At 40.1% G+C, this 72,089-nt stretch overlaps 1 protein-coding gene and 2 long non-coding RNA genes across 3 annotated transcripts; 2 read left to right on the top strand and 1 right to left on the bottom strand.

Annotated features, from left to right (window-relative positions):
- Positions 1-28,685: 28,685 nt before the first annotated feature.
- LOC112435338 (uncharacterized) lies at positions 28,686-32,184 on the bottom strand. Its single transcript, XR_003024561.2, has 8 exons — positions 31,912-32,184; positions 31,395-31,434; positions 31,203-31,249; positions 30,846-30,890; positions 29,972-30,001; positions 29,438-29,506; positions 29,183-29,257; positions 28,686-28,825 (listed from the first exon to the last, which is right to left on the bottom strand). It is a non-coding gene; the product is annotated as an uncharacterized LOC112435338 (long non-coding RNA).
- A 15,707-nt stretch (positions 32,185-47,891) lies between these two features.
- LOC106676456 (uncharacterized) lies at positions 47,892-50,290 on the top strand. Its single transcript, XR_013100061.1, has 3 exons — positions 47,892-48,242; positions 48,338-48,406; positions 49,213-50,290. It is a non-coding gene; the product is annotated as an uncharacterized LOC106676456 (long non-coding RNA).
- A 35-nt stretch (positions 50,291-50,325) lies between these two features.
- On the top strand, positions 50,326-58,233 carry LOC112435327 (uncharacterized). The gene is made up of 3 exons (XM_076888736.1): positions 50,326-51,433; positions 51,784-56,869; positions 57,676-58,233. The coding sequence occupies exons 1-2, from the start codon at positions 50,326-50,328 to the stop codon at positions 56,331-56,333; spliced, it is 5,658 nt and encodes a 1,885-aa protein (XP_076744851.1). The 3' UTR covers positions 56,334-56,869; positions 57,676-58,233.
- The last annotated feature ends 13,856 nt before the right edge of the window (positions 58,234-72,089 follow it).

Here is a 72,089-nt window from a genome sequence, read left to right as displayed (position 1 = left end):
TGCTGCTGCTGACGGACATGATGTTTAGATGCCTTCTTCCCCTCCCCTCCTTTGTCATTACTGTTTTTGGTATTGATTGCCTGCTGCCTCTTAAATTATGCATTCTGCAGCTTGGTTCGGAGGTGCTCCCAGGTGGGTTTGTCAAAGGAAGGAGACACATGTAGTCGGGCACTGTGGCTGGGACGTCAGAAATCCATACAGGTCACAATCATGTCACCCCATCAGTTTTAATCAGCCGAGCCTGCATGCAAGCTGGTGACAGGGCTTAGAGGTATAAGAGATGTGCCTCTGCTGCTCCCCCGGCACGCAAGCTCTGGTTCAATACTGCTGGATGCCACTGACAGAGATTCATTATCATCAGTATGTGGCTCGCAGCTGAGCTGGATGATGAGACATATACTGGTCTGGGCCTGTTTGACAGTGTGTTCCCACGCCACAGTGCAATTTTAGCCTGATGGGTTTATCGGCGTCTTCATCGCTGTCTCCCGGTTTTTACATTGGGTGTAATGATGCATTGTGTTACTGTACTGCGGTCTTCTCGCATGGTCAAGATTGTTTTATAAGTTGACAGTTATTTCCCAAAGTCTTAAACTGCAAACTTTGAGGTGTGCCTACAGTGATGATTGCAGCTCCGTTAACTTTGAGCTAAATGTTGACGTTAGCATGCTAACCTGCCCAGGAAAATGGACGGTTACTCGCTGTTAGTAGGTTAAAAGCTAGCTGTAAGTTGAGGCAACACAGAAAGCCTTAAAAATGCATTTTTAATCATGCTACATCGTTCTGATTTAACAGTAGCCTTCTACGTTTATCAGTTATGCTAGTGTAGCAGCTAGTGTCACATGTGTAGCTAACACCCAGAACATATTTTTAGGCACCAGGTTTCTTTTTCACAGTTTTGCATCTGTAACTTCAGTCATTGTGTATTGTGTATATAGCAGAAGTTTTGTGTATGTGTATATAGTACGGTGACCAGCAGTCCTCTTTTCCCCAGACATGTCCACTTTTCACGTTCTGTCCAGGGCTTCCGGGGGAATTTTCAAGATTGATGAAAATGTCCGGGTTTTCCTACAGAGGACTCATATGTGTGACGTCATCCCCGAGCTGCTGCTTTGTGAGTTGTTGTTCTACGCTCACACAGGAGAGACAGCGAAATTTCCCTCATACCGCCCCGGTACTGGTAAATTTTCTTATACAGGTGAGGCCTTATTTCTGTACCATTATTAAATTCCAGAGGTATTTAAGTTATTTTTTTGCCCTTGTTGACTTATAAAAGCCTATGTGACATTTTTTGTTTCACCTTTCATTAACCGCACAGAGAAGGCATCGTTTAAATATGTTAAAATTTTCTTTAAGCCAACAGTATTATTAAAGTTCTTCGTGACGGGGCCAAGTGTCCTCTTTTTTGGAAATCAAAATATGGTCACCCTAGTATATAGTATACCAAATCTGATTACTTCTTATATATGTGGAGAAACACTCACTGCTTCTGTTATGCTATTAAAAGAAGCTGCTCATGCGTTTACCTGTAGACAAAGGGCTACATGTGAGGGACTGTCCTCAACCACAAATAATGTGTGAGGGCAGTCCCCAATTCACTCGCTGGGCCCATGTCCTCATTTTAGGTTTGACAGCGTTTTAGTAGATAAAGGTGAATGGCTTGGACATGAATTGAGATGCAGTTTGGGGAAGGCCTCGAAGGGGAGTGGTGGCAGCTCCTGGGCCCGGCAGATCTCCATGTACTGAATAGAAGGGAGGAAGTTAAAGGATTGGAAAGGGGAGGGATGGTGGGGCACGTAAACGAGAACGAACAGCTTGTACAACTGGGGGAAACATATATAGATAAGAACCGGAACGAGCACGTTTGGAGGCGTGGTCCAAATACTTTATCTCCAAACAGCGCTCATAGGTGTGGTTAGTGTTACGTATGAAGTTCAGCTTTTTCAGCTTCATTCTTTTTAACAGTAAAACCCATTTTGTGCTTGAGCAACTTGTTAGTAAATCTGGCCCAAGGAGTTAGTTGTGTCGGTAGTCAGATTTCAGATGCCAAATCACTGGAGAAAATCAAACTTTGAGCCGATCACAGGGCTGAGATACAAAATGTGTTAAGAAATCTAAAGGTAAGTTTCATCCACATGGAACTTGATCCTCCTATAAACTCCAAAGGCAGAATGAATCATCTATGGGACCTTGAATGTCAGTAGAAAATTTCATGGCAATCCAACTTGTAGATGCTGAGATGCCTGGTCCTGAGTAAATGAATGACTACTACTTCATGGTGTGGAGAACCAAAAGAATTTCCAACAATAATTTATCTTCTGGCTGGTTTTTTTTTCTTCTCTGGCTCATTGCATGAACAAGACAATTACCCTGCAATACAAACTCCATGATCCTTGTAAACAAATGGAGGGTCATGACACCGCAATCAATGGATGCGTGGTGGATCATGTTGCGGCTGCATCTCACTGTGAATCTTCCCATGGAAGGGCGAGTCTCCAAATGAGGCCAGCGATCCTTTGATGAAAACAGTCACAGAACTCAGAGTGGTGCAAACTTAAAGGAGTGAAACACAACAGGGTCAAAAGAGCAAATCCGGCCTTCTGTTCACGTTGCCTTTATTGTGAAGTTTGTGCAAGGCACGGTGTGATTTTCTTAACACTGCCAATGAAAAGAAGCTTGATTTTCACAGGCCAGTTGACCTGCTAAGAGCAGGTGTGTCGGAGATACAGTTTCAGCCTTTTTTTTCTCCACTCCCTTTCCTGTACACTTCCCAGCTGACGATACTGCTGCCCGATCCAAATGCTTATCAGGACTTAAAGAAAAAAGAAATTCTGCCACTTTTTTTCTTCTACTTTTCATCTTTTTCAATGATTCTTCCGTTCTTTGAATACTGTGACTGAAACAGTTATGAGAACATCACCTGAAAAGTGACATCAATCACTCAGATGGGTCAGCTTTGTTGTCTTTGCTCTCGCTTAAATGTTTCCGTTGCGTGTGTAACGATATATGACAGACGATCAGGTAAAAACTTTCTCATATTTCCACCTTGAGCCCTGAAAGGGAAATACCTGATCTCTTCTTGTAAAGGGATATCAAGTGAGGAAATCACCAGTCTTTTGTAAAGCTCGGCGAGGGTCCTTTTTAGACCTTCAGGATAATTATATGTCTATGTGAGTTCTTTAAAAGCATGAGAAGAGAAATTCAAGTCAATTTTAATTGTTACTTATCTAAAAGTAGCTTTTTTATCTTAAAGCAACATTTTGCATGGCACATATTTAAAAGAAAGATTCTGTCTCTATTTGATCTCTAAAAGGTGGCTAACATCATGTGTTTAACTCTGCATAACGTAAACATCAAAGCAGGTACACATTAAGACTGTTTTGCTGGAATGACGCTTTATGTGGGGTAAGCAGAAAGAAACCTGGGAAGGCGCCAGAGACACAACATCCTGCGACACCAGCTGACTCTCTGACCTTACATACAGTATGCTCAAAATAAACCTTTACACGAGCGAAGAAAAGCTGAAATGTTTGTTCAGAACCTTATCTCAGGCTGTATGTTTCCTCTGGGGTCACGCAACTTGAGCTGGGTGGTTTATGTGCGGGCCCGTAGGATGTATTATAAAACCTTCAGGATGACACTCATCTAACTTCCCATTGCAGATTCCCAAGATGCTTATCTTGGTAGAGTATAAGCAAAAGCCTGTTACTTCACCGTGATGTATTGTGTCTAAATAAAGTGCTTGAAAATCAATCATTGTGGCATGAAAAGATATATGGTATTTGAGGCAATGCAAAAGGTTAAAATGCATCTAACAGAATCTAGATAGATTTGAAAACAGCAAACTTATTGTCAGATGGGGACTTAATATCTCTTATCATTTCCATAAATCAGAAAATAATCCTCCAATAAAAGTGAAAAAGTGTCTTTTATTTGATTGATTTCTTATGCAAACCAACCATATTTAAGTGTTTTATAATGCCAATATATCTTAAGACTCTTTTTATATCGTCATATCATATTACAGTTCTTGACAGTGTGAAATTTTTTGTGCAAAAATCAGGGTCAGTATTAAACAGTATTCATAGTTCATGTTTAAATTGTTGCCAACAACACGGGAACATTTCCAATAGAAAGTCAGTGTTGGTCAAGTTACTTGAAAAAGGTAATTAGTTACTAATTACTGATTACTTCTCCAAAAAAGTAAACCCATTACTTTATTGATTACTTATTTTCAAAAGTAATTAGTTACTTAGTTACTTTTTAAAAGCATGATACACAACCTGAATAGATAATAAAGCAAAAGACCTTTCAGCCCAATTCTATTTTTATGCATAATCCATCACATAAAATTATATCAAATGGAAAGCCTCTTTTTAAAAATTGTTTTATGAGTTTTAATCTTTTAATTTTATGCACATAAAATCAAACAAAAATTAAATTATATGCAACAGTCTTTGATTTTAAGAAATTCTTTCACATTTTTCTTTTCTGCATATTCCAGGGTATAAAATAAATGTTTAAAATAATGTTTTTTGTTTACACTCACTCTTTCAAATAAATGTTAGAAAAACAGCAAAAAAATAAAATCAAAGTCTCAGCAGCACTGAGTCCTGTTGCTCAGATTTGAAGTTTAGTTTTTCGCTGTAGAAAGAAGTTTTCTTCCCACGCAGAGTCTACAGCAAACGCTAATATTTTGTCACTTTTTACGAACTAAAACTTAAAGTAATGCAAGTACCTCCACGCTTTAAATACTGCATGGTAGTTCTCTCTCCCACACTCCATATTATCCATTGTTGATCTGCACACGTCTGTTGCTGCTATGGACATCGCACGCTCGTACGTCATTGTCATGAGACATTCTCACAAACAAAATCACGGTTTAATAACACAGTAATGCAGTGTGCTTACGGGAAAGTAACAGTAATCTAATTAGTTTCTACTTTGAAAGGTACTGCAATCCGATTACTTTTTTCCCATCTCTGGTTGTGTCCCATGGTTGATTGTTATTATTTAGAGTTTAGATTTTATCACTTTATTGTTTCATTTTTAAAACAGTTTTTAAATGACCTTTATTGTCCGCCTCCTCTGAAACCCAACTGGATACATTTGTTTTTCTCTAGTCCCCACTGATCAATTCCATTGTTTGGTGAAGGTGGTAAAAAAGTTCAAAATTTCACATTAGTATATTATATATACATATTATATGTATGTTATATGTTATACATATTTACAAAGAGACACGTCGATTAGACAATAACCTATGGGTCTGCTGTGTCTGCGTTCCCACTTTAACCAATCTCAAAAGACTGCCATGACCTCATTCCACCTGAGCCCAGCTCCCAGCTGTCTCCCAAAAAGCCTCCAGGCCAGAGGCGGGTTGTGCCAACCGTAATCTTCTACACCTTCTACACCGTTGCCTGAGCTCACTGGAGTCACGTCACCTCTTTCACAGCCAAACACGCTGAGCTGAGGTCTGTTACATTAAAAGCCATGTTAGTGTTTCTTAAAACCTGCATGAAAGAGCAGACTTACACAGATTTAGTTTCACAGACCTCAGTCACCCTGAACAAGAGGGGCTTTGTATGAAAATGTGCCAGTCACAGCAGCTGCTTTAGATAGAAGTTCAAAGGTTATCCAATTAAAAGTGTTTATGAGTTGGAGACAGAGATCGTCATAGTTGTAACATACAACTAACTTATAAAGTGCCATCTGCTTCCTCGTGTAGGCTTGGGTAGGATATTAGGATATACATTAGTCTGATACATGTAACCTGGGACTATCTGTAAATTTCACAGTCTAAAACTCTATTTTAGAAGTGATATAATGTGCTAATTATATTTGAAGCAGCATGGCAGACCAAGAAAACAGCTGCGTACAAAAACAGCCAAGCAATGACATAATCAAGAGCAACAGGACTTTCCAATATTTCCAGTGTTTGTTATTTTGACTTCACTGTCTGCAGTATTTCTTAAAACCATGCTTGAAAAATGTAGTTGATTGAGCAGTTTCGAATGCATGAACTACACGTAAACAGGGAACTATTTCACTGTAAATCCTCGTCCCTCCTTAGTGATGAGGATTGTGAGTAGTTAAAGGTTTCTTTTCAGGTTTTTTTTTCAAAAGTTCAAGGATTTAGGAATGTTCTCTAAGGGGTTGGTGTAATCTATTTGCAATCATTTGCAACAATTTAAAGTCAAGCACGGTTTGACGTCTTCGAGGGGAAAATTCAAAGAAAATAAACAAAGGCAGGCATATTAAATCTGTTTTTGCATGTTAATCAAAAGTTTTGAAATTGTACGAAACACTATAAAAGGAAAAGAAAATTAAGATTTTGGACTTTGGTGTGGGTTTTGCATCCTATGTCACACATGAGAGTCGATGATGAAATGTCCAGTTTTATCAGTCAAACACAAATGCTAAAATTTCATTTAATAATGCAATCCAATTTACAAAGTAAGTTATTTCACAGCTAAAGTTTGTCAGATGCCTGTGCATGACGTTACTAATACAACCAAATCTAGCATGGTAAGAATTTGGGGGTGGCTGTAGCTCAGGAGATAGAGCAGGTCATGTACTGACTGGAAGGTTAGTGGTTCCACCTGGCTCCCCCTAGTCTGCACGCCAAGTATCCTTAGGCAAGATACTAACCCCAAGTTGCTCTCCGATGCATCCATCATAGTGTGAATGTTAGCTAGGAAGCACTGAAAAGCATAGAAGAAATTAAATGTGGTCAGAAGCAGTCCATTTGCCATTTAATAAGAATACTAAGAAGTGTTGTCTGATATTGTTGTTTCTCATGTTGTTTTCTAAATCAAGGAGACGAGCCCAAACAATCCCATCAGTAACCACTCTTGAAGGTAATAAAATAGAGTTGATTCACACCTATAAATATCTGGGAATCTTAATTGATGACTCGCTTACCTTCAAACCACATGTAGAGAATCTTGTGAAAAACCTGAAGTTAAAACTGAGATTTTACTTTCAAAATAAGTTGTGTTTCTCTTTTAATACAAAGAAGCGGCTTGTTGCTGCTACATTCTTGCCTGTGCTGGATTATGGTGATATTCTATATATGAATGCTTCTGCTCAATGTCTTCGAATGGCTGATTCTGTGTATCATGCTTCTCTGAGGTTCATCACTAACCGTAAATTTCAGACTCACCACTGTGAGTTATACTCTCAGGTAAGATGGCCTGCTTTGGTAAGTCGGAGGAACTCTCATTTATACAGTTTTATATATAAGGCGATACTTGGGTTGCTGCCTTCTTATATATGTTCCCTGCTTGCAATGAAACATGCTGGTCGGTATTCTCTTCGTCCGCATGGCTACTTGTTGCTTTCTGTTCCATTTGCCCGAACTGAACTTGGTAAAAGAGCTTTTGTCCATTTAGCACCCTCGGCTTGGAACAAACTGCAGAAGGAATGGAAAATGACTGAATTCATTTCATTAAGTGATTTTAAATCTAAACTACGAATCCTTGAGGCCAAGTCCATAACATGCAACTGTTTCAATTAGATTGATTGTCATTTTAACTGACTTTTTTATTTTTATTTTTTAATTTTATTGAATTTTATTTTTTATTTTATTTGTATTCTTTCACTTATTGTTGCATGTGTGTTGTTGCTGCCTGTGTTTGAGTAATTTCTGTAACTGTGAGACATCTGCTGCCTATCTTGGCCAGGTCTCCCTTGAAAAAGAGGTTTTTAATCTCAATGGGATCTTCCTGGTTAAATAAAGGTTAATAAATAAATAAATAAATATGGAGAAGCTACCTTGAAACATGAATTTCACAACAGCATTAACACAGTCTGGGAATAACATCTTGCCAAAATTGTCGGGATAACCAAACATTGCCTCACCCTAATTACTCTTTATTGAATAGTAAAACTTTTAAATGGGTGTAAAGGTTGAGAAAGGCCTGTTAGATGAACTTGAGCATTCCCAGTTATTGTTTTCTAAGGTAAACATTTCCAGTTAACGACAGCAGTTACATCAGTGTTAGCTTTGAGTGGAAATCAGCCGTGATTTACACAAAGAATTGTCAAATTAGAGGATTCGTAAACATTTACAGTCCTGGCAGAGTTGAAAAAAAGACTTGGATCAAGGCCATTTTCCTGTCCAAATCATGTTTCGTGTAGTGAGTAATAATCTCGTCTCACCTCTTCTCGGCCTGGTGTTACCGCTTTAGTGAAATCACCCTGTCTTGGCAAGTGTACCTGCTGTTGAACAAGCCTCTCTCCTATTACAGAAGGCTGGGCTTAATAAGCGTCCAGGCTATATCAGCGCTGTATTCAATTTCCTCAGATCTTGAAAACACAGCTGTAAAAGAAGCTGAAATTTACAGCTTTGCCCCCTCAGGTTTTGTTTAAAAGGGATATTCCCTTGTGTTGGTTCTTTTACTCCAGCCAGGAATATTGCTTTGCACTCTTCATTGGGCCTGTGGGAGAAATATGGAAATTTTACAGTTGAAAGTTTAGAAGCAGTGTAATTGGAGTTGGGCCAGGGTGAAACCCCCACCTTCTTCGTGTCCTGCAGCATTAAAGCCCCCCGAGCCACGTCTGAATCTGAGCACCTCACACACAGGCTTTCTTAATTGGATCAGGCTTTAGTTCATATATGTGAACATGCATGCACCACTGCACCAGTTATAGGCTATTCTGACTGTAGACCACTGTTTCAGGTATTTACAACCATATCCTAGAATTAGCTTTATTTATAAATACGTCTCAGTTCAAGATCAAGTTAACAGCTGTTTAGACGCTTTCAATCACATGGTCGATTTGTAGCTATTATATAAACACGATTTTATTGGACTAACTATTATAACTAGTACTGTTTCTGTAGGGTCAATAGGAAGGGATTTTCAGCACGCAGGACAACTATTTCTGCTTCATTTACATATTTAGTTAATGCAGTACAACTGCATTATTAATACAGTGCTGTCTTTGGAACAGGCCAGACTCTGATCAATAGTTGAATTAACAGGAGAGCATCCTACAGTACCACCGTTAGCCTCTTTCACTCAGATCACTGAGGGATTTAGCTTGTGCTAATTAGTGAGCATAAGTGGTAAGAGGGTTAAACTGTATTAAAACTTAACAGTTGCACTTGTTTACTTTTGCTTTTGTAAACAGTAAAAGTAAACTTTGTAAAAGTGTAAAAACCACAGCTGAGGTGGTGGTGATGAGGGGTTGGTGGAAACCCTGACAATGACGATTCGTAAAAAGGACATGCTAGCTAACCTGCTAGTTTACAGAAAAGCTGTGACTTTAGAGAATAGATTTACAGTTGTAAACTTAACTTGGTTCTTTCTGCACTGAGCCTATTTAAGATGCTTTGTTTTTTACATGTGCACCTTAACAAGAGCTATTTATTGACCTCTAGTGTTATTTATTGTTATTTCTATTTATTTATTCAGGCCTTCTCATGATAAAGAAAACCGCAACGTTAGGAATACAGGAGCTAAGTGCCCCTCTGGCTGTCTATCATGAATCTGACTGGCTTTCATGAATCATGCTATCACTGATCATGATGCAATGCCCTGCAAAGTGAACTACTGCAGCACATCATTACAGTGGTAGAGTACAGTAAAAGTACAATCTCAATGAGTCATGGCCTGGAGGAGTCTGTCCATGTGAGTTTAGATCGATAGAACATGATGACTTCTCTTTTTCGCTGCCTCGTTCTCCAGTTTGACATTGAACCACTGCAGGTGTACTCTGCAGCTTTCAGTCAGCAGTAACTAAATGGCAGAACCTGCCAAACCAATTAGCCACACTGAAAGTTGAATCAGTGTCGAAGGTTGTCAGTGGGTTATGAGTCAAGCATGTCAAGATAACATCAAGAGTGACTTTACAGTATGTTGACTGACATTAGTGCTGAAAGAAGTTTTGGCCACGGGAACGGGAGCATTAGATGAATGTGATCACAGCATGCCAGACAGGTAGAGGCACAGGTGAAGACGCTGATAAGTGGAATATCTTGTGGGTGTGTACTGGGGCAAAAGACAAGTTGGGATGGTTTCTGAATAATGCCATGTTAGAGGAAAGAGTTATCGCTGGTTTCCCATCAGATTGGAGTAGGCGCATATCCGCACTGGAAGACTGGAACTATGGAATGGGGAAATGCTTAACGACTGTTGATAAGTTCACCTGCAGGTCACAGTGTGCTCCCATAGTATCGGATAATTCCTCCCCTTTCTAAAAATATCATCTCATTTAGGCAAAACTATCTGCCTGACACATCACAGGTAACTTGCTTAAGTTCAAACTCAGCATTAGAATGTGGAAGAAAGGTGATTTCAGTGACGTTAAACGTGGCATAGTTGTTGGTGCCGGACGGGCTGGTCTGAGTTCAGATAATTATTGGTCTACCCAGAATTTTGAGGACAGCCACAACTATGCAGAAGAGCATCTGTGAATGCATAGGGCATCAAACCACCAAAAGATGTGTTGCAGCAGCAGAAGTCATTCCTGTCAGCTACAAGCAGGAAACCAAAATTGGACAATAGAAAATTGGAAAAACATTACCTGCTCTGAGCACTTACCATTTCTGCTCTGATATTTAGATGGTTGGGTATGGTATCAGCATTGTTGCTGACTATTTCCATCCCGTAACCACAGTGTACCCATCTTCTGATGGCTACTTCTAGCAGGATAATGTGCAATTTCAGAACATTCGAATCATTTCAAGCTAGTTTCTTGAACGTGATAATAAATTTGCTCATAAACCCTCCACAGTCTCCAGATCTCAATCCAATACAGCACCTTTAGTTTGTGGTTGAATGGAAGATTTGCTTCGTTGATGTGAAGACTCGAGAAGAAGTTTATTGTAATTTCGTATGGCGTTACCCATCCTAAAATGAAATACTGTTTCTCACCAGCCTCTACAGTCCAATAAGCAATAAGGTTTAAAAAGAATAAATACAGTTTAAAAGAATGAGTTTTAAAAAAGAGCAGCAAAAAAGGAATAAATAGCACAAAATCTAAGTTCTAAAACAAACCCCAGTCACATTCGTTCAGGTAGATAGCAGCAGTCCTTTCACAGAAGGGGATGGAAAAATTAGGTAGTGTGTGTATCTGGGGAGTGTATTGTGTGTGTGTGTGTGTGTGTGTGTGTGTGTGTGTGTGTGTGTGTGTGTGTGTGTGTGTGTGGGTGGACAAGGGCAACACAGTCTGCTTGTTGATCTTGAAGCCGACGAATCTGCAGGAATGTATCTATACCAGGAAGAATTAAAGTAGTCAGTAGCCAGATATGAAGTGTAAGCCTATACCTAATAGTCTTAAATAGCTAATAACCTATTAACCAAGCTATTGAACAAAAACATCCACTAATGGAAATATCTCCACTTTCCGACATGTTCTATCCAGGAAAAGGTTTGTAAGACTAAATGTTGGGGATTAAAAGAGCCTGGCACAAACACTAAGGAAATAGAATTAGCTATAGAGTCCTGAGGATATGAGTCAGGTAGTGAGGTCACTTATTCTGATAATCTGTCTGTTACCTCAAGCAAGTGAGGTCACATCTGTAACCGTGCACACAGTTTAGATTTCCAGCTCATTCTCACTCTGTGGTAATAAAACAAGGAATAATTTTGAATTTCTACCAAGGGGACTAAAAGTAAAAAGCATCATTAGTTTTGTTAACTGCCTCTGTAAAGCATTCAAACCACAGGATTGAATCTGAATGGCTGCGAAAAGATTTTCTAGCTTCTTTTTTAAAATCAGCTGAACTGTTGCTTGTGGTGGGAAATGCGAAGCCGGGGCCAAACGAGGGCCACCCTCCCTCACAGGCCCATCGTTAAAGAAGCCCCTCGATAATACACACATGCAGTGCACTCGAGCGAGATGTCGGTTTTCTTTCTTCCTCACAGCGCGGGCAAACAACTGACCTGTGTCTTTTTCACAGTCTGCACGACAGCCTCACATCCAGGGAGCTGTTACTCCAGCGAGTGACTTTTCTTTCCGGTCGTTTGTGGAAATAATGGTGCACAGAGGCCAATACTCCACAGTGACCGGGGCCTGTTATTCCTAGCAACCCTCTGAAAGGTTCAGGACATTAGTCAGAGTTTTGGAAGCTTGTGAAATGTTGAACCCCCGAGTGCATTTGTGGGGGAATTTTTCACTTTTTACTTTAATGAATTAGATGCATATTAAAGTGATTTATTCACTCGATACCGCTTGATTTGTAATGAGCATCATCTCAAGGCCATGATTTAAACAAACTTTGTCCTATTGATTTTCTGTTGAGGTGTCTCTTCTCCACCATTGTGCAGAAGTGCTTTTTTTGTTGCAGTCAATCTATTCTTATGTATAATGCACACATAAAGCAATCATGTGTTATTAGAAGTAGCATTACAATTACACCTAAAAATTGTGATTTCTTTCAGCACACCTTCTGCTTTGGCTCGCCAGTGAATTTCCAAATACAATCATTTGCAGGCTGCTAATAAAACATGCAGAACCACCATTAGCCTTTCAACAGCACTTCAAGTCTGCCAACAAGCAGCATGCCAAACGTCTAACATTATCATTTATTAACATGTTACTGACAGGCCGTATCAGGCTTTTAAAACTTTAACAAAGTCTTTCTCTTGTGTGGCCTTGTATGAGCTTTGATGGTATTTCACAAAACATGTCTGCTGAATTTACCTGAGTAATACATCAGAATCAATGCTATTCTGACAGTCATCCTTTTAGGACTGCTAAATCAAAACTGAGAGTACACCTGTCAGCTCCTGTTTTTTTCTAGTATGAAGTCCAAAAACTTGTTGTATTTGGTCTAAGTAAGTAGATTTCTTGGTGTAATTTATGCCAGAGGAGCATTTTCTGATGTCAGATGCCGAAATTAATATCTGTGTGTGTGTATTCAAGCGCTAAATTGGGATAGCAACGAGAAGCCCTTGGATTTGCTTCTGAGTTTTAGTATCCCTTTGCTATTGCCTGCAGGCATTTCAGCTTATTCATTTATAGATGTGCATAAATTATTTCAAAGACTATTTTGGGGGGGGGGGGCAAAATTGTTTTATTGGATTATTATACTGGAAGTGAGTCGCTTTTCGCGCACCACTTTGAAGCTGACAGCTAGTCACTAGTGGACATTCCATGCACCGGTTGCCTAGGTAACCCTCTGCCGTATTTACTACAAGTTCATGTGCCAATCAGTGATGTTCTGGCCTCTCACTGGTAGCTGCTTCAATTTTACTGGACTCACCTGAAGATCCAAACCCTCTCTGGTAGCTCATATTTAGCTGCAAAGTTCGCTGGTCCTCACCTGCAAGCCAAGAAGCAATCTTACTCAACTGTACTCACCCGATTGCCCATCCCTGGGATGTTTATCCCAACATAAAGTCAAGTAAGAAGGCTTCCTGGCCATATATGGATAATCAATTACACTAACCTGCAGCTCAATACTAACCCATCTCCTTGTAGGCACTCCCGGGTGAATTCCAATCCTGCACCTGAATAGCAATAGTGTGTTATTTCAGGTACATGGATCTCTCATTGGGGCCCTAACTGTTTGTTATTATGACGATTTCTAGTGTAAGAAAGTTAATTAAGGCACTACTATGGCCTTACAAATTAGTGAAAATGCAATAAAATTCTAATATTCCACTGAATATTTATGAGGTCTCTAAACATGACAGTTTGAAAAGTTTTGAATGAATTCTGATAAAACTTTGTATGGGTGTAAATATGACTTATATCCTCTTATATTATATGTCTTCAAAGTCAAGTTAATGATTTATTGATCATAAATTGACAAAAAGTCTTAGAATTTGGAAAAGTGTATAGAATGAGATAATAATCCTATATAAAGTCATTTAAAACAAGCTATTTCTTACTTTCTTACTATCATTGTTTGTATTGGCATATATTTTCATATAGGGAATGAGATATGTGGATCACATATAGTTTCATGTCACATTTGACCTCTGACCTTACTCTTTCATTGTTATATCTTTAAAGAAAGGATTGTCAAGAGAAAAGGACTGTGCTGCTGAGGTAGTAAGAAATATACAGTTCTATAAAATTATATAATAAACTTAAATTATTCATGTCCATTCTTTTTACAAATCAATACTCGTTATCCATTATCTACTCCTACACAATGTAAAAAACAGTAAACATGCTGCCTTATCTGATTTTAGCTACATACAAATTTATATATTAAATACAAAACACAATACTGTTCCCTTCAAAGTAAATACTGCCGAGAAAATGAACTGGCTTGGCGCAGGTTTGCACTCTCTGATTGCTTCTTGGTTGTTTTATGAAAATATTGCAATTTACCATCATTTTTGTGCGGATTTGATAGCTAAAGTTACACGTTATCTTTTGCATTTGATGAAATGAAATAAGATCAAATGAATGGAATCCAGACATTTGTGCATGTGATGAGATACAAAACCCCCCTGTCTAGTTTGACCTTAGTGTTACAGATGAGTTCACTGAAAACAATCCAATTTTGAAGAGCGCACATTGGCTACATTGTTACTTTGCTGCAGTTTATATTCACTTTAGCTTTGTTTTAACAAAGTTATTGAACATTTGTAGTGTTGATGTCAGTCTCATAATAAAGAGTTATGGATCTGGCAATGTGTAAGTTTGGATGACTGAACATTTGTCTTTGTCTGAGTTCAGGGAGTTTACAGAGTTCCAAGCCATGAACTCAATCCATCACACTTGTCTTCAGTACTGATAAGCAGTTTGGAGCACCCTCGGCGACATTTATCATCACTGTCTCTGTAATATTTGTGCTTTTGGATTCTCCCGCTGATTTCAGTCTCAGGGTATCCTGATGCCACGAGCTGTGGCTGCTTGTGTGGAGCGGAGCAGAGGATGTCAGTGGAAGAGCCTGTCCTCTGGAGTAAGCTCTGGAGAGAAGGCTTTACAATTGATTTACAGTCTGTTTGACCCCATTAGGCCCATGACACCTTTGTATCCATAGCTCTGGGGAAAGTGTGTGTCAACGTATGTGTGTGTTTATGTGTTGCAGGAAGACAGAAGGAATGAAAGAGACTGGGGAAGGGGGCTGGGAGGTGTGGTGGGATGATACAGGAGGCTTCCAAGGCCACTGCAGTGCAGGGTTCTGAGCATTGCATCAGGCCCATGTTTATTTCATAAACATTCTCCCCAGCTGTCAGTCTGGGAGAGATAGTACACGCTCTCCATCTCCCCCCTTAGCTACCCACCGGGGTAAATAAGCAGCTACACACCTGCGAAACCGGAGTCCTCACATGAAATGAAAAAGTCTGCCTGATAATAAACAGCTACTTCAGGTCGAAGTCAAATTTTGATATCAAATACAGATGACACAGATCCCTTTTCTCTTGAATTTAAATCACTTTTTTTTCTCTGGCTTTCAAAATCATAATTTCCTCTCTGTGAAAAGCAGCCAGAGATGAATAATTAGAGTCAGAGAGGTCAACAAAGAGGCACATTAGTCCTAATATAACAGCTAAACATCAGTCAACGGGACTGCTCTCCTTGGCATCAAGTGATGAGAGATGTATGACGGGGGCGGATATAGAGGTCTAAAGGCCCCGAGTCCCCGGGGTCCCATCACCTTCTGCAGTCACGTGGAAAAACTCGCCAAAAACAAATGCTTGGATCTTCGCCCCGAGGCCAAATAACCTATTGACTGTGCATCTCCTGTATTTATTTGGAGTGAGGCATTCATTCATACCCACACCAAGTGTTATCATGACATATCAGCCTTTTTTGCTGTGTGTGTGTGTGTGTGTGTGTGTGTGTGTGTGTGTGTGTGTGTGTGTGCATCTGTAACTTAGACTGGGCTGCTTTTCTACACTGCCTGCTGGTCTTATGTAAATAGAGCTGTCAGCCACTTGTTATGGTCGGGCTGGGAGTCATCAGGAGGCCCTGGCAGCCTCTGGGTTCTTGGCCTCCATGTGATTCATAGCTGGCTGGGGACGGGCGGTTGGGGGAGGGAGGGGAGTTCAAGTCTGCCCAAATCCAAACAGTGAAGAAGGAAATGAAGGGGTACGGGTGGCTGGGGGGGGGGGGGGTATATAAGAGAGGAGAGAGGACAGAAAGGAAAAATACGGTGGTGGTGAGTGTGTGTGAGGGAACGTAGGACAGAGTGCTGAAGGATGATGGAGCTCCAAGACACTTTGGGTGGATTGGCAGTTTGTAAGGAGACAAGTGCTGCAGAGGAGTTTGGGTACGTTGAGCTGAGGATGAACTCCGAGTTTTGGGTTTCCCTGACACTCTCCCCCTCCTCTCCCTCTCAGTCACTGTCACTCCAATGATCATGGCGGTTTATCCTTCCTGCACTCTTGCCCTCATTATTTTCTCGTCCTGCATCTCTCCCTTATTTTGCCTCTCCCTCCCCTTGCTCGCCGCATTGATTGGCATGAACCAATTTCTAAAACTTTAATTTCCACTAAACCCCAAGGAACACATTGCCTCCAACTATTCTCAAGCTCGACTCAAAGTTGCCGTGCAGTGAGGACTCATAATGATACCGAGGAAAGGAATCCGTGGCAGTATTTGAATATTATAAACATTAGCTAGAGGTGAATTTGGGCTCCGTTGCTGAACATCCCCCTAATTACTACATAGCTGAATTTTTACTTGCTGGGACCTAAATTATGAACTGCCAGACCTAGTGAATTAATAAATAATGAACTTCTGGATTAAAATAATTGAGTATCAAGAATTCTGCGCAGGCAGTATCCCGGGGCAGCTGTGGTATTGTTGTTAACTTCCATCACGTTCATGATTAAATCATGGCTCCCACTAAATGTAACTGTGAATGACCAGTCATGGTTTCCCCTGAACTGCAGAGCTGTGGATTGTTAACGATACTCTGGGTGCACACCTGTCATACATCTTTTCAGTGCTGGTTGTTGCTGCTGAATGTCACTGCACTTGACTCCCGCAAAATATGTTGACATGCTACTAAATTCCCTGACAAAATAGGAGGATTCAGAGGATGCAGCTTATTGCATAGGTTGAGTTCACCAGGTTTATAGTCCACGGCAGTCATATTTGAATTTGAATTGCATTTGAATTGGTTTTGATTGATTCAGGTTAAAACATCGTCATAACCAAAGTATAAAGAAGAGCATCTTTGAATGCACAACACATCAAACCTTGAAGCAGATGTGCTACAGCAGCAGGAGTCAACACCTGGGATTATTACAGCAACTTGCTAAAACTGTGCACTGATGAATTAACAGGGACTACAACCGCTAACTAGCCACATACCTTAGCCCAGCGGTCCCCAACCCCCGGGCCTCGGACCGGTACCGGTCCGTGAGTCGTTTGGTACCAGTGAAATGTGTGGTTTTCAGGGGGTTTTATCGGTTTTCAGCGTTATTTTGTTACCGTTTTGATCGTTAACTCGGTTTTCCTGGGTCTTTTCACGTGTGTTATGAATAAATCTTCTTTTTTTCGGTACCGGTACTAGTTTTATTTTGTTGTATTTATCCATGACACATTAAAGGCCGGTCCGTGAAAATATTGTCGTGCATAAACCGGTCCGTGGCACAAAAAAGGTTGGAGACCGCTGCCTTAGCCTGTTAGCTAAAGAGCTAAGAAGCTAATATTACCAGATGACTGTTGTGTTTGTGTGTGTTTTATTGTCAAATGGCAGAAAATAATACACTGGCGCTTTGCATTTTTTATTAATTACATTTTTTAAAAGCAGAATGTGATGGCCAAACCCGTGGCCACACTCTAAAGTCGGTAACTTTTGTATTTTCATTCTTCATTTGAACATAGTAATACATTTTAGTTGCCAATAACTTTATTGATTGGTTTGGATACATTTGTTCTATTTGTAAGCGCGCACATTTAGTTTACTTATGTATTCATACTACTTCATTTCTTTGCTTTCTGACTAACCTTTGTTTTTTTATTTCTTACCTGCCATCATCCCTGGGAGTTGCTGGACAAAAGATGGTAGCCAGGGTTTGAAACCATTAAATATGAAGAAAGATAATTGGACCACACCACCACTTCCTGCTGAAGGGGGAAATGTGTGTTTTCTTTACTTTAAAAACAAAGTATTTGTATTTAATTAAATATTTGAGTTTAGGGTTTAATGGGGTTTTGATTTTCTTCTTTAGTGTTTAGTTTATTAACAAACTAGATTGTACTGCATCGTTTGTGATTTATGATTGTGTTTTGTTTGTTACCCCTGATGTGTCACAATGGTCTGATTATATATACCCTTGTATGTCATTTCATGTTTAGGTCAATTATGTATGTTTGGGCAGTCATTTGGTTTGTTAAGGTTGCAGTCTTTGCCTGAGTTCAGTTTTGTTTCTTTGACCTCTTTTATGAGCTCAACATTTATTAGTCTTGTAAATATAATTTTTGGGGGTTAAATAAATGGAAACTATATTTTTCTAATAATTCCTGGGCTCCTCCTGTTTTTCAACTCGGTCCATCACACAGAATAACAGTTCCTATCTACTTGTTTTTATTTTCTGACTGCTAATCAGAATTTGCATGATTGCTGCAAAATTGTTTTGCGTGTGACCTTCCGTTGGTGCTTCAAGCAAGACTAAAAACATATGTTCCTGCCTTGACCTTGGCTCATTATCGTTTTCATACAACAGCTCTGATGGCGATCAGCATTTCAGTTATATCTTTGTGAATATTTAATTTTGCATGATGGTCAAAACAACCCACTTTATCTCCCTTTAGAAAGAGTTAAGTTTCAAAATCAGCTCAGAGAAACTCGGTTGTTTCTCATTATTCCCCATGATGATAAAACTTTATGCTACTCTGTGTCTGTGTGTGTGTGTGTGTGGGTGGGTGGGCGGAGATACCAGATACTGCTTAAATTGATTCTTCTGCCAATTGATGCTGAAATGAAGATGGGGATAATCTCTGTCTCACAACTGAGCTTTTTCTCTCTCTTTTTTTTTGATGGTGTGTGACTGTCACTCATTGATTGGAATACAGAGTACTATTATGTGTGAACTGATGCTACATGTGAGTTCAAAGAGTGATGAATTTGCAGAAGCAGGGGGTTTATCTGGCATGCGTTGAAGTATTGTTGGGCCGATAACGGCATCAGAAACCCCCGCTGTCATCCCACCTCTGAGGGATCTCGAATCCTGCAGCTGAAAATCAGCGCGACGATGTCAGATGTAGCCTTAAAGAAGTTTTGCTGATGTTATAAAAAAAAAAACAAGGCCTTGGGGGGAAAATTCACAACAATAATCACATTAGAATATGAGTGTTATATGTCAGCAAAGTATCTGGAGATTGCAGCTGTTTTTCTCTGCACGTATTTATTTGTTTTCTTCTTTCTCTCACCGAAAATCATCACCTTGACTATTTCCACTGTCTTCTTCAGATCAGCCTTTATACAGTCACAGAATAAATTTGGATTAATTGCTGCCCCGGTGCCAGCCAGCTACTCCTTTTCTGCTCAGCGACTGCTGGGATGGGAGCGGAGAAATCATCTGCCACCTCTTCCCTTGCACCATATATCCCTTGTCATTGCACCGCAGAAGTCTTGCCCGCTAAAACAGAGGTAATTAAATCTCCCCGCTCTCATTAAAAATACAGCTGTCTACCAGCGAGCACCACGGCTCCACTAAGCGAATGTAAATTTTCATTTCATGGTGCTGAGAGAGGAAGGCAACCACTGTGCCCCTGCCAGCGCTGTGCGGAATAACTACTCCCTTCAAATAACTGTCCTTTTGTTTCCTACAGAATTACATAGGGAAATGGCCCGTGTGTTATATAATTTGTGGATTAGGTGCAGTCATGGGTCTCTCGGTGAACAGTGAGGCTATTCAGGTATCTTTTTTCACACACAAAAAAAAGAAAAGAAAAAGGGAAAAAGGTATATGTTAGGATTCAGAGATGTTAACTGATTTTTAATTGGCTTTTCCTATTAAAAAAGCTCAGATGCTCTTCCAAGATTAACACTGGGAAACTTCTGTGAGGTTAAACACTAGTTGACATGCCGTGCACATTTCCTCTCCATTAAGTAGAAGAATGGTTTTGCTGATTTTTAAAGATTTGGCTAAATTAAATACTGTACGCCCTGCGGAAGTATGATGCGCTTAGTGAGGGAGGAAGTCACGCACTTGGATTGACTGAACTTTAATGATGAACACTCTTTACAAGGCTCTGCACAGCTGTTGTAGCTAGAATACTAAGCACATGGATCTTAGAGGCACGGACTCGAAGCCACAGACTCAAAGTATATTTGCTATAGTGCACACTGTGATGACCCTTCTTTTGTCACTTCTCATTTTTGCCCTTGTCTTGTTAGTTCTTTTCTCTTCCCTCGACTTACATGGACTGAATTTTATATCTCAGAACATACAGTACATCAACAGTAAGGATTTCAATGGAAAGCAGAGCTGGCACAGAGGGTAGGGGTAAGAGACAAGTCCACCTGGGGATTACACAGTCCCGAATGAATGCTGAGTCCCAGTTTTTAATTTATGCTTTTGGTACATTATCACTGTAAATATTAAAAGTTATGATAATAAATACAAATACTGATAATATTTTTAAAATTAGAAGGTAATGTGGTCAGACTGTGGTTCCCATGTGAGTCAAAAACAAGTCCAAAATATGCTTTACAAATAAAAATACAGAAAGTGCAACTGTGAAATTATTACTGATACAACATTTAAAAAGACCTGATAATATCTCATGAGCTTTTTGGTGGAAATAAAAGAAGACAACAGTGACTAAAGTGGAAAGCAGGAAAAAGAATCTGAATTTAGTGAAAGGGAAAAAGTGAAGATGGTGTCATTTCACTGAAGAATATGCGGATCCAGATGAAGAGTGAATAAAGTGTTCTCGCATTTTGCCAGACAACTTTTCCAAGTTCAGCTGTTTCCTGACTCCACCAGATAACCATCCCCATGCCAACATGGATGATACAAAGCACTCAAATATCCGCAGCATGTTGCCATAGAGTCAAAAGAGAGGAGGGCGGCTACAAATGCAGCAGCCCACGTTTGAGTCCACCCCAAGGCCCATTGCAGTGTGTCTTCCCCCAATCTCTCTCCTTGCTTTCCGGTCTAATTTTCACTTTGTGTCATTTCATAACGTTGAAAAATCTCAAAAATCAATTTGAAAAATAAGAGGGGAAAAACAGGTCACTCAACCGGAGCCAGGGCAGCACTGAGGAGCAGAGACCCAGACATCTTTCAGGAAACAACTTAAAGTCAAGGTGCAAATATGTGCTGTGACTGTGGCTGAGATGGAAGAAGTGTCCCTAGAGACAGTGCCAAGCCAGTGTGGCAGCACAGCATGTTCCTCAACAACAGCAAAGCTTCTCCACACATCACTGTGAGATGCCAGAGGTGAGGATTGAGAGGGAGAGAGAGCCAGCCAATGCAGCACTCTAGTAAGCCTGAGAAAAACAATAAGTTACAGGGTAGCATGTAGCTGAATTCCTATACATAAGGGTTTGCCACAGATAACACAACCCAGTGGCAAAATGGACTGAGCAGAAAAACAGGAGCAAGGGAAATGCACCACTTCTATACTTGACATTATTAAATACAGTACTGTGTATAAGTCTTGAGTCATTCATTATTTCTTTGTATTTTGCTAGAAAAAATAGGAAGTAGGTGCAGTGATTTATTAAAACATGGAAACATATATAGAAATACAATAAAAACAGTTTGTTCTAAAGAGCTTGAAAGTCAATATTTGGTGTGGCCGCTGTTATCCTTCAACACAGGCTAAACGCTCTTGGGCAGCTTTTTATCTTTTTCTTTAAGGAGTCTTCAGGAATAGTTTATCAGGCCTCTTGAAGCATATTCAAAGCTTTTTTTTTTTGGATGCTGGTTGCTTTTTTGGCGTTCTCTGATCCCACACTGCTTCAAAAATGTTGTGGTGCAGTCTGTGGGGAGCCCAATCCATGACTGGTTGTGTTCTGTCGTGCATTTTTCTACACAACTTTACTCACTTCCTATGTAATCATGTTCTCGACAGCCACCTCTCCAATGACAGCATCTCTGATGAGGCTTGATAGATTAACTGAAGGTCCAGATGTATCTGTATCTTGTATTAGGTCTTTGCTGCATTTTTATTTCTTAGGGACAAGATGTTCAGCTGCTGCAGACATCTTTTTCAGGTCTTCCACTTCTTCCAGATTCTTCCAAAAGAGCACACTGCCCACTATGCTGAGCTTATTCACTTCAATTCAATTTCATTTTCACAGCTATATAGGTAACAAAAACAGTTACCTCAAGGCACCTTGTATTGTAAGGTAAAGACCCTAGGAAAATAGCGAGAAAACCCCAACAATCTGATGACCCCCTTTTGAGGAAACACTTGGTGACAGTGGGAAGGAAAAACTCCCTTTAAGAGGACGTAACCTCCAACAGCTTCTGTCTTACTGAGGGGCAGCAATGAGCTGGAGGTGGTTGGATATGAATAGAAGTGGAAGAAAGATATTGTAACAGGACATGTTCTTGCAACATGCTGCTAGTAACAATGTATCTAAAGCTAAAGATGCTTCTTTGTTGTTATCATGTGTAGACCCAACACTGGTTCATCTTTGAGTTAGGCTCCTTTTATGCTTGAATGATTCATAGAAGATGGTCAATTACAAGGACTGGACTGAAACTAACTGAAAATGTAGACAGTGTCCAAAAAACGTAAGAAGAACCTCCAGAAAGCCTGGAAGAGTATTGCAATAACATTTTTTTTAATTACAAAAAAAATGGTTCTTTGGAAGCAAAATATAAAGAAATGAGAAGTGAATCAAGACTTTTGAACAGTACTGTACAAGACTGTCCTATCCTATTTGCTTTGATAATATTACACGTACAAGCTGAATCTAACTGCATAACAGCTATTTATATACACTGATTCATTGCAACCGGAGGCTATTCATATTACATGAAACAGATTTTTTTTTTATTTGGGTGTGAATCTTTCTGCATCTACATCTGTCAGATTTGACTCGTGCTAAGAGTTAGAATAAATTCATAAATATTATAGCAAAAATTGCTTGACTTTATGTACAATCCATTCAACTGCCAGGAACTAGCTAGGCCAACAAATGACTACTGAAAACAAACTGATTCAGCCCAATGGCTCAGACTACCATGTTCCTATTTGCAAACGCACAGTGTGGTGATTTTGTTGGTCATTACAATGCAACAGGTGACTGGAAACCTCACACAAAAAGGCTAGTCATGCATCATGCACTGAGAAACAGACCACAGTTTGTTGTGATCTGATTCACATCATGCATAGGATCTGATTCTCAAAGCTGAAGAAAGAAACCTTAGTTTTCCTCAAATAAAACTTCTGTATACTAAAATCTATTCAAAATAGCCTCACATTGATTATCATGCATCTAGTGAGGAATAAATAAATTGGTCCCTTCTAAAAACAAGCTTTTTAGCGTTTTCCTGACAGCGATCTTTTGTCGTTCTCTGGCTAATATCTTTTGTCTCCCATGCAATGGTGGAGAAAGTTATCAGCTACTGCAAACCCTTCCAATGTGTTTTCAGGCGGAATGCAAAGAGAATGTGAGGCAGTGCGATTCTATACAAAGTCAATGGAAAGACATGATTAGACATGAATTTGCTTGAGGCAAATCCCACAGCGTTAGCTATCTACTTAATAAATTTACAGAGATTAGAGGGGAAAGGAGCCAGAATGAAGAGAAATAGCAGCAAACAGCTGTTTCTGGATAGTTCTAAGTCACACACACACACCTATACCCACAACACAAATGATACATGTCTTGCTAGCTCGGTTATGAATAAGCTGTGTGAATGATGCAACCTGAATGTTCATTTTAGGTACGTGTCACTGCAATGTGGACAACTGTGAAAGGTCCGTTTGACTGTAAACAAAATTTAATTGTAGATTGTTTGTTATCCTAATGCTAATGCAATAGCTAATATTTTTATGAGTCTCTTGTTCACAATGTATTAGCTCATTCATTTATTCACTTATCTGTTTAGTGGGGTGCTATTTTTTACAAGAGTTTATTTTGTTGACTTTTGTCCTGTTTTCTTCCCTTCGCAGTCACGGTAGACGGTTGCCCCTGCCTGAAACTGGTTCTGTCAGAGGTGTCGTCCCATTAAAAGGGAGATTTTCCTTCCCATTGTTGCCAAGTGCTTGCTCTTGTGGGGTTGTTTAATGGTTGGAGTTTTCTTTGTATTATTTTAGGGTCTTTACGTTATAATATAAAAAGCCTCAAGAAGACTGCTGTTGTGATTTGGAGCTATATCATTAAAATTGAATTGAATTGTTTTACTTTACTTTTTGACTTTCTATTTGCACTCTGTTTAGTTTGGTCTGGGCAACTAAATTACTTGATCAAGTACAGTGTAGAGTTTTTTTGATAGGGTTCTCAATCGTCCCTATTTTTCACACATATTTAACACCCCTAAAAATAACTATAGAAATTGCAGTAACAATAATGCTTTTTAGTATTGGTTTATGACATTGCCTTATAATGTTTTATTCTGCTAACTCGTCCTTTCAAGACACTATGAAACAAGTTTCAATGTCTCTGTGAAAGTTCTCAGTCATCTAGGTCATGGTAATCTAAGGAGCTTGGAAAGAAGAGCGACTGGACTTCTTTAAGTTTCTTTAAGACATTTCACCTCTCATCTGAGAAGCATCTTCAGCTCTAAAACCAAATCGTGGTGAGTCCCAGGTATTTAAGCCCTAGGACTTTAACTTACTTTAACTTACTTTTAAAGGTTCTGGTCAGCGTGACTGAGCCTTTGCCTTGGATTTGATAACTAAAGGATCTACCCTGAAACTGGTGTATTAAACCCAGTTTCAGGGTAGATCCTGTGTATCCAGAAGAAGACTGTATACATGACATGAATGGGGGGTAAGTTCCCCTAAACGTTTTAAAGAAGATATCACCCCTGATTCTGTAGAGGAAAACAGCACCATTTGGGTTGAAACACTAGCTCACCACATGTTCACACATTTTTCTAGCTGGAGCTTCTTCTCCACTTTCCACCTCACCAAGGATGTTTCTTGCAACACTGAAGAAACCAACAGAGAACACTTGGCTTCAGTCTTATCCAGTCACTTTCCCACACCGGGGTACTTCTGATATAGTCTATGTAGTCTATGTCTATGCTACACACTGAAAATATGACACCAAAGGTTCAACTAGAAAACATCAATATGATGACAAAGGATGAGACAAGCTGGAAGTAGAAGAGAACCCTAACTATGGCAAACTATGGCCTTGTAGCATTTTATTCGTCTTTAGCATTTGTTATTCTAGACAGCCCATTTTTAATTAGATACTGTCATTGTGTCTGAGAAGGATTTGATAAGAAAATGCATTTTCATTGTAAATAAATACTGAAATGTAACTTGAAAGGGGATGTATTTACTCAAGATATGGGAAAAAATTTAGACTGCATGAAAAATTGTGAGTGCGGCACTTAAAGACATACACAACATGCAGTGAATGACAGTTATGCATGTTATGCAAGAGCACAGCCAGGACCTTTTCCCACGAGTGTGGCGGTTTATAAGGAAAAACAATTATTATTGCATCTCTCTATGGTCAAATAAGGAGATTTCATTGCCTATCGCAGGCATTGAGTCAGAAACTGAGATGCTGAGAGTTGCTGAGCTCTTGCGGTAAATTTTGAAATTTCATTTCACTTTCATGGCAGGGGAATGGGGTCTGAAGATGTACCTACCCCTTCTGTCAATCATCCAAGCAAAAACACCAGAGCAGATCTATAATTCAACTACAGGAAGGCTCATAAAATTCATAGGGGCAGATGTTTTCTTCTTTTTTTCTTCTCCCCCCCCCCCCCCCCCCTTTATTTATTTATTTATTTTGGTATCTTACCTCCTCAGTGTTGGACCATGTTGCATTTACTCTTTAATTTCACAGCCAAGGACTGCCTTGACACCCCATCTCTACACTTTCTTGAACCGAAGAGCGGCATAGATTGTAGCAATAATACATTTTAATTATCTTACTGGTTAATCAAGGAGGTGTGTGTGTTTTGTGGATGGGTGGGTGGGGGGTTAAGGACACATGGTGGAAAACTGCTCATTTGTTCATTCAGCTGTCCTCAATTTGTCCTGTCCTCGCTCTGTTTCCACTCATTTGAAAGGTTGAGAAGGCGTTCCAAAAACATCAAGTCCCTCAACAGATTTCCCCATTTAAACCTGTCAGCAGACTCAGTGTTGATGGTGGTGCCCTAGTGTTGAACACAAAGACTCTTCATCTTTAAAGAACACTGTAAGCAAAGTCAAATGTAAAGAAGGAGGATCAGCATAAGACAATATGTAAATTTGCAAAAGCAGACGCTTTCTCAGGTGATTCACACCACAGAGCGTCAGCATTTCTGAGGTGCAAAGCACAACAGGAAATGAGCCGGAACATTATGTAAGCATTTCTAGGTGTCAGCATTTGGATGACTCTCAACGAAAGTGGGGAACATTAACCTGAGGCTAACCTTTCTCATTTCTTTTTCCTAAAACTGTTTTTTTGTTGCCTTCAAAGTAGAGAGCATGAAGAGGTTTTTTTTTTCCCTGTTGAGTCTTCTTGTATGGCTTTCATCAGGGTAATGCTGGTTAGGTGAGACAACACCATGGCCACACACTTCGTTTTCCAAACAGTGGGTATCTTTTTCTCCCTCTTCTCTCTCCCTCTCTCTGTCCCGCTGAGCATAGAACATGGAAAGCTCCCAGCTAAATTACAGGAAAATGCCTCCAACTACCTACCACAGACGGGCTATTTTTAAGGTTTAAAAACCAATATTCTAATGTCATTGCATTCAACCATAACAGGAAAAACAGCCACCAGAGCAAGGCCTGTGGAAAAGGTTGGAAACCTTCAGGCTGTTAAAGGAAGATGACTAAAATTGAACACACATTCACTATGTCAGTATTAGTTTAAAACCGACTCTTTCTTAGCCCACTTACTCCACATGGGATCTGTGATATGGTGGTTGTGTATGACTATTCTGCTGTGCATAGGACGTGTAACTCTCAAATATCCAGTAGTATAAGCTATTTAATGCTGAAAAGGGTCATTCTGAATAATGAGAACTTTTATTTTAGCTACTTTAAATAGCTAATGCAAAGCGCTGTACTATTATCCAGGTTGGATTATTATGTTTACTTAAAGTTAAAGTGTGTAAAATTTCACAGATATAAGTTGATGAAGCAGTGAATCTCACCTCTGATGACGGCGATAATGAGGCGAGTTGTGGAGGATGTCCTGAGTATTTCTGTTGGTTAGCGTTGGTGTTAGCCAGCGCTAACTGCTGTTAGCAAAAATTTATTTGAAGCGGATCTAACGCAGTTGGTCTCTGACACTTAGCAAATAATTCTCATACGATGTGAGAAAGTAATCAAACTGTTTATCAGAGGATGAATGTGGTTTTGATGACACTCATGCCTAACATTAGCTGGAACAGGGTTAGCAAAAAGCTGTTGCTGTTGTTGCTCGTTCACTGCTGTCTGTAGGGTCGTATGTTAAATCTGCTGGGAGTAAGTTATTGGGATGACAATGGAAATAACGCGCAGGTACAACTTAAAATTTGCCTTCACAGCATGCAAATGACTTTGATGTACTATGTATGTGGACAGTCTCTAGCTACATACATAAAACAAGATTAGGAGGAAGGGCAATGTACTTCAAAGTTTATGAGAACACGTCAACATTGTTGGATGTTACACTAATGATGTATATTGTAATATTTATCAGTACAATATTCTTAATTCTATTAAATTAATTCAAACAGCTGACTGTACCTTTAAGTGAAGCGCTTATATTTCGTCTTCTTTTGCCACTTTTATGCCTTCTCTTATGCACCGCAGGGATGTGCAGTTTTCTACACTGTATTTATTTCTGAGCCTATATTTAGATTTCCTTTGCCCCCCCTGTCTGGTTCTTCCCATACGGTAAAAAAATATATTTTGAAATATATTTTGAAATATATTTCAAAATATACAAAAATTGGCCAAAAAATATATGCGCTAAAATACATTTCAAAATATATAAATATATTTTGAAATGTATTTTAGCGCATATATTTTTTGGCCAATTTTTGTATATTTTGAAATGTATTTCAAAATATATTTTTTGAAATACATTTCAAAATATATAAATATATTTTGAAATGTATTTTAGCGCATATATTTTTTGGCCAATTTTTGTATATTTTGAAATATATTTCAAAATATAATTGAAAATTAATTAAAAATCTTTCAAAAATATATTTTACCCTTCATATATTTCAGTCGAAGAAAACACATTCACATGTAACAACTGAAAATCTTTATTTGATATCTAAAACAAACACAGCATATAAATCAAGCTAGGAACATACATTATACAACTTTATTTTCATAACATTCTTAAAAATTGTAAAATTTTTAAAAAATAAAAATTATATATATATATATATATATATATATATATATATATATATATATATATATATATATATATATATACATATATATATATATATATATATACACACACACACACACACACACACACACACATATATATATACATACATTTTACTATACAAAATGCAACTGCAACAAACACTTATAAGTAACGATACTGTGAATTTGATGTGAACTGCTATTAACACAATAAAAATGTGATCACTCAAAGATGTTTACTGATCAATAACAAGCAGAGGAATTCACACACACACATATATATATATATATATAGATATATATATGTGGGTGTGTACGAACATAAAACATATTTAAAATGTAACTTTTTTTTTCTTTTCCAACAGTCTGAGTTCCCCCAGCTTTGAATTGACTGCAATCCCCAAAGCCCCTCTGGATACATTGGGGAACCTCTTCCTTACCGCCACTGTAACAAACAAAAGTCACAGTTCTAGTACTTTTATCAGAGTTAAAATAAAAACATGATTTAAATTAGCTAGCTTCATTTAGCAAACAGATATTTCCGTTTATAGAGATACAGATATATTTTCCACATAATTTTACCTTTTTTTTCCCCCTCGATGGAAAGTCTATCCAGTTCACATTACAGTAATACTAACACCCCTTTTGGTCATCTATCCTTACTCTCCATCATTCAATCTGTTGACCTTCTTTGTCTGAGTCCAACCACTTCAATGCTTCATCACCTATCTGTGCAATTTTTATTGTTGCAAAGTGAGTTACTTGTGCAGTATGCAATTTTAGATACACAGTCTTCACTTACTATATATGGCTGTCATGGTTTCTTTATCAAGGGCAGTTCTTCGCTCTGCGCCGATGTCTGTTTTGCTGTGTCCTCCTATAAAAAGCATTAACATTTGAGTGTCTGGCTAGTTAAATTTCCAAAAATCTGATCTTTGTTCATCTAAACATTTGAACTACAATATTATGCTTTTTGGTAAAGAAACTGGTGACAGAGAAGTAGGCTTTTTAAAGTACTATTAGCTAACCATTTGAACTGACTTTCAAAGCTGATTACCTTTTAAATTGCTGTGGATCAAAACCTCCAGTGGGAAGGCGGCCATTAGAAGAACACGCACCATTGAACCTGAAAATAACAAAAACAAACAAAAAACAGAACAATATATAGATACTGTTTATATAGGGTAATAAATCTCTTCTGAAGCAATATAGTTCATTTTGGGTGAAAAACAAAACATTCCTCTAAAATATATATACTGACATCAGCAATCAACATCATGATTGTAATTATTTCCTTTTTAGTACATCTACTGCTGTTTGCATGTGTCAAGCACTACGACTGTATCTATGCATATAAATTCACCATATATATCCAGCAAAAATGTTTTGTTATAGTCAAAAGGAAAACAAACAAAGGCATTCAATCAGAGGTGAGAAATTAATTGGGAATATGAATTATAGGTGAACTATTTTTTACCTACTAGCAATCAAGCTTCTTTAACCAAGAAGCTTGAAATATTTGAATGTAAAATAAAATAAATAAATAAATAATAATAAAAATAACATGATGTAATTAAAATGCACAACTTACATTAAGGAAATCTGCATTTGTATCCACAGGCTAAAAGTAAAACAGTAAATGTGTTAGTGATAGTACAGGTATTTAAAAAAAAAAAAAAAAAAAAAGAGGCAGTAACTGTGACGCTTCTAGTGGGATGCTAAATGCAGAGATTTATATTTACAGTATAATACTGCATGTACGGGTAACTGTGTTGTGAACTGTAACTGAATATTAGAGAATCTCAGAGAAATTAAATGTATTTATTTTTTGAATTTATCAATCATAAAACTGTCTGTTTTGAAGGCCTGTTACGATAGCGACTTTTTGTTGGTCGGTATATTGCCCCATAAACAATTGCGACAAGTTATGTCATTGTCATTTTAAGACCATTTTATGTCTTTGAATGTATAATCATAATATAACACCATAATAATGCAAGATCTACACACTTTCAATTGACAAACCAACATCTAATTCTTAAAGTATTTAGATCATTGAAATTAGGAATCAAAATATTAGATACCTTAAAAACTTGAATAAATAGTAAATTTTCTAACAAATAGAAAACAATGTTATTTAATGTTATTGTTATGTTATCATTATATTTTATTTTTGTAAATATAATGGCGGATAAATTACATCATCAACAATTATTGAGGTCATGTACATGTATTGTGTGTTAAGTCGATATATCGATTATTGTGATAGGCCTACTGTTTTGGTATCATAACGAGCTTGTCAAACATGCATGACCACTAAACAATGTCTAAGCAGTAGTATTGGTCTGAATGACAACAAACATAACTAGTGTTTTGGAAAATCTGTTAGAAAACAGTTATTTCAATAATTATGATTAGCATGTGACACAGACACCGCATAAAAAACTACAACAACAAATACTTACTTTAGGAGGATGGGGGAGGGCAGCATGAGGTTGAGACTTTGACATCTGTAAAAAACAAATTCATGTATTACAAACAAGTCACTTAAAAATACATTAATGTGGCAGACTGTTCCCTGTTCAGATGCAGTGTATAAGTACAATCAGGGCTGTCACAACAATGGGGTGGGGCCAAGTGGCTGCAACCCTAGGTACAATGTGCAGGTATATATAATTACATATAATATATGTGAATAAAGCAAGAATCTGTTTAGGTTAGTCACTGTGCTGACTGATGCTTGCTAGGTTTATATGATTGCAAACTGCACAAAAACAACAACAGCAACAACATTAATGACAATGACAAACAAAATTACTTACATTTATGTAAATCTCACATTAGGAAGATCTGCATTCGATTTCATGGGCTGAAATAAATAGGCAGAAACATTACTGCTAAAAAAATAAAAAACAAAAACTCTAAAAAGCCTAAAAATGACTTAAAAAGCAAGGAAATGTGGAACATTGTAATTAGCGAACATTAATAAAGCATAACTGTTCTTTGTTTCTAACCTTGGTAAGTACTCTGTAGCCAGAAGGAGAGGTAGGATTTCTGTGAAAGCCAAATTAAATGTGAATAGGCTTTGATAGTTATTGAGAAGGCAGAATAATAAGAAAAGGCAAAAGTACGTCACAATATAATTAATTAAGTTACATATTTTGATTACCAAATTATGGAAGCGTGGAGCTGCCACCCAGGCAAAAGAAAAATAGAGCTGTATCACGTTATGACGTGAAATGTTTATTGTTCTAACATTATGCTTTTCATGTTTGTATAATATAATATCACGTTATTATAATATACATAATTGTCACGTTCGCACAATATTGTACGGACGTGATAATTATGTACATTTTTCGTACAATGTTGTTCAAACATGTTGTTCAAACATGATAGTATATTGTTAGAACGATAAAGTATATCACGTTATAACGTGATATACTTATATTTCTCTTTTGCCTGGGTGGCAGCTCTACGCTTCCGTTCCAAATACACGAGAATAAAGTAATATTATATGGGAAAAGGCACCTGCTAGCTTGATGATGGAGGCTTCTTAGACTGGCCACCCGCCTTGGCTTCTTGTCGCCACTCCACGAAATAAAGGTCCGTTTCCTCCATGCCGGCTAATTATTCATCCTCATTAAAATCTCGTATATGTTCAGTTGGCAGAATTGAGAATTTTACATCTTCCAACCACTTAATTAACGCGAACATAATCGGCTTGTTTCTTCCCGTCTCCTGTATCCGGCCGTTCCTCTCGCTGTCAGATTTCGCGCCTCAGAGACGTCGTTATTTTTCAAAAAAAAAAAAGAAGAAAGAAAGAAAGAAACAGCAACGACTACTAAAGAGAGTTTTTGCACGTTCATTGCACATTTGTGGGAATGTTTAAATATTTAATTTTTATTAATTACTTTTCATTATATCTTTATTTTTTAAACCACCGTGGCAGTGCGCATGCGCATACACTCCTGCACGCAAAGGGCTTTGGAGTTGACGTAATGTCGCAATGCATTGTGGGAGCGCAGCACCATCTTGGCAGGTCACGAATCAAAACAAGATTGCTACGAACCATTCTGAAACGTAGCTCAAAAGAAAATGACGGTATAGAGACAGATTCTGTCCAGATGCAAAGAGACGGTACTTGATTGTTGAAATGTGGACCCGTATGAAATATAGCCGTGGAGTAGAAACCCTGAAGACCAAACCGCTATTGACTTAGCATGATCTACTCTCATACCTTGTCTGTGGAGTCAGAGCATACACGGCGCACCAATTTCGCAATTATAAATCTCTGGAGGCGCACATCCAATTCACCAAGGACTGGGTACAAGATTTGGCTATTTTTAAGCCTCCACGTTGTGAGTACGCCGTCATTCAAGCAAAGGTAAGTCAGCTTGAGTACTGCGAGTAAAATGCGTTTGATTCCCCCCAGCATTCAAATTAGTGCTAGCAAAAATTCATTCGTGAGGGGGAAATTACAGTGAGAACATGTAGAGGCTCTGTTAGAGGGATAACATAGTGAGTTCAGTGCATTGATGTGATATTGTCCTGAAGGATTTAGTTATTCTTTATGGTTAAAGAAATTGCCCTAATTAATTCATATTTATTATAAATAATCCTAATTACACATCTTGCTTCCTTGTTTGTGTCCTGTGTCACTAAAAATACATTCTGTTTTAGTTTTATACATTGATTAATGACCTGCAGAATCTGCTTGTCATATTAGGTGTCCATAGTTGTCACTTAAAGTCGAACTTTATGTTTTCTCCCTCTTGAAAGTGATTACATCCTTGCATTACATACTTTAGATTCATTTTTTGCTGATAGGTTTCTAAAAAGAAACATGCAGATTTAGAATATAACATGCAGCGTTCTATAGATGGATACATAAAAACACTTTATTTGTTACATTTATGATAAATGGATTTGAAAGTAAATAAAACACATTTGTGTCGGACTTGGCTTATTAAAGTTCTTGTCTTTAAATGAACTTTGTCTGTGTGTGTTTTAGGTCCTGCACTCTTAAAGACTGAATTGCAGCATTGCAGCCACAGGTCATTGTGAGCATCACAGGGAAGGTTGAAGCCGCCCACTGCAGCTGTATGGCTAGAGTCGTGGAGACTTGCAGCCATGTCACTGCTCTTCTGTTTAATGTAGAAGCAACAGTGAATATCTGTGGCACAAGGACTGTTACAGATTAACCTGCATACTGGGTTTTGCTGGGTAATATGACCAAGATACAGCCAGAGGTTGGCCATAAGATAGACTTCTCCTCTTCAGCTGCCCAAAAAAAAGGTTCTTGATCAAAACATAAACAGACCATTCGTTGTGACAGGTAAAAGAAGCCATCCTCAAAAAAGAAAGGTTCCACCTGCTACTGTGGAGGAGTTGGATCAACTGATGGGACAATATTTTTCCAAGCATAGTTCTGTTCTGAATAACCCATAATGTTTTAATTTAGGGGGCCATGTAAATACTTTGCATTTACTGAATATGTACTTACTAAATACCACTGTTCAAAAGTTGAATAAAGAAACAAAGAAATGTTTGCCTATTTTTAATTAAAAGCACTTTGTCGAACATCACATCAGTTACAATGTAGAAAAAATGTTATGTATAGTTTACAAATGACAAAATGTTCACATAAAATCATGACAGCATTTGTATAATATCACCCACTACTAGCATTCTGTAATTTACTGTCTCTTTTGAAAACTTATCACTACATAAACAGCACAAGACTTAAAAGTATTTAACAAGAGCATTTTTCCCTGGTTTTACTACCACACTGGGGCACATGTTCACCAAAACGCAGCAAACCTTTGCCATCTTATCCAGGAAGGTCACCTTTTTACCCTCACATGGAAGAAGTAATTTGATTGGCATGGTGGTATGTAGCATGTAGTTTGAAGCAGGGATTTCGTAGTGCCCCATGTGTAGTGTTGGAACCCAGTCAGGATTTGTTTCATTCATTTCATAGGCTGGTTTGTTGCAATAATGCCAAATAATTAGCAACTCTATAAATAGAAGGTAGTTCTGCATGTTTGTTCTAAGTTTGTGCTATTGAAAATAAAATTAACAGGCTATAAATAATAATATGAACTTATTTAGAACTTACCTGAATGAAAATACTGGAGCACACCAACAGATATCTGTGGCTGGTAGAGAACTGAATATCAGCTCGTCTCGCAGCTGCTATCCAGGCTAGACGCCTTCTTTTGGTAACATCCAACACATAAGCTCCCTCATGATGTTTCCAGGTGAGGAAACAATGAAAAGAGAGCCTGTTTTCAAGCTTATTCCTTTGTCGGTAGTGCAATCTAACATTACAACCGACCACACAGCAAGCATTTGTTTGGCCTGCTAATATGGCGCCTTGACCAAAAATCCTGGCTACGCCCCATCCCGTAAGATCACGCTCCAGAGCCCTATTAACGTACGGATCTAGAAAGAAGACGCTGCATTTTTAACTCTGAGGGAGGTGGAGAATGAGCCTATTTCCAAAACAATGGAGTGTGTTCCTTTAAGTACTAAATTGTATATATTGTCAAAAACTAAAGTGTACATAGCAGTTGTTGTATCTTGTTTACTGTATCACTGACAGATAATTTCAAAGTCAATGAACGCTACATTATAGTGAGATATTGTGTAATGTGAAATACTGTAAGCAAATGAATAAACAACCTAATTCGTGATAGACCTTTGACTCTGTTTTGTTTGAATCCAACTGTTTTTTGCAGATGTGCATAAAACATGTTACTTTTAGTATTGCTATCATTATCATCATTATTGCACTAAATATATTTTAAATAAAGGATACTTTGATATTCTACTGTAAGGTTGGAAATGTATTTTCTTCACCCTAAAATATGTTTTGAAATGTATTTTGGTTTGAAAGAAATATATTTTCAATTTCAAAAATATATTTTTTTGGAGCATCACAAATACAAAATATATTTACCATATATTTGAAATATATTTTGGCCAGGAAAAATGTATTTTTTTACCGTATGGGTTGGTCGCCCCTCATGCCACCTCATCGAAAACAGCTAGAAGCTAGCCATGTCAACCCAGCTGAGATGCTGCCTTTTCTAACCAAAATTCTTCAGTAATCAAAGTGAGTTCTGTGCTGAACAAGCGAAGAGTCCCATGCAGGTACATACAAGCTTAATCATTAAGCATTTGATCACATCGCACAGCAGCTTTGTCAGATGTGGGTCTCTTTTGAACTCTTATTTTTTGGGTTGGTGGGTGAGTGGCTGGCTGTAGCACATAGAGATCTGAAACTTTGGCTTAATGTTTTGCATAGTTTGTGGTGATCTTGCATAGTTTGTGGTTGATCTATACATGGCATGCACAATTGCCTTTCAATTACCATTGCGAGGGCATGATGATATCTAGACCGGAGACACCCCGCTGAGGCGCCTGCGACTCGTCCGGGCATCAAAGTTTGATGACAGAGCATTTTGATTAATCAGCAGAGACACGTGGGGATACTCCCCAACAGTAAAGAGTAACCAGGGAGGCATCTTGAAAGGCAAGTGGTTTCACTTCAATGCCTCCAACTTCTGTCTAAAGAGAAGGGACAATCAGCACTTTATCTCATATTTAAACCCAGCTTCCGCTTGTAGAGGAAAGAAAGCAGGTGCCAGGTGTTCAGAAAGCCCGAGCGATACAGACATGACGCTGCAGAGTTGACCCTGCTGAACTCTGTCTTTATGAAAAGCCAAGGAAAGCTTCCTTTATGATCACCGCACACGGGGGAGAGGCGACGGGGGTGAGTGCTTTGAAGGCCCTCTCAGTCTGCTGCTGTCAGAAGCTTGCAGGTATGTTTTAATAATAATTTCCTAATTCAAACAACAGACCATATTGCGAGGTTGTCGCAACAATTTGTTTAGCTGAGGTATGCACTAAACTTTCTTTGTTTGCTCAGCTCCATAAGGCTGTTCCAGAAACACCACGCAGCTTCAGAAAGTTGCGTTTACTTTCAGGGGGATATATTTTAACTCCACCACGACTCCAGGCAGCATATCACTCTTCAAGGTGGACCTTTTCAACATGTGGGGGCTTAGTTTGGTTTTCTCCCCCCTCTTTTTTTTCATCCCTGTGCAGTTTCAAAGAAAAACAGCCCCAGCATTTGAACAAGCAAAAACAAGTGGCTATACTTTGGAAAACCACGTAATCTCAGAACGTATTTTTCCAAACAAAGCCCAGTCCAATACCAGCCCGCTGCGGCTTCTCAATGGTTTCTGCATCATCCACCTCAATCCCTACAATAACACTGGGAGCCTTGGGGCTATTTTCAGATTTCCCAGATTTCCTTGCAGGGATACAACACTTAGTGGTTGAGTCCTTCTCACTCAGCTGTGTTTGTTTGTGCAGGTAACATCTGCACCAGTGCTGCTGTGTGATAGCCGAAATTAGACATGGAGCACAGAGTAAATTTGTAGTTTTTACCCACTGCAAGATTGTGGTTTATAGGGGGAAGATAAACCAGTGTTCAGTTTCATCATGTCTTAAGTTTTTTGTGCAGAACCCAACCGAGTGGCTCCACCAATCAAGCCACAGTGTAATTCAGACTCTGGCTGGTTACACACTGGATGTTACTTAGACATCTGGTGATTTTTCCTAATTGAAATCTACAGGAATTATAATCATAATTTAACAGCACACGATAATTTAGACAAGTCCGAATAGAGCTGCAGTTAAAGGGAAATTCAACCAGTTTAAACGTCAAAGTCAATTTACCAGTCTCAGAGTGCACGGCTCCCTGTATAATCTGTGGTGTGTCATCTTCTGTGGCTTTAATTAAACCAAACAATTTCATGGACGCCACCAGGGACTAACTACGGGGAACTCCATCATGAATGACATACATTCAAGCGACTTTCATCTGTTTGCATTTACAAGTTGGTCACAAATACGATACAAGGTAGAGGATCTTGTTGAAAATACATGGATTTAGCAAGAAAAAAAATTAAGCCCACAGGCTACATCTGGCCTGAGGGGAAGTTGGTTAGCAATTTATTATATAGTGCTATGTGCTATAACACTGATACACTATTACACACGTGTATGTATCACAGGGAGAACAGCAGGATTACCTCTGTCACATACACATACACATCCATACACATCCTGGTGCAGCCACAACAACCTGGTGCTGAATGCCCAGAAGACAGTGGAGATCATTGTGGACTTCAGGAAGAACACAGCCCCACTCCCCCCCATCATCCTGACTGACACCCCCATCACCTCTGTGGACTCATTCCGCTTCCTGGGTACCACCATCACCCAGGACCTGAAGTGGGAGCCCACCATCACCTCCGTCATCAAGAAAGCCCAGCAGAGGATGTACTTCCTGAGGCAGCTGAAGAAATTCAACCTGCCAACACGGACGATGATGCAGTTCTACACTGCAATCATCGAGTCCATCCTCACCTCCTCCATCACAGTGTGGTACGCTGGAGCCACTATCAGGGACAAACAGAGACTGCAGCGTGTTGTGCGCTCTGCTGAGAAGGTGATTGGCTGCAGACTCCCATCTCTGCAGGACCTGCACACCTCCAGGACATTGCGGCGTGCAGCTCGGATCTCAGCTGACCCTTCTCACCCTGGACACAGTCTGTTTGACCTGCTCCCCTCAGGCAGGAGGCTCCGGTCCATTCGCACCAGAACCTCTCGCCATAAGAACAGCTTCTTCCCCTCTGCTGTTGGACACATGAACAATAACCATATGACTGTTCCCGCCACTAACACATGACCCTACGCTGTGTCACTGCATCATTCCGTGTTTAGCACTGATCACCACCTGCACTCATGTATATATCTTTCTACGCAGCACTCTTAATTCTTATTCTCATGTATATATCTCATGTATATATCTCATGTATATCTCATGCACATATCTTTCTACGTAGCACTTTTAATTCTTATTCTTACTTTTATTTTTTAATTTTATTTTTTCATGTCTATTTAAGCGCAATTTATGACACTATGTTTGCACTGAAGCACCGCAGCAATTTCCTAATGTTGTAAACCTGCTCAACATTTGGCAATAAACCCCCTTTCTGATTCTGATTCTGATTCTGATTAATTCATTTTGCCCAGACAGGTAGAAAGTGGTCGGCATATTGGTAGATAGATATTTTTTTCCCTCTGTTTCACAACTTTTCACTTTATGCATTTTAAGCATTTATATTGTAATGTATTTGTAAAGTTAAAGAACCAAATAATGCAGAACAGTCACATGATACAATATTACTGTCATGGTCCCTGTGCCCCGCTGGTCAATCCTCTATTGGGCAATATGTTTGTGGTTTGTTTGCTCTCTCGCCCTCTCTCTCTCACTCTCTCTCTCTCTCGCCACGGCGATGCTCACTGCGGGCTCCCGCTGCTGGCCCACACACCTGCTCATCACCACACCGGCCGCTGATCCCAGCTGATTACTGCACTACTTAGATGGCGAGTCTGCACTAGTCTTCGCTGGATCGTTGAGCTATCAGTGTCAGTTAGATTTGTGTTTCGGCTAAACTTCACCTTGAGAATTTCTTATTATTATCCTGCTAACCCGACGTTTTGTGTGTAGATCGTTTTTGGAACCCGATGCGGAGAGGAGTGATTGAAGGGGGAACGTTTTGTACAGAAAGTGTGGAACACCCTTCTCCCAACCCTGTTTCCCACGGACCCTGGCGACCCGGACCCGTTTCCCCTGCACGTTGTATATAGCCACTTGGTGTATGTGTTCACTGTAAATAAACGCACTGTCCTTCGCCTAAAGGAAAACCCTGGCCTGCGCCTGAGTCTCTTTCGGAACCCCTAACAATTACACTTGTTAGTAGTGTTGACAGGCTTAATTATAGCCAGCCTGCATCATTTTAAGGCTCAGTACGTTTGGTGACAGATTCCTGACTCTTTCCCCTTTGCTGAGTGTAAAGTAACTGACAAGCTATTTAATTTCCTCACTCATATAAACTATTTCAAAAACATACTGTAACGCATTAATTTGCATATGTTTGTGTCTTTAAAAATATTCAAATCTCTGTGAGATATTAGTTCCTTACCCAAAGATCTTTAGCGTGATTGCTTTTATGATCAATCTGCCACTGATCTAAGGACAGAAGCAGCAATCTGTGGAAACTGTGGATTCGTCCTCAGTTGAGAATGAAAGCTCTTACACTGTCAGAAACATTTAGTATACATCGCTACAGAAACCACTGTTTAACTGCTCTGTATGAAGATTTAGACGCATAACAGACTGATTAATAATCAGTCATAAATCAGAGGATGATTCCAGATGTAGATGAAACCACTTTAAGATTGTAAAACTGAACCGAATTTAGACTGAGAACGAGTTTCTAAGCTGCTGATAGATGTAACCTGTTTTTCAGCATTTCGTGTCACAATATTTACATATGTAAAAATTTCATATGACTAAAATCACCATTACTGGATCAGACTATGATTGTATAATCAGCAGTCCATAAATCAACTTTATCTTATCTAAAAGGCCCAATTTTTCATTGACCTTTTGTCCTAATAAGGTAAATATTTGTATTTATTTTATGTAATATTCACAGGATTGCAGCTTTATCACCCATCTGGACAAATTCAAGTCAGGTAAATGATGCTTAAACCCCTTTGAGCGTGAACATGGCAACAGTGGGAATAAAAAGCTCCATTTTAACAGGAAGAAACTTCTGACAAAACCAGTTTCAGAGAGGCTGTGGTTAGGGGTGACAAGACAGGACAAAAATATATAATGGAATAAAATTTACTAGTGTTAATTTGTTGAGATGTTCTGCACTTTTCAACATCAGTGTCAAGGATTCATATTTCTGACTCCGCTAGAGTAATATGGAGGCTGTTAGCTTTGTTTACCTTTTTCCCGGGTTCATACTGGTTTGTTTGATTGTTACTGACTGTTTGTGCAGACTCTTGCACATGAATTATACTTTTGCGCCAGATCTACTTTGTAACTTACGCCATATCCAGAACCCTATTTTAACCCTACGCCACAACCTGCTACATAACCTGACGTGCACCTTTGGAGAAACGTAACTAAACGTCGGAGTTGAGTTGAGTTTCCTGGTATTTTGACATTAATTGTTTTTGTTAAGTTCATTTAGTTATTAGCTTTTAGGTTGCTCAGTTTTAGGTCTTTGTTTATTAGATCCCTTTGTGTCAACACCCACTGTGTTTAACCTCCTAAGACCCGAACTCTTCCACAGCATGCATTTTTAATTTCTCTTAGATATTTGGGCATACTGGGGCCCAATGAATGTAAAAACAAAGAATTACCAGATTTTTTTTTTTTACCTGATTTGTCTTTTTATGAAAAATCAGCGCCACATATGAGGATATTCATTTAAAATTTTTATAGAACAGTAGCAGTATGATGTCCTCGTAAATGGATATCAGGCCCTGGTAGATCACAATTGAGTATTTTGGTCTAAATAACCCAAAATGTGATGTCCACATATGTGGACGGCAGGTCCTAGAAGGTTAAGTCTCTTTTATTGGCTCACGTGTCTAACCTGTCTTGTTTCATGTTTGTGTGTTTCACGTTAAGCTCATGTCATGCTTCCAGTTTTATTTTGAAAGTCTTGTTTCTATGTTCGATGTGTTTCCACTTCCCCTGATCACCTCCTGTGTGTATTTAGTCTGTGTGTGTCATTCAGTCTTTGTCAGATTGTCTGTGTATTTACCCTCCACGTCACGCCAGGATTAAACTTTTCAAGATTCTGCTCAGGTTATGTTCGTGTTCATATTTTCGGTCCACGTTGACGATTCACAGTTTCTTGCATACTCCTGTGCAGAATCGTTTTCATGTCACAGTTACATAGACTGTCATAGATTCTTCCAGTTTAGGCTTTTGTTTAGTTTTTCCCCGTTCACTTTACCTTGCTTTGGTTACCCCTGTAACCAGCCACGAATAAAGGCTCGCTTTCTGTTAACCCAATTTGCCTTCCACGTCCATTGTTGTCTGCTTTTGAGTCCATCATTGACGCAACAAACAGTCAGCTCCCGCTGGCTGTGACAAAAAGACGTTTTTGGTTACTACATAAGTTAGGATATAAATTTCTTGCAGAAGTCTAATTCAAGGTTTACCTCAGGGTGAATAGACAATACTCAAACTTAAACTCAATCTGCCGATCAGCTGTTCAAAAGCTAAAAACACAGAGATTTCCAACTCAGAGTCCGTAAACTTAGTGTGAAAGTTTCACGTCTGAATTTCTACCTTGAGCCTATTTTCTGAAACAAACCACAGCTGCCATCCTGTACTTCAAGCCCCCACTGGCAGCAACTTCAGCCAAAGCCATAAAGGATGTGTTGTGGTTTTATTATGCCAGCATCAAGTCAGGGAGAACAGTAGAACATAGTCAAGAGCAGTAAACATATTTATTCCACGTCTGTGTCTTTGCCATCATTTCTATATTCTTGAGGTGGGTCAGATAGAATAACGGCCTTCTGCCTTCCTCCTCTCCCCGTGCTGCAGGGGGGAGGGAGGTGCTTTATTGCACTATTGCAACTCGGGACAAAACTTGAAATGGAATCTTGTAGCTCTGTCAAGGCTCCATCACCCAGGTGTGCCAACAAAAGCTCCAGCAGATCCAACCAGTGACCCTTGGGAAAGGTCATGTAAGACTCCAATCTAAATTCCTGTCTGACAAAACCCTTAAAAAGCTGCCTGAATAGGCTGTCCATCCACAATACAGCACCCTCAAAAGACTATTCACCGGGCTTCAGTTGAGACATTTTGAATGTCTCATTCTTTGGAAAAGGTGGAGCTAATGTTGGTTAAAGTTTCAAAATTAACTGCGGCCCCAAACTACCATAGGTAACTAACTGGCTTTGCTAACTGGCTTTGCATGGCACTACCGTCAAGGCCTGCCAGAGAAAGCCCAGAGGAAGGGTATTATTCCGGGCTACGCTCTGGCTCAGAGGTGCCCACAGCCTGTCCCTCACAATTATTCAAAGTGTGACAGCGTGGTAGGGTTTGGTATCAGTGAAATGCAGACTCCCTTCTCGTTGGCCTTGTCCCTCTCGCATCCTCCGAGCCTCTCTCTCCCACCCTCTCTGTTGCCTTTAGCAGTTTCACCACATGCAGAATGGAAGAGCTAGCCAGAAGGTGTTTCAAGGGCTTGAGCCCTTTCAGCCTTTGACAACCATGGCTGTGCAAATGCAGAGCTGTGACCTTGGCAACAGCTCTTATCCCGCTCCATTTCAAGTCACAGGAGGAGGGGATGCTGTTCCTGATCTGTGTTGGCGCTTACACTCCGTGTGTCTCGCTGGCACTTTTAATTCCTCAAATGAAAGCTTAAAATGATGAGATAAGAAGATAACAGCATCCCATAAGACATCATTATTGTTTGAGTGAAATGAGAGAAAAAGAGGGGTGAGAATGATTGAGGGCTAAGTGAGTTCTGACAGTAGAATGCAGTGTGTCATGCATTTCTGCAGGTCAGGACTCTCAGATCCTCTGCAGAGGTATATTACTCTTAAAATGGACTTGTACCACTGATCAATAGAGTATGTGCTCATAGATCTTTGGAATGAATGGTGGTGTGCATGTTGAGTAACATGGAGCTGCTTTCTTAGCAGCTAGGTCTGAATAAAAGGGAGCAAAACAGAGCTGACAGTGTCTCTCTTTTACCGCAGAATTGAGTTGCACTGGCATAAGCAGACAAGGCTCTCCCTCTCACCCTCCCTTACTCTATTGACTCTATGGATAATCTTGACTCCCCAGAAAAATCCTTAAGCAGCTGGCCACAAACCTTGCGCTTGAGTGCACATGCATACAATATCTCCCTCAAGCCCTGGGGCTGTTTTTCCCCCTCTCTCTTTCTGCCTTCCTCTTTTCCTTCTTCCCCAGTTTTCCATTGAGATCTTGAGCCAACATGCCTGGAAAAAAAGGCAGGGTTTGTTGGTTGGTTCTGGGAGTGAGTGCCAAGATCAACATCGCTCTTATCCTCAGGGAAACCTGCAGCAAATTGGACTGGAGCTGGGTTTCACTTTCTCGGGCCTGTATGAGGCTGCGGGCTTCCACTGCCGAGCCCAGCAGTGAAACCAGAGATGCTCGTGTCCATTTTTGTTTGAAAAAATACCAGCAAGCCACAAGTAAAGCAGTGTAGCGGATTGTACATAGTTCAAATAGATTGATTTCCTGTGTAAACAGGTAGGCCATCAGAGAGTTAGTTTTGATTTGTGGCCATGCTCGGGCTCTATTAGTGGTTTCCTTCAATTTGGCCCGCAGGTATGGCAGCCAAATAGCAACCAAGTCTACATCTGTGAACACTAAAATTGCAGTCTTAAGTATGGACTCCTAACTATGGCACTGGCAAGCAATGGATTCATCTGGATGAGAAAGACACACAAATTATGAATCATGAATGAAAAGACAGAGCAGGGTGGTGTACACTGTCAGTTTCTATTTGATTTGCTACCAGATATTGTGAAAAATCAGAGGAGGTGGCGGGCAATCTTAGCTTCAGCACATCCTTTGTATTATTACACCTCCTCACATCAAACCCAACTGGACAGCTGCAGGTGACACCTTGTTTGAAGAGTTTGACGTTTGATCGAGGATGTGTTTGATGCAGGAGGAATAAAAAGTAACACCTTCGCTTTTCAAACTTGGGTGCTGCTGTTTGAAGTGTGAGGGCAGCACAGGGAAGTCCAGGTATGTTCTGATCAATTGCTATTGACTTTTCGGGAGGGGAAACGTGCGATTCAACAGCATGTTGAGGCTAAGCCGGAAAGTAAAACTTTACCTGGAAACAGCCTAAAAAAACAGCCTAAAAAAACAATGGGACTAAAAAAGTATTTTCACGAATCAAAACGAGGTGTATTGATATAAATTGATGCCACATACTTTTGGTAATATTTGCTTGCTGTTTTGTGAAATTATAACATAAACATATACTCCAAAAGTAAAAAGGTTTTGAACATTTTAACATTTAAATATCCACATTATCGTTTAATGATGTGGACTTTTTCCAACTACATTTCACTGTCTGTTAAATACGTCAAATGAAAAGCTACGCTACTATTTTTGCATATTATACACCTTTTTACCACTTTGTCACAAAAAAACAACTTTAAATAAAAACTATTTGGTTCATTTCTCCAGAGAGCATAGACAGAAGCAGTCTTTTTTGCCACCAGCTGTTATTTTCTTACTAAAATGCCACACTTATTGTTACTTTAGTAAACCGGCTGCTTTTTTTGCCATCTTATTTAAGAAATTTTAATGTTTGGATACATTTTAAAACACTGAAAGATTAAGTTATAAATGTATTTTACTCTACTTGCTGTTATGCTACATTTTTAACAAGTCACTTATTGAGATTTTGCAGTCACATGACATGTCAGCTTCTCTGCCATTTGCTGGGGAAAAACTCTTTGTGATTGTGCTGGTTTGTAGCAGGTTGCCGTGGTCTCGCAACTGGTGGCTGTATCATGTCCAATAAGGTGGATGGTTACCCATCATTTGTGCATGATGTCACAGTTGAATAGTTTTATAGCCTAGTTAATAGTCATGAGAACATATTCATAAACTGAGAGGTAAAGATTACCCTCAGACTTTGCCTCAGCCATGGTCTACTAAAGAGGGCAAACAGAGTCTGACCATGTGAAAGCTAAAAATCCATTTTTACTACACTCAAGTATCATTTGGGATATAAAGAAAAGCTAAAAATAAATACAACTTTGGAATGGCCATCTGTTTTAGCACTGAGGGCATGATTGGAATTTTGTTTGACATAAAGATTACCAGTTACTTTTTGTCATATTCAAAGAGCGTGAAGAATGCTAAATTTTAAAAAAGCATTTTTTCAATTAAACGCATTTTACTTTAAGGAACACGTGTTGGAAAAGACAAAGATCATCTTAAAATCATCATCATCACATATTAATTCCTCAAGAGTGTCAGCAGTGGTTCCATTGTCTAGACTGATCACAGACTGTGTGTTTGCCCTCTGATAGTTGTTTTTCTATCAATAACAGTCTAAATAAGTAAATAATTTATTCATATATATATCTATATATATAGATAGATAGATAGATAGATAGATAGATAGATAGATAGATAGATAGATAGATAGATAGATAGATAGATAGATAGATAGATAGATAGATAGATAGATATTACGTGCTTTTCAAAGACAAACAGTCTGTACACAGAAAGAGTAAACTAAATAGGAACATTATGTGCCATAAAAGTCACTTAAAAAAAATCAATGCAATAAAATAAACAGGTAGTTTTAGAATAAACAATTAAATAAAATTTAGCCTATTTAAATAAAAACGTTTTGCCTGCTAGTTGTAATGATAAACTGATCCACAGCCTCGGTGCCTCTTTCCCCCTTGAATCTGGGCCATTTAGTGTTCTGTACAAGAATTTCAAAAAGAATCCTAAAATCTATTGGGAGCCAATGCCAAGAGTATAAAATAGGAGTCATGTGATTTAGTAATCTAGGAGTAGTACTTTCACGTCAGTCAGATTACTTATGTAAGTTTTGCAGTAGCTCACAGGTGATTTGGTGGCAGAAAGTTGTACAAATGAAACAAATGTATTTTAAAAAGACTTTATCGCTATTGTTATCATGGGAATGCTAGTTTCCCCTGGTGAAATGTGACCTGGATGAAGGAGGACTTTTGGTCGGTTTCCACTTAGAGTAGATGAACCTAGAGATGTTTTCTACCTGATTTATTTCTGTTTATATTGTTTTCACTCTTTCCCTACAGTGCTGCGTTTAGGATATCGAGTTCTTTGCATACATTTAAATGTAACAGACATCATCTATAGATTACTGTCGCTGCTCTTCTATGGAAGATGCAGTATTCAGAAACAAATGTTCCCACATCCTGAATCTGCTCTCGCTTCTTCTCTCCCAGTGCTTCAAAGAGCAGGTATCCACAACCCCCCGGGGCCCAGTGATTGAGTGCTCTGAAGGAAGGACTGAGCGCCAAAGTCTTATAAAGAATGCAACAAAAGTATACATATTATTAAGGATAACATGCTAATGCTACCGGTGTGTCGACACAAATATGATCCAAAAGTAAGTTCTTATTTAAAAATTGCACAGATAATTACGCGCAAATTGAGGTGCGGGGTGGGCAGTCCTGTGCTCAACTCATTAACTCATGGGCAGATTAAAATCTGAGAATTTGATTTGACAAAAGCCTGGATTTTTCTCTTTGACCAAGAGATGTCATGTCACGAGTGTTATGGCAGGAGAGAGAAATCAGCCCTCCTCCGTTTTAATGGTTTTCATCTCTGTGGATTAGGTGTGACCACTTCAAAAATTCTCGAAATCTTAGCGTAGAAAACTTGTGCAATTTGCCCTCCACTGGGAGGCTTCCAGAAGTCAGAGCACCAAGCGATTAGCATGGCCTCAACATTAAGAGGAGGGGAAAACTCGGATACAAACATATTCATAAACCTCTCTCCCTGCAGGCCTCGGGCCACCCTGCTGCTGCTGCTGCGCAATCCGCTCTTTGCATGGCTGTAAAAATCGGTTTCCTCTGCCTCTGTGCCATCTCAGCAACTGTCTCTCTACATAATCAACTCCTATCAAAATGCCTCTCCAGCTAGACGGGCCCCCACAGCGCCACAGGCCAAACTCTCAACTGGAGGCTTGGTGTCACGCCACAAACAAAACAACCACCATTTCAGGCAAAGTAAAAGACTTTTTTTTTTTAATACTTACCTTTTACCAAAAGGAAAAAGACTCCTTGAAATAATAATTTCAAAAAGTTTGTTTGCTGAGGTATCATTAACCCCTTATTTTTGTAGTGGAGTAGGGGTGCAGCTGCACAAAATGAATTTGTCATCAGCTTTAAAGCTTTTTTGGCAGGCTATCCCAGAGCAAGCCAAGGTCCTTGAAGTAGGAAAGGCTTTCCCGCTGCTTGGCTCCTCAGCATCCCAGCAGGTCTGAGGATTAAATTTACGCCTGCTGTCAAAGTGTCTGACAGGCCTTAAAGGGAGAGCACTGCTTCTTCAGCTCCCCGAGATATTATTCCCATAGGACAGGGAGATGAGGCCTTTTTACTGGCAACGGTGGAGCAAGTGGTGTCCCGGGGAGCTGGTATAATGTGACTCCAGGCTTAGAAGAATGCACGCCACTCTTCACTGTGTCTCTTTCTATCTGCCTTTTCTTTCACCCCCGAGTCATATCGCACAAGCATCGCCACCCTCACGCGTCTTCGCTTTGGTTTTATGTATTTAAATCAGGCTGTATACATTACCTGCAAGTCAGTCTTCTTCTACTACTTTTTTTTTCGGTGAAAGTCATTTAAAACAGTCCACAACTTCTCTCACTTACACTCTGGTTTAAATTCAAGCTTCACCTCGGATGTGCAGTTTTAATCTCAGGTTTCTTATTCACAGCACAATGTTTTGACTCAGCACATCGTACAACTGCTTCATAAGGAGAAAAAAGGAGTCATGTGATTTACATCATCATCTTTAAGGACATACAAGAAAATCAAAGTTGCCTGTGTAACCCAGTTCCTAAAATCATCTCAAACAGAAAGAGAAGAAAAATTAAAACATTTAATGTTCATTGTTCTGTTCTTACTGTCCCGGTTAATGAAAGTGAAATGAGATCAAAATAATTATTTAAACATAGAAGGGATGCAGATTATATATGATATGCTCTGGTCAAACAAGGGTTAAGTTTCTCAGAGGGTTGATGAGCTCTGATGAGAGCCTATTGTTTTACTCCACTCCTCACATGTCAGCCAATCGGTGAAGCTCTAGGCAGCTCTTGTCCCTCCTTAGTACCAGCTCCCAAGTTTTCAGTCTCTTGCTTCTACAGCCGAACAGAGCAGACGGACTAAAACTTTTGTTATCGGTAAGCTGGAGAAATTAACCTCTAACGAGTTAAAAGAAATACCATCTAAACTGATATTTTTCACAAATTATGTATTTGCACTTGTTGTTGTCAAGGGCAGAGCGAAACCGGAGGGTTTACTGAGCTGTGGCTCCATGTAAATGCTGAGCATCCACTCGACGGCGGTAAGCTAAATGTGGCTAATCAGACACGTGATGTGCGGAGTGTGGGTACAGTTGTTCGATGTCTCTGAAACGCACTGTTGTTATGCTAGTTAGAGCATTAACTAAGTCATTAACATGTGAAAAGCTGTAAATGGTTAAAGCAGCTAAAAATAACTTTATGAGAGATAATTGTAATCAGACTTTATCCTGCTTCCTGTTTAAATTTTGATGTCAATCAGTTGTTTTACAATACTCAGTATTGAACACTTGGAGGTAATTTTTAGTGTATTTCCACTTGTACTGGTAGGCCTATGGTACAAGCGGGATTAAGCACGTCTATTTTAATACTCCTATTTGTGGACTGAGTCCTTGTGTTTACGTGTTATTGAAATTGATTATTTGCACTTTGTTCAATTTCTGATAAGCATTTGCATATTATTCCATTTCTTAAAAGGGGTAATATACTTATTTATTTGTGATTAGATATATATGTACAGTGAGTTATTTTGATCGATGTAATTAATGTTTACAATGAAAGTGAATTATATGGTGACTATAATTCCTGAATGTTTAAAACCTTGTAGATAATCTTTAATGTTACTGCAGGTTACAAATAATTGAACCTTGATACTGTGAAATTTTGGATATTGATACTTTGACCTTTGAAACTTGATATTTTAATGTTGTACAACATGACTGAACTGATGATGATTGAATTGATGATAGCTGATCTGAATAGTAGTTACTGCACTGTGACACTACTTTAGTTTAATTTGTGAGAGTTATCCTTAAAGGGCACGTGACATATATTTGGCCATTGTTTATAGGTCAGGTTTTTATATGGGACGAATCCAAAGACCAGGTCAGCGATTCCAGAACCCAGAGTGTTCCAGTGTTCACTGGATGGCGAGCCAACCCAAGATCCTAGGAGACGATATACATGTACACGCACACTCATTTGCACATTGATGGACTACAATCCTCTACTGTACAAGTAGTACGGTAGGACAGACAATCACACACACACTCCTTGTCAGACGAATTCTATGGGCCCCACCGGTACCATTTGGACTTAAAAAAGACTAATTCTTTTACTTGTGCACAATTTTATTTAATTCTATTTTTTTTTTGCTACTTTGGGGGAAATTTTTATACTTGACATTCTGTTAAAACCTGTTGTAATACTGTGTTGTTTACAAATTTCTTTTACAAGGCTTAACATCACTAAAGTACTTTTAAAGCCACATAACTGTGTTTGTCTGGTTTCTCTGCCATTCGTGTACCAGAGCTCTAAGAGTCGTTCTCAGTCTTCTGACACTAGCCCAAATTGCTTATTACTTTGGTAATTATCCATCGGTACTTTATGTAACTCCACGTAAGTGCTACAAAAGTGGCGAGCCAGCCAGGAGCTCTTTGGTGCATGAATATCAGCAGTGAAACCTCCTTAAAGTGTGTATTGTCATTGAAACATCTTTTGCTATTGCCACAAGATGGATTTTGTATTGAGCTCAGGTATCAAAGTCCCCAATGCAGTAATTGTTAGTGGTACACTCAATTCATTGGATGATGAAGGGGTTCTTGACTTTTTGAAGCAGTATGGTACCTTTAGAGCCGTCCCAGTTGTAGATCCAAACTCAGAATTTTTCAAAAACCTGATCGTCGAGTACCGAAGTGGTAACGCCATTGATGCCTTAACTGATCTTTTGCCATACACATATGAAGTTGAAGGGAAGCCCGGTGTAAAATACCATGTAAGAGCTCTCTCCAGCGTTTACACTGCCAAGGTGGGTGGCAGTGCTACTAAGTCCTACTTAGATGAAATAAAGCAGGTGGCAAAACTGAGTGGCAAAAGTTTTGAAGAGGTACTGAAGTCGATGATGACAGAGATCAGTGAAATCATTGGGAGTTCAGAGATCGATGATGAATGTATGCTCTCCTCCATGCAAGTTGATGATCCAGACAGGGAGAACCAGCTTCACCCCTCTCTTGAAACTTCTGAGATTGCACGCCAGCAGTTTTCTGAAGATCCACCCCAGGTAGGATTGATTCAAGGTGGTGCGGAGCCACACCTACCTGTTGATTTCAAAAAGAGCCCATTTAGTGCGGCAAACAGTTTCAACCCACCTGAAATTCAGAAAGTCATTGTGGAACACATCGTGAAGAAAGATGACTTGATTGCACATTCATATTCTCCAATGAGACTCCGGTCATTCTCTGGCAGGATCCCCAGACCCAGCGGTGAGACAGATTATGACACATGGCGTTCACATGTCGAACTTCTCAGGAAAGACCCTGCCATGTCTGAACTTCAAAAATCTAGAAAGATCTTTGAGAGCTTGTTGTCCCCTGCAGCTGACATTGTCAACAGACTGAGCCCAGAAGCTACACCTGAGACTTACCTTCAGTTGTTGGATGCAGCTTTTGGAACAGTGGAAGATGGAGAGGAGCTTTTCGCCCAATTCATGAACACTCTTCAGGATCCTGGTGAAAAGGCCTCTGCGTACCTCTGCCGTCTTCAGGGCGCATTGAACCTTACTCTGAAGAGGGGAGGAGTCTCTGCTGGGGATGCCGATAAACACATTCTCAAGCAGTTTTGTCGTGGATGTTGGGACCACACCTTGCTCTCAGATCTTAATCTTGAAAACAAGAAAAGCCAACCCCCAACATTCTCAGAACTTCTATTAATGCTCCGGACAGAAGAAGATAGACTGGCAGCTAAAGCTACACGGATGAAGAAACACCTTGGCTCAACCCGGCAGCGGGTTGTGGCGCACTGTCAAAAGACTTGCACCTGTAGTGAGCTACAGGCAGTGACTCAATCTGATTCTGACCCGTTGACAGATCTGAGGAAGCAAGTTGCATCCCTACAGAGTCAGCTTACTAATTTGATGGCAAAGAAACAGAAGAAAAGCTCGAAGCCTAAGGACAAGGCCGAGTGTGATTTACGTGAGATGGCTATGGCAACACCTAGCATCAAGGTCACAAGTGCGAAGCCTGCCAACTTGCGGCAGAGCACCCAGCCAAAACCATGGTACTGCTTCAAGTGTGGTCAGGATGGCCACATCTCAGCAAGTTGCAGTAATGACCCAGACCCCACTCTTGTCGCTGATAAGAGGAAGCAATTGAGAGAGAAGCGTCGCATTTGGGAGATGCAAAACACTCCATCTGCTGACCAGGATTTTTAGACGCAGTCTCAGTTGTGGGGCAAACTGGGACTGAAGCAGGTCAACATCGTCCCGCTAAATCTGGAAGTCAAGCTAAACCAAGAGCACAGGCCACTTTGAGGCAATCCCATGTTGGAGAACAACCTTTCAGACTACCTAAGAGGCTCATAGGCACAAAGAGTACAGGTCAAGTCACGATCAAAGGTAAGGTGTGCAGTTGTCTCCTTGACACAGGTTCTCAAGTGACCACTGTCACCAAGTCCTACTATGACCAGTATTTGTCTGAGCAACAGATAGAGCCACTACATGACCTTCTGGAGGTTGAAGGGGCCAATGGGCAGCTTGTACCTTACCTGGGTTATGTTGAGATTGGAATCACCTTTCCTAAAGACTTTCTTGGTGCTGAACTAGAAGTCAAAACGCTAGCTCTAGTAGTCCCAGACACCGGGACATTAACGAAGTCTTGTGTATTGATAGGAACAAACACTCTTGATGTAGTGTATGAAATGTACAGAGAGGCAAACCCAGAGGGCTACCATCCCATTCCTCATGGGTACAGAACCGTACTCAAAGTACTGGAGTTGCGGCAAAAGCAAGGTTCAGATGAAAACGTTGGATTAGTGAGGATGCGTGGCAAGGATGAAGTGAACGTCCCAGCTGGGAAAACAGTTGTTCTTGAGGGGACAGTATCAATCAAGGAATTTTACACTGAGAGATCTGCCCTGTTGGAATATCCTTCAGTATCTTCCCTGCCTGGGGGGCTTTTGGTGCAAACCTGTCTCCTTGACTTGCCAAATAACCAGTTGTGCAAGCTACCTGTAGTAGTTTCCAATGAGTCAGAGCATGACATTACCATCCCAGCAAAGAGTGTGATTGCAGAACTCAGTGCAATACAGACTGTCCTATCTCACAACCAAATTGTGAGTGAGCCATCAGAGTGTGAACCATCCAGGACCTCTAGTGTGACATTTGACTTTGCCGACTCTCCCATCCCTTCTGACTGGAAAGACCGCATTACTCAAAAGCTGAGCAGTATGCCAGAGGTCTTCGCCCAGACTGATCTGGATTTTGGAAGGACGGACAAGGTCAAACACCACATTAAGCTATCAGATGAGACACCATTCAAACACAGAGCCCGACCGATTCACCCGCACGACATAGAGGCTGTTCGAAAGCATTTGCAAGAGCTTCTCGCAACCGGAGTAATCCGCGAGAGCGAGTCCCCATTCTCTTCGCCAATTGTTGTGGTCAGGAAGAAGAACGGTCAGGTACGTCTGTGTGTTGACTACCGTAAGTTAAACTTACAAACAGTGAAAGATGCATACGCCCTCCCAAGACTGGATGACACCTTCACCGCACTCTCAGGTTCCAAGTGGTTCAGTACACTCGATCTTAAATCCGGCTATTATCAGATCGAAGTTGCAGAGAGTGACAAGCCCAAGACTGCCTTTGTCTGTCCACTAGGTTTCTGGGAGTTCAACCGTATGCCACAGGGAGTGACAAACGCGCCAAGTACTTTTCAGAGGCTTATGGAGAGATGCATGGGAGACATAAATCTGAAGGAAGTTGTTGTTTTCCTGGATGATCTCATAGTTTTCTCGAAAACCCTTGAGGAGCATGAAGCCAGACTCATGAAAGTCCTGGAACGCTTAAAGGAGTATGGCTTAAAGCTGTCCCCCGAGAAGTGCAAGTTCTTCCAGTCCTCAGTTCGGTACTTGGGGCATGTTGTTTCTCAACACGGAGTAGAAACTGACCCAGAAAAGACAGCCACACTTAAAACTTGGCCAGTCCCTCAGAACCTTAAGGAGCTGAGATCCTTCCTTGGGTTCTGTGGATATTACAGACGGTTTGTTAAAGGCTACTCAAGTATTGTGAAACCGCTGAACGATCTAACGTCCGGTTATCCACCACTGAGGAAGCATTGCAAATCAAAAGGGAGGAGTAATCAGTATCATGATCCAAAGGAGCCGTTTTATGGACGGTGGACCCCTGCATGCCAGAAAGCATTTGAGACTATCATTGACAAGCTAACGTCGCCTCCAGTCCTGGCCTTTGCTGACCCAAAGCTGCCTTACATCCTTCATACGGATGCGAGCACTACGGGCCTTGGAGCAGCCTTATACCAGGAGCAGGAGGGACAGCTGCGGGTTATCGCCTATGCGAGTAGAGGTTTGTCAAGTAGTGAGTCCCGCTATCCAGCACATAAGCTCGAGTTTTTGGCTTTAAAGTGGGCTGTAACAGAGAAGCTGAGTGACTACCTCTATGGCAATCAGTTCACCGTTGTCACAGACTCAAACCCTCTGACCTACATCCTCACCTCAGCAAAACTCGATGCAACCAGTTACAGGTGGTTGGCGTCCCTCTCTACCTTCAATTTCAGACTCCAGTATCGTTCTGGAAAACAAAATGGAGATGCCGATGGACTCTCGCGTCGTCCTCATGGCAGGCTACCTGATGACCTTACATCTCAAAAAGAGAGAGACCGGATATGCCAGTTCGCAAAACAACATCTGTCAGATCCAGACAATATTGACTCAGTCGATCAGGACGTTGTTCATGCTATCTGTGAGAGACAGTTTGTTTATCATTCAACCACCTCTGAAGCTTTGGGTGATGATGCAGGTATAACCCTTGTCGAAAGTCTTGCCATTTCTGGAGATGCTATACCTGACAGCTTTGAGCAGGAAGAAACATTGGGAGGCTTACACATCATTCCCCACCTGTCACCGGCAGATCTCAGAGACAGCCAGAGATCTGATCGGTGCATCAGACATGTTATTACCCAGATGGAGAGTGGGGAGAAACCCCCTCCCACATTGAGGAAAGAACTTCCAGACGTAGTCCTGTTGCTGAGAGAGTTGAACAGGTTCGAGCTGTGCAATGACATTCTCTACAGAACACGAAGAGAAGGCGGTAATGAACATTACCAGTTGGTCTTACCTGAAGACCTGCGAGAGTCTGTGTTGACAAGCCTACATGACAATATGGGTCATATGGGAATAGAGCGCACACTCGATCTGGTCAGAGCCAGGTTCTATTGGCCAAGAATGTCCTCAGATGTGGAGAAAAAGATAAAGACCTGCCACAGGTGTGTGCGCAGGAAAACGTTACCTGAGAAGGCTGCACCTTTGGTGAATATCATGACGACAAGACCCCTCGAGCTAGTCTGCATGGATTTCCTATCCATTGAACCAGACAGCAGTAATGTGAAAGATGTTCTTGTCATCACAGATCATTTTACTAAATATGCAGTCGCTATCCCAACATCGAACCAAAAAGCTCGGACTGTCGCAAAGTGTCTGTGGGACCATTTCATAGTACACTATGGCATTCCTGAAAAATTACACAGCGATCAAGGGCCTGATTTTGAGTCTCAGTTGATCAAGGGGCTGTGTGAAGTAGCAGGCATACAGAAGATTCGGACTACGCCGTACCACCCCAGGGGCAACCCGGTGGAGCGTTTTAACCGAACACTCTTAAGTATGCTTGGAACTCTGGAGAACAAAGACAAGTCACATTGGAAGGATTTTGTAAAGCCTTTAGTTCATGCGTACAACTGTACCAAGAACGAGGTAACTGGATTCACACCGTATGAGCTGATGTTTGGGCGTCAGCCACGGTTGCCTGTCGATTTGGCTTTCGGTTTACCTGTGAGAGAACAACAAAACAAGTCACACTCCCAATATGTTAAGGACCTCAAATCCCATCTTGAGGAGAGCTATAGAATAGCTACACGGAGTGCTGCAAAGGTAGCCGAAAGGAACAAAACCAGATTTGACAAACATGTGACCACATCTACCTTGGAAATCGGGGACCGAGTGCTGGTCAGGAACATACGCATTCGAGGAAAACACAAACTCGCCGATAAATGGGAGCAGACCGTCCATGTGGTGGTGAAACGAGCTGGAGACCTCCCTGTCTACACCGTTAAACCAGAGGGCGGGGATGGCCCCATACGCACCCTACACAGAGACCTCTTACTCCCTTGTGGGTTCCTCTCTGCAGCCAAGGAAGTGAAACCTGAACAACCAGAACCCAAGAAAAGGCCCAGAACGCGACGGACCACTCAGAAAGACAATGAAAGAGCAGATCACCCCTCGGACGAGGATGATATTGTTTCAGTCCACTGGTTTGCAGATAGATCAGTGCCAAATGACTCGGCGTACATTGTCAAGCGAGATCTTCTGCTGACCCATAAATCAAGTCTTGGTCAAGATGATGTGACTGCAGATCAAGACAAGTTGGCTGGTAATGCTCCAGCTTGTGCAGACACCATCTCCGATGTTGTTCCAGCCAGTCATGCTGACCATACCCAACCTTATGACAATCAGATTGCGAGTTATGGAGAAGCCTTGTATGGGGAAGACTTAGCCGGAAATGACGAACCTGAAAAGGAAAGAGACTTACCCGGAAATGACGAACCTGAAAAGGAAAGAGACTTACCTTCTACGGATCGCCCTGACATGAGGGATGAACAAATCCTACTTCTTTCGGACATGTTAGGGAGTGATGAGGAAGGAGAGGACTTGATATTTGACAGGGAAACAGTAAACAAAGAGAGAGATGAACAAACAAGCAAAGAAATTCCTGTTCGAAGATCAGAAAGAAGTCGCCAGCCACCAAAAAGGCTAGACTATGCTGAATTGGGAAATCCCCTTGTCACTGTGGTCAAATCATTATTTCAGGGTTTAACCACAGCTTTCATTGACTCTTTAAATGCTAAAGCTGAATTATTGTTCTTAGATGATGCAGTTCACAGTAGACATGCAAAGGGACTTGCATGAATTCAAGAGGGGAGGGTGTAACCCAGTTCCTAAAATCATCTCAAACAGAAAGAGAAGAAAAATTAAAACATTTAATGTTCATTGTTCTGTTCTTACTGTCCCGGTTAATGAAAGTGAAATGAGATCAAAATAATTATTTAAACATAGAAGGGATGCAGATTATATATGATATGCTCTGGTCAAACAAGGGTTAAGTTTCTCAGAGGGTTGATGAGCTCTGATGAGAGCCTATTGTTTTACTCCACTCCTCACATGTCAGCCAATCGGTGAAGCTCTAGGCAGCTCTTGTCCCTCCTTAGTACCAGCTCCCAAGTTTTCAGTCTCTTGCTTCTACAGCCGAACAGAGCAGACGGACTAAAACTTTTGTTATCGGTAAGCTGGAGAAATTAACCTCTAACGAGTTAAAAGAAATACCATCTAAACTGATATTTTTCACAAATTATGTATTTGCACTTGTTGTTGTCAAGGGCAGAGCGAAACCGGAGGGTTTACTGAGCTGTGGCTCCATGTAAATGCTGAGCATCCACTCGACGGCGGTAAGCTAAATGTGGCTAATCAGACACGTGATGTGCGGAGTGTGGGTACAGTTGTTCGATGTCTCTGAAACGCACTGTTGTTATGCTAGTTAGAGCATTAACTAAGTCATTAACATGTGAAAAGCTGTAAATGGTTAAAGCAGCTAAAAATAACTTTATGAGAGATAATTGTAATCAGACTTTATCCTGCTTCCTGTTTAAATTTTGATGTCAATCAGTTGTTTTACAATACTCAGTATTGAACACTTGGAGGTAATTTTTAGTGTATTTCCACTTGTACTGGTAGGCCTATGGTACAAGCGGGATTAAGCACGTCTATTTTAATACTCCTATTTGTGGACTGAGTCCTTGTGTTTACGTGTTATTGAAATTGATTATTTGCACTTTGTTCAATTTCTGATAAGCATTTGCATATTATTCCATTTCTTAAAAGGGGTAATATACTTATTTATTTGTGATTAGATATATATGTACAGTGAGTTATTTTGATCGATGTAATTAATGTTTACAATGAAAGTGAATTATATGGTGACTATAATTCCTGAATGTTTAAAACCTTGTAGATAATCTTTAATGTTACTGCAGGTTACAAATAATTGAACCTTGATACTGTGAAATTTTGGATATTGATACTTTGACCTTTGAAACTTGATATTTTAATGTTGTACAACATGACTGAACTGATGATGATTGAATTGATGATAGCTGATCTGAATAGTAGTTACTGCACTGTGACACTACTTTAGTTTAATTTGTGAGAGTTATCCTTAAAGGGCACGTGACATATATTTGGCCATTGTTTATAGGTCAGGTTTTTATATGGGACGAATCCAAAGACCAGGTCAGCGATTCCAGAACCCAGAGTGTTCCAGTGTTCACTGGATGGCGAGCCAACCCAAGATCCTAGGAGACGATATACATGTACACGCACACTCATTTGCACATTGATGGACTACAATCCTCTACTGTACAAGTAGTACGGTAGGACAGACAATCACACACACACTCCTTGTCAGACGAATTCTATGGGCCCCACCGGTACCATTTGGACTTAAAAAAGACTAATTCTTTTACTTGTGCACAATTTTATTTAATTCTATTTTTTTTTTGCTACTTTGGGGGAAATTTTTATACTTGACATTCTGTTAAAACCTGTTGTAATACTGTGTTGTTTACAAATTTCTTTTACAAGGCTTAACATCACTAAAGTACTTTTAAAGCCACATAACTGTGTTTGTCTGGTTTCTCTGCCATTCGTGTACCAGAGCTCTAAGAGTCGTTCTCAGTCTTCTGACACTAGCCCAAATTGCTTATTACTTTGGTAATTATCCATCGGTACTTTATGTAACTCCACGTAAGTGCTACACCTGCACTTCAAGTCTCTGACGTCAACGAGGAGAGTGTCTGAAGCTGACGATAGAAATAGCAGTTTTGTGAGGAAGTGTAAACTATAAATCGTAAAACATCTGTTCTTCTTCTTTTTTTCAGTTTTTCAAGAAAGGTAAGAAAAATCCATCATGAAGTTGTTGTTTTTTTTGCCTTTTACGGTAGGCTCGTTGTGTTTTAAAAATTTAATTTAAAAATGTATCAATTTTATAGAAAGCAGGAAAGCTATCATGGGTGTGGTAGTGATACCCACACACGTGATATTTCATCAACCAAGTCATGTCATGTGAAAGGTCTGGAGGAGAGGTTGAAATATTTGCAGTTCTAGATAAACAAGTTTAGCATAAAGCACCTGCTTTGGCTCATGCTAGGTTTTAATCAAAGCTCTGTTAGCTTGCTTTGTTGTTGCTAGGAAGATTGCACCAGCAAAGATACAAGCATGCAGATACAGGTACCAGAATTCACTGCAAAGCCTTAAAGGAAAGCATATATGTGAACTAATACAGTGTTTTTAATAGAAAGAAAGAAAGTGTGTACTTTATTGGTTCCCGTGGGGAAAATCCCTCTCTGCATTTAACCCATTCACTCAGTGAAGCAGTGGGCAGCCATTGGGCGCCCGGGGAGCAGTGTGTAGGGACGGTACCTTGCTCAGGGGTACCTCAGGGTAGCTGTTCAGGGGAATCGAACCCCCGACCTTCCGATCATGGGGCCACCACTCTACCTACTGAGCTATCCCTGCCCATAATAATGTTAGTCTCCAAGACTTTGTACTATTTCTGTCACCAGTAGGCTGCTGATAGTGTAAAACAGAACCAGTATATCCTACTTAAACACAACGTGATAATTCATCTTTAAATATGTGCTGTTTTTCCAGCAAAAGATTATTTTTTAATTTTATTTACATAACTAAAGATCCAAATCCATGTTCTCCTTTCTTAGGTCAGTCTCTCACCTTAGGGTCCTTTGCAGTTTTTCTAAAATCTACTTTCTTAAGAGCAGCCTCCTGTTGCTTTGCAGAGCCACTCCAATTATGTATAAATTCAAGGATTATCATGAAGTGCTTCGAGATCACTGCCTACCGCTCCTTCGACTGGCCCTGCAAACAAATCTTGGGAGAGTGTTTGTGGGAGGGTTAATGAATTTAGATCAGTGTTTGCTGCAAACACAGCCTCACCATCCGTCGCGGTGGCCTTGAAGTCGTCAGACTCGAGGTCAGATCTGGGTCGTCTCCGAGACAATGCAGCTGATTGGGATGGCAAACACCACAGACTGTGAGTCTCAAAGTCAGACGCTGGCTAAAAGCTAAACTACAATCCACGATATTAAAGCTGCGAGGCACTGGTGAAACCTAGAAATACACATGTAGACGTGACGGTGTGTTGAAACTTTATTACAACTAAAGGGAGAATTGATTCCTGCTAAAGTATGAAAAGAGACAACGCTGGGCTTTTAAAATTCAACAGAATTAGATGTGGTGATGTAAATTTTAACATCATCATCTTCACCCTGGGTAGTCATTTAGTTAATTATTGTCAGCTTACAGGATACATCACTATATAAAAACAGCCTGCAGTGATCTGTGCTGACATAAAAGCTACATGACGATGGTTGTGACAAATTTAAATCCCATTGTTATTCCCAAACAGGCGCCTCATACGAGATTTCATGGTTCCATTTTAATTTATTCAGTCCCTGGAGGAAAAGCCCATCTGACTCTCAAAAATGTGAGTTTGTAGTATTCACGGTATGCATTAATAAATCATACAAAGTTGAGCTGTTGCTAAGAAGCAAAGAGACTTTCTGGCGGACACCCAGGTGACTGAAAGACCAATCTAACGTAATGTAACAGTTTGGTTTTTTTCTTTCTTTTCTTTTTTCTTTTCTGGAGTGACATAAAAATGAAAAACATCTACTCTATATGGCCTATTCTGGAGGTTTGTATTAATATGATAAACATTTTATTTTGCAAAGTCAGTGTCATTGGATTTGAATAATTCCTTTACTAGTTACCAGTCAAAATTTCATATTGGAAGTTATACCTGGCTTAGAGAGCAGTCTGCTACACTGCAAAAACTCAAAATCTTACCAAGTATATTTGTCTAATTTCTAGTCAGAAATATCTCATCACACTTAAAATAAGACACAATCAGCTACAGAGTAACATTTCAGTGAGATATATGAACTTGTTTTTAGACAGTGCATCTTGGATCTTGATCATTTTCACTTGTTCCATTGGCAGATTTTTCACTTGATACAACATGTTTTTGCTTGAAATAGTCAAAGGGAAAGTTCTCCAGAGATTGCAGCAGTTTGCAAGTGTTAGCTTCAGACAAGTTAGCTTCATCCATGCAAATACACCCAACTCCTCACTAAGTGGTTGTGAATCTGTATAGATTGTGATGCAACCAATGCAATCACAAGGTGCAGCAATTTCATCTAAGGACTAGGGATGGGCAGAGGTGGGACCAAGTCATTGTTTTGCAAGTCTCAAGTAAGTCTCAAGTCTTTATCCTCAAGTCTCAAGTCAAGTCTCAAGTAATGTCAGGCAAGTCAGAGTCGAGTCTCAAGTCACTGGTGTAAAAGTCCGAGTCAAGTCACAAGTCTGAAATTTTGAATTTCAAGTCCTTTCGAGTCTTTAAAAAAAAACAACGAAAAAAAGCATGTTGCAGTTATATGCTAAATGTAAATATTAGACCATGTAATTTTTAAATCTGTGTTTTTCTCAACACATGACAAAATAGTGAACTTAGAAAATATACACAAATTGTGAAATTGCACCTCTTTAAAATGCAGCTCAATTAAACCTAGCTCCAAGAATAATTTTCACCGACAGTTCTGAGATAAGCTGCATGTTATTCTTGGATGCGGTTGTAGGACTGGCTTTAAAATCGCATGACAAAAATATCATACATAAATAAATGATTTTTTTTTTTAAATATCATTTAAAAAAAAAAAACTGCATCACCAACGTAGCCTGGACAACATTTGCTAGTTAGATGAAGTCAGCTATCTCATCATAGCATATTTATATGCATATTTATAATTATAGCTTCTTGGAGTGAGTGCACACACTCGTGAAGTTTAGTAACTTCAGGTCACTGCAACAAGCCCAGGTACAGTTTACCGACGGATGGGTGCAGGACCTTGAAATGCACCGTGTAGAACGAAAGACCATCGTACGTATCATAAGTTTACCAGTCTCACAAATTGTCTTCATAAATACACAATCGTTAACCGTTTATTAATAGGACCTTTGAGCTCAACGGTAATTAATTAGTAGTGGAAATAATTTCTGGTAGCATCACAGAAATGTAGCAGTGACAATAATACTGTATGCTGTAATCGCACTGGGCAATTAGTGATACAAAACAACTGTTTTATCCTGTGAATAAAAGTATATGTTTTTGTCAATGTACCATAATAACAGAAGCGAAACGCAATATTGTGTCAGGACAATTCACTATTTATGCACAATAAATAAAGGAGCATAGCGCGACAATTTCTGTTCAGCGCCAGACTTGCTTGTAACCTATATCACCAATTATGTTATGAAAATGACGCATTAACTACTAAAAAACACTGACCTTCGTGTAAATGCTTGGAGCAGACTAACCTGTGAGCTGGAGGGTTCTGGGACGTTATATTTGGTCTTTGAATGGCTGCAATCCAGGCCATCCGTCGCCTCTTTTTACTTCGGAAACATGGCTTGAACAATTTCTCTTCAACGACGTAATCCGATAACAACCGATCTCTTTACCCGTCGGCTTCCCGTGGCTGTCATGCGACCGGCTATTGCAGTTAATAATACAACAGCTTCTTGACATTTTTGTGTTTCTTTTTATCGCTGTATAACTGATTTTAATTGAAAGCCTGCGTGCGCTAGTACCGCTTGCCACGAGTTCCCAGAATCCTTTGCGGTTCTACCCGTGAATGACGTCACATTTTCAATCTCTATATAATATGCATGTTAAATTTTATATTTGGGGTAAAATATCAAGTCTTTTCAAGTAAACCGGTTCAAGTCCAATTCAAGTCCCAGGTCATTGGTGTAAAAGTCCAAGTCAAGTCACAAGTCTTAGAACATTTTTTCAAGTCAAGTCTAAAGTCATAAAATTAATGACTCGAGTCTGACTCGAGTCCAAGTCATGTGACTCGAGTCCACACCTCTGGGGATGGGTACCGGTATCCAGTGTCATAATGGCACCGGTTCTGACATAAACGGTAGTAACCAGACCGAAAAGCAGCGCACATTTCGGTGCTTTATTTCGGTGCTTTTTTTTCCTGAAATGTCATACACTTTGGATTCCAGGCAATCATTTTACCTTTGCAAGCGTAGTAGGCGGGCCCAGGTACGTACGTTCTTTTAGAGCAGAGCTACAGATTAAAAATGCCCAAGGCAAAGCAGTCAAAGTCTGGCTGTACTTCACAGCAAAAAATGCAAACTCAGCAGCCTGCAACAAGTGCTTTAAGGTGATACTGTGCAAAGGAGGTAACACCTCGAATCTGATGAAACACCTGGCGACGAATAGCATTTTGTTAAAAGCCGAGAAATGCACCGTATTTGATAGCTTGCTGCGAGACCTCACATCGAGCACGTCTGTTATCGGACCCGGAGTTAGCAACATCCCCCAAAAACCCGAAGAGCAGAGTCCTGGCCCCTAGCCCTGCCAGTGTAGCAGAAATGATGACGGATGATGATGGCAGCAGCAGCCGTTCTTCTCTGGGTCAGTAGCTTAATGTTGTCCGTGTGTAATTTACGTTGAGTAGGCTAACCACATTATTACATTAATGCACGTAAGGTGAACTAGCAAACATCATCATAGCTACATGCGGCTGTCTTCTTGTTTGATGGCAGATACTCCCTTCCCCCTGGCCAAAAGTTAGTGTTTTTTTCCCCAATTGTTTAAGCACTGCTTCCAGCCAAGAGTGATGCCATAAATCCCCTATAGCTGCAGAAAAGGCTAACATTGTTATCTTTTTACCAAAAAACAGCTGAACATGAGAGGTTTTTGGACCAATTTTGTGTTCTCCATTCTTTAAGCACCGGTTTGAGCACCGTTTAAGCACCGGCACCGTTTCAAAAGTACCAGTTTGGCACCGGTATCGGATAAAACCTAAACGATATCCATCCCTACTAAGGACAGCAAGAAACCTCTCACAAGCACTCACCAACTGGTTGAAGAACAAATATTTTTCCTTAGTGACTGATTGCCAGGTAGTTGCCATCCAATTTCTAGGGTTGTGAGTGGGGCCTTAAGCAACTAATGTAGGTATGTTAGACCTTTATGTAGCGCATACTGTAACATTGGAATAAAAGTTGTTTTTATGGCTGTAGCACTGACTGGGATGAAAGTGAGAATGCACATCCATTTGAGGGTGTTGATGCAGGATGTAACGATGATAGTGACTGACTTCCTTATACACTGAGCAGAGCCAGCTATTTGCAACACATTGCAGCACATAAATCATCTGAAGGGTTACACCAGGGTCGTCAACCTCTGAACTATTTTTACCCCCAAATAAATCTGTAAAGAGATGCAACACTTAATTTACCTTCATACAGAAAGAGACAAAGAGTCTTTATTTTCTATTAACATTACTATTAGGCCTAAATAATTAAAAAAAAAACACATGACTCCTTGGTAGGGGTGTCAGGGTGATAGACCTATTAATAATTCTTTTTTGCATTTGATGCATAGGCTAAACATTTTTACAGCTGATGAATGTAAAGAGTCGCTGGTAGCGATGATAAAAATAACTTCTATGCATTTATGTATATTCTTTATTCATATTCATCTTGATGTTTTTTGTCATTGCCAAAGGGAGCCACTGGAGATGCCGGTTTATGACCCCTGGGTTAAACTTCTCCCTGTCAGCTTGTGTTTCACAGCTGAGAATCCGGACAATGATGTTAGACACTGTTCTGGCAGAGAGGAAGGACTTTAAAACACGCTGGCCCATAAAGACAACCAAATGCGATAAATCAGAACTACATGCAGTCTGTTTTGGGACCAAAACTTCATTATTTCCTTCCGCTCTTGGATACCTCTGTGTGGCTGTTAGAGACTTACTTGTCATGCACAGGGCTGTCCATGTTCAGAGCAGATTCACTTCACATTTACACATGGATAAATAGCATTTTCTGTGGAAGAAGCCAGCTCTTATTGGGGAAGCAGGGATGGCAATTTGTGCCCATCATGCAACACTAATTTATAATGACACCCCTGGAAATGCTGCTTCTAGTTTCATTTGCAATGCTAACTTGCCTCCAGACCATGCTAACATGGCTCAACAGTCCAATTCGGAGGGGGCTAATTGCACTGAGGTGGCCGGTAGCAACATGAGAGCCTATAATTGGAGGACACGCTCAGTGTGTGTGAAGAACCATTTGCATATCACTTCCACTGTCTCTGTGAGGTGATGGAACATTATTAGCTGGAACACTTGCAGTGTCCTCAGTCAACACTTTCTGCATGTATTTATCTCTGCCTTACATTTCCTGTGCCTGTTTGCTTGGCTAGATCGCGCTGTTAAACCTGATGATTCTGCCTCTAAACTCAAGATCGTATTCATTTTTTTAAAATTATTAACTTTAGATTAACAAAAGCAAAGAAACAGAAAAGGTGGTGAAAATCCAAAAATGCAATAAAATAAAAGGCATGACAGAAGAAGGTGTAAAAAAAACAACCCTCAAGACTAAGAAATATGGAATATGCAAAGTAAAGTATCAATAAAGTATATTTTATTGTTAAAATAAGAGAGGTTCTTGTTTTTCAGCCTTATAACACTATAATAGCGTAATATCTGAAACTGCATTGCTACTGAGTGCTGTGTGTAAAGTGCAGCGATGTGCTGTCTATGTGTGAGTACGTGTGTCAGAGGCAGGCAACACACCATTTGGGTTTATTGTTTGTAAGCCTAATTGCCTGGTGCAAAAAAGCTGTTCCAGAGCCTCCAGGTCCCAGCTTTGAGGCTGCGATGCCGATTGCCAGACGGCAGCATCTGACACATTCCACAGTTGCGGTGTCTAGGGTCTCCTTGGTAATCTTACCGACACACCGTCCAGTGTGTTGCGCTCATACAGTAGTGTTAATCTGTGGTTTCTGGGTTTTGTGGGCACAATGTCCTCTTCACAGTGTCCACATGAATCCTGTCACTGCTTCCGTGCATTCATCAATGTCACGATTTCACGGATATTGGAACATCTCCCAGCCTAGGACGGCCCTGTAACACAACCTCAAATTGATCCTTCCAGCAGTGGAAGAAGAAAGTGGAGAAACAGCCTCCTTTAGAGTTGAGAAACTCTAAATTATCAGGGAAAATTGCACTCTTGGCACTGAGAGAAACAGATTTAGAGTATTATTATAATAATACTTAATTCATACAAAATAATTCATGCAAAATAATTCATGCAAAACTCCCCTGCATCTTTATTCTATATAGAATAAAGATGCAGGGGAGTTTTGCATGAAATTTTGCACCATGACCTATAATGAAGGAATTCTTCCTCATAGTTGTCAGAAAAACAACTCTTAAGTTGAGCAACTACTCTCTAAAATTTTCCCAGAACCATTCTTCTTTATAATGTCTGTTGTGTCTCATACACAGAGGGGGCAGAATTTTCTTTTCTGAAAAACAGCCAAATTCATGCAAATATTAATAGTGGAAAGCAATTTTGTGGATAACAAAATTAGCAGTTGGAAAAGCACACGTCTGTGTCTGAGTGCATGCATGTTGCACTTAAGGGAGCAAAAGGAGCAGCCTCATTACTTGGCTTTTAAAAAGTAGGAGACTAACTTTCCCCACTCCGTTTGAGCAGTCGCCTTTTTAGACCTTATGAGGCTTGTTAGTGGAGACAATGCACCTAGGAGCAGCAGAGCTGTCCAAGCCTCCTCCCCACAGAACAATGAGCCTGTTGTGCTTTCCTCAGGAGTGAGGAGAAGTCCTGGGAGACTGCAGAGGCAGCTGTGGTGGGATCCTGGGACAAGGGCGAGGACTCGAGAAGGAGGAGCGCAGCTCAGGGTTTGTTTTTTTTGTGTTTTTTTTTTCTGGGGAGGGTTGGGAGGTTATGGAGTGTAGAGGGCCTGTGTGTTGTGGGAACCCCAGATCTCCCTCGTTCAATCCCACCTCCCCCCTCCAATCTTTTCTGACTCCAGAAAAGGCCAAAGCAACAGAACTGCCATTTGCAATGCAGATCATGTCCATGAGGAAGGAAAAAAGAAGTCGGGAATCAATGGTCCTGTATCAATCTGCTGACTGCTAATGTCCTCCACATTCTGATTCTTGACCCCTTCCCTGCCGTTCCCCAGGCAAACCGCCATTGTCCCTCTCGGGCCCCACCTTTTCTCACTCCTCTCCACACTGGTGCTCAGGCAAAGATGCCACATTAGGCGAGGAAAATCCACAACTCAAGGTTTCTTTGATGCGATACGCCGTTAAGTGTCATTTAGAAATGCGTTTAGCAGGTTCGGGGCCCCAACATAATGGGGCGAAAGAAGAAAAGAGTGGAGGAGGGGGTCGGGGAGAGGGTGGAAAAGTGGGTGAACCAGTCAGTATTTGTTGAACACAACATTTAACCCTTGCGGTCATTGTGACAATATCCCAATTTGTGTCACAAATCTGGTTGAAGTGATATGGTAAATCAGCAAAAGAAAAGGAGAGTGTCAGGTGACAGCGCTCAGCGACAAAGAGGAGGACGTCTGATCCACGCCCGTGCACTCATCACACCTGAGCGGTGCTTGATGGGAAAACTGCCTCGTTATTTTTACATGAAGCTGAACCAACAGCTTCATCAGTGGTGTAAATAAAAATTTAAAAAACACCAATTAACAAATCTCAACAACCTCTATCTCTCATCAACACTCATCAAAGCACTGCAGTCCTCTTATGCTTAGCATGGTATTTCACTTGATTACAGGAGATTCAGATTTTAAATTGCAACCGTTTCTTTTTTGATTGCGATAAATTATATGCAACTAAATTTTATTTATATAGCACCAAGGTGCTGATATTGTAAAGGTTAACCCCCTCCAAAGATAAGGAGAAAACCCCCAAGATCAGACGACCCTCTATGAACAAGCACTTGGTGACTGTGTGAAGGAAAACTCCCTTTTAAAAGGAAGAAACCTTCAGCAGAACCAGGCTCAGGGAGGAATGGCCATCTCTCGCCTCCGACTGAGGGTGAGGGGACGGAGACAGGACAAACGATTAAATGCGATGATTAAATGCAATTCCATCTTGGTAGATGTGACAAAATGACGCTTTGACTCATGCAGAAAAAATATGAACTTACTATTCAATAAGCCCTGCTTATTCCCTAATGCAACCAGATGCTAACAAGCAAACTCGACATACAGCAGAGCATCACTCTCAGCTGTTCCAGAGAAATGAATAAAATTAGCCGACCTGCAATCTTTATGGTAAACTTCCCAGCTGTTTCTAGCCATTAGTGATTTGGTTTGAAGCAGAAAACAGCTTCCAAGCTCTTGACCTTAAAGTAGGGGGAGAAGGGGTGTGTGTGACTAGTGAGGGAGTAAATTGGCTGAGATATGATTCAGGAGCCAAGAGTTCAGCACGTACAGGGCAGTTGGCCTCAGACTATTCATTATGCCGTGAGATTGAGATGGAGGGTCGTCCTATGGCACCTTGGCTCTCATTTGGAGGAGCACAGCTGAGGAAAAAAAGAAAAGAAAAAAGGAACACATGTGGATGCTCTGACCCTTCAACCCGCTCAGGGACTATCGCCTCAAGGTAATGAGAGAACCTGGACCATTTTGTTGTTGTGCTGTGCTTTTGTGTCAACTGCACATGTGGATGACATTTTATTTACTGGGAAAGGTTGCATGGCACAGTTTGAAGTGCACACGCTCATTTGTATTCCCACTCTGTTCAGTTTGGGGGGGGGTTAACAGCACAAAGTTGCTTGTGTGTGTGTGTGTGTGTTGTAAGGGCATGCTCTACTCATAAGAAGTACTTTTCCCATCTACTTTTACACACCCTCTCCAGTCCATAGTGCATATGCATGACTTCCAAAACAGGCTACTCCTGCATAAAAATGCTATACAGTGGATTATCTACCACTGAATGGTATGATTTGGAAGCCAATCTGTCAGTTCTCCCTGTCTATGAAAAGCCTGTTCAGTCCTGTTGCCTGCTGTTTATTTATGAGCAGCTCTAGGCCCAGCGCTTTTAATCATTCATGAAACTTCGACGGGCCGCAAAAGAAGTCAACACCACGCTGGATCCTTATCCCAACCGATAGCAGGGGGAAAAAATATCCAATTTTCTCGGAGACTGTAACGTGAAAATAAAATGAAAAATATGGGAGGATTTCGAAGGAAATCTATAAGCAACAGCCATGGATTCATGCTGAGCCATTACTGTTTGTGCCTTGTTTTGTTTGGCTTCATTATTTCACTCATAAAATAATATATATCCTATATATCCAATGTGGGATCATTCGACCTTCAAGTATTACTCAATTCAGCATGACTTGGTGTTTTGGTTTTTTTTTCCCCCTCGACATAACACAATTCATAACTAACAGAGACGGTGCCATTCACAAACTTTATTCTAATTTTAGTGAAACTAAACTCCAACACGGAGAAGCTCAAATTGAAATGACCAATAAAAAATAAATACCAGAGGACAGAAGCAGTCAGATACTAAGGTGTCAACAAGACCTTGATTCACAGGAAATAATTTGATTTCAATTGTATTAGCTTTTGGCAAATAGAGGCTTGTAGGAGGGAAGAAGGGGCAGTGTTAAGAATTGTGTGTGTGTGTGTGTGTGTGTGTGTGTGTGTGTGTGTGTGTGTGTGTGTGTGTGTGTGTGTGTGTGTGTGTGTCTGCAGTGGGGTCAGCTAAGCTCTCCTGGGTCAGTTTGATCTGTGTGAAGATCATAAACCGAGTCAATTAGCCTCAATTAAACCACCTAATAAATCAGCTTCTTTAGCAACGGCTCAAGTCAGCGTTTGGACTGGAATCGTGTCAACATCTTTCCTTTCTGTCACTTACAACTGAGGTGCTTTTTTCCTGTTTGTTATGGGTTTGTTTCATTTCTGTTCCTTGTGGCTAAAAACAGCTAAACCAAAGTAAAATAAGTCACAATTCTGTTGAGAAAAGTGATCTTATTTAGAGCCAAGAGTCTAAATTTATGCTAAATAATGTACTAAACTGGGAGCTGGAAAGCAAAAGGCTAACATGCTCACAGTTTAAAATGTAAACATACTGAGCTTTTGCTTAGCCTGTTAGCATATTTACACTTGCTAATTGGATAAATGCAAAGGCCAGTAGGAATCTGATTAGTTTTACTGGTTTGGGTACAGAAACTAAAATTAAAACAGATAAATGCTCTTAATTATTTTTATTTTTCTGATATTTTCACACTTCTTTTCTTTTACATCATTATTACGCGTTATTAGAAGTTCCAAATCAACAGCCGTAAAGTGTTGAGCTTCATGACGGTCCATCCATTGAGTGGAGGCTTGACCCGCACACACACAGACAGACATAGCCGCACTTTCAACAACACCACTAATCTTACTAAAATACTGTGTGCACAGCTGGGATGACGGGATCCCAGAGTAGCTTCCTGTAACTAGCTGAAGGTGGCTAAGATGTATCCATAGTCTTATGGTGGAAGACTCAGTTCTGCAAATTCAGGCACATTCTTTATTGTAACCATCTGCTTATTTGATATTGAGAAACTATTAAGACAGAGTCGGGGCTTTGTAGTGAGAAGCATCTTGGTCTTATTTTCTCTGGAAGGATTATGATAACCAAGGGAAATAAAAGCTTAAAGGAAAATTTAAAGTACTGCCATCACCTGTACAAACAGAAGGAAAGTAATGAATACCCACAAAAAAAAAACCAGTCAAACCGATTAATAGCTTTTTGAGTTTTATAATAATGTGTTTTTCCCTCCTTCATTACATTAATTGTTGTGCATGCCTGTTAGCAAATACGCATTGCCAGAAACACAGGTGTGCTTCTTCGTTCTCGTTTGGTCCCCCCCCCCGTGTTCCCCGCTGCCTTGCTTCACCTCGTGCCTTCTGTGCTTGCTTTGTCCGTCTGTCTGATTCATTATGCAAACCTAGGCCCGGGGCACACCTGTGTACGATGATTATATCACTGAACGGCTGCGGCCACGCTGACATTGTTCCTGCCACGGTGCGGCTACGTTACCATAAAAGTTTTTAATTACTTAATGCCCCTGGCGTGATGACTAATATAACTATCTGTCTTTTTATCTTCTTCACATGGCACAGGAAACATGAGTGACACTCCAAAGTTCTAGGCGAGGCAGCCCACAGTATGTCTGCTAGGAAGTCAACCGGAGCGCTGCAGCAGTCAGTCTCCGGAGCTGCTCTGACCTGCACACCAAAATTTAATTTCATATTATTTATATAGAACCAAACCACATCAACAGTCGGCTCGAGGTGCTTTATACTGTAAGATAAGTAAGTAAGTAGTAAGTAAAATTTATTTATATAGCACATTTCACAGATAAAAATCACAAAGTGCTTTACAGTAAGATCAGACATACAAGTAAAAATTAATTTAATTAATTAAAAGCCCGTTTGTATAAAAATGTCTTCAGCTGCTTTTTAAAGGAGTCCGTAGAGTCTAGACAGCGTAAAGACAACGGCAGAGAGTTCCACAGCCTAGGTGCCAGTGCCTGAAAAGCTCGATCCCCACGTGTTTTAAACCTAGTACGTGGGACCACCAGTAGCCTCTGACCTGAAGACCTAAGTGCTCGGGATGAAGCATGAGGTTTCAACAGGTCAGAGATATACTGGGGAGCTTCACCGTGCAGAGCTCTAAAAGTTACAACTAAAATTTTAAAATGAACCCTAAAATTTACAGGCAACCAATGAAGAGAAGCCAGAACTGGAGTAATGTGTGACCTCTTCTTTGTACCAGTTAAAAGTCTTGCCGCTGCATTCTGTAAAGACTGAAGGCGATCCAGAGCTGATTTGTTGAGACACGTAAAAAGACCGTTACAATAATCCAAACGAGAAGAGATAAAAGCATGAATAATCATCTCAAGTTCTGCCTTTGACACCAGTAGTCTGAGTTTAGAAATGTTTCTTAGATGATAAAAACAGTTCCGGACAAGTTGTTTAGAGTGTTTCTCAAGAGACATCGAACTGTCAAATATAACACCTAAGTTTCTGAGACTCGACTGAAATGAAGGGTCTAAAAAACTGATATGCTGCCTAATTTCTGAGAGCATGTGATCAGGTGCAATAATCAAAGTTTCTGTTTTATCTGCATTTAACTGAAGGAAATTGTCATTTAACCATTGTTTGATTTCTGACAGACAATTATTTAAACAAGACAATTTATACAACTCAGAAGCTTTGAAAGAACAGTACAACTGAATGTCATCAGCATAGAGATGATAAGAAATATTATTGTAACGTCTGATAATGTGGCCTAGAGGGAGTATATACAGCAAAAAGAGAATAGGACCTAAAACAGATCCTTGAGGTACCCCAGAAGGCAGAACTGATGTTTCCGACAGCACATGATTTATACAGACAGTAAAGGATCTCTCAGATAGATACGACATAAACCATTTTAAAACAACGCCAGTAATCCCAAACAAGTCCTTCAGCCTATTTATCATGATGCTGTGATCAACAGTATCAAAAGCAGAGCTGAGATCCAACATAACCAGAACAGTGTACTCTCCAGAGTCTGCTGCCATCAGAATGTCACTAGACACTTTAAGCAAAGCGGTTTCAGTGGAGTGCAATTTGCGGAAACCAGACTGGAAAATGTCCAGAACATTGTTCTTTTCCAAAAAGTTGTTAAGTTGTTCTGCAAC

The sequence above is a fragment of the Maylandia zebra genome, linkage group LG9 (assembly GCF_041146795.1).
Source record: "Maylandia zebra isolate NMK-2024a linkage group LG9, Mzebra_GT3a, whole genome shotgun sequence".
NCBI classification, from domain to species: domain Eukaryota; kingdom Metazoa; phylum Chordata; class Actinopteri; order Cichliformes; family Cichlidae; genus Maylandia; species Maylandia zebra.
This window is presented reverse-complemented; position numbering and strand designations above follow the sequence as displayed.

Bases quoted from the DNA above. Each gene is read 5' to 3' on its own strand.
- LOC112435327 (XM_076888736.1), top strand. From the start codon at position 50,326: ATGCAAGTTGATGATCCAGACAGGGAGAACCAGCTTCACCCCTCTCTT. The intron at 51,434-51,783 runs GTCAGGATGGCC...TCCTTGACACAG, and splicing joins ATGGTACTGCTTCAAGTGTG to GTTCTCAAGTGACCACTGTC.